The sequence below is a fragment of the Cyclopterus lumpus genome, chromosome 16 (assembly GCF_009769545.1).
Source record: "Cyclopterus lumpus isolate fCycLum1 chromosome 16, fCycLum1.pri, whole genome shotgun sequence".
Lineage (NCBI taxonomy): Eukaryota > Metazoa > Chordata > Actinopteri > Perciformes > Cyclopteridae > Cyclopterus > Cyclopterus lumpus.
The window spans coordinates 11,653,372-11,724,683 of record NC_046981.1 but is presented as its reverse complement, the minus strand read 5'-3'; the positions used below and the strand labels follow the sequence as shown (position 1 = coordinate 11,724,683).

The 71,312-nt window shown below is 43.5% G+C and overlaps 4 protein-coding genes across 8 annotated transcripts; all 4 read right to left on the bottom strand.

Annotated features, from left to right (window-relative positions):
* Positions 1-33,791: 33,791 nt before the first annotated feature.
* LOC117745662 (zinc finger protein 236) lies at positions 33,792-38,926 on the bottom strand. 3 transcript variants are annotated; one of them, XM_034554139.1, is made up of 3 exons: positions 38,596-38,888; positions 35,452-37,860; positions 33,792-34,848 (listed from the first exon to the last, which is right to left on the bottom strand). In XM_034554139.1, the coding sequence occupies exons 2-3, from the start codon at positions 37,834-37,836 to the stop codon at positions 34,492-34,494; spliced, it is 2,742 nt and encodes a 913-aa protein (XP_034410030.1). In that variant the 5' UTR covers positions 37,837-37,860; positions 38,596-38,888; the 3' UTR covers positions 33,792-34,491. The 3 variants fall into 3 exon arrangements, with proteins under 3 accessions (XP_034410030.1, XP_034410029.1, XP_034410028.1); XM_034554138.1 differs by having other exon boundaries at positions 33,861-34,848; positions 38,871-38,926; XM_034554137.1 differs by having other exon boundaries at positions 33,861-34,848; positions 38,475-38,887.
* A 198-nt stretch (positions 38,927-39,124) lies between these two features.
* Positions 39,125-48,215, bottom strand: ntd5 (ntl-dependent gene 5). Its single transcript, XM_034554453.1, has 8 exons — positions 48,100-48,215; positions 46,785-46,919; positions 46,298-46,489; positions 42,272-42,398; positions 41,160-41,236; positions 40,194-40,376; positions 39,788-39,985; positions 39,125-39,649 (listed from the first exon to the last, which is right to left on the bottom strand). The coding sequence occupies exons 1-8, from the start codon at positions 48,167-48,169 to the stop codon at positions 39,567-39,569; spliced, it is 1,065 nt and encodes a 354-aa protein (XP_034410344.1). The 5' UTR covers positions 48,170-48,215; the 3' UTR covers positions 39,125-39,566.
* A 1,697-nt stretch (positions 48,216-49,912) lies between these two features.
* On the bottom strand, positions 49,913-58,444 carry dbpb (D site albumin promoter binding protein b). Its single transcript, XM_034553678.1, has 5 exons — positions 57,801-58,444; positions 57,346-57,639; positions 56,161-56,640; positions 52,487-52,737; positions 49,913-51,490 (listed from the first exon to the last, which is right to left on the bottom strand). Exons 2-5 carry the CDS (start codon positions 57,533-57,535, stop codon positions 51,275-51,277), a joined length of 1,137 nt encoding a protein of 378 aa, XP_034409569.1. The 5' UTR covers positions 57,536-57,639; positions 57,801-58,444; the 3' UTR covers positions 49,913-51,274.
* Positions 58,445-61,056: 2,612 nt separating this feature from the next.
* Positions 61,057-70,336, bottom strand: si:dkeyp-69b9.6 (Krueppel homolog 1). 3 transcript variants are annotated; one of them, XM_034553388.1, is made up of 4 exons: positions 70,088-70,336; positions 69,369-69,497; positions 66,768-67,440; positions 61,057-64,685 (listed from the first exon to the last, which is right to left on the bottom strand). In XM_034553388.1, exons 3-4 carry the CDS (start codon positions 66,982-66,984, stop codon positions 62,311-62,313), a joined length of 2,592 nt encoding a protein of 863 aa, XP_034409279.1. In that variant the 5' UTR covers positions 66,985-67,440; positions 69,369-69,497; positions 70,088-70,336; the 3' UTR covers positions 61,057-62,310. The 3 variants fall into 3 exon arrangements, with proteins under 3 accessions (XP_034409279.1, XP_034409278.1, XP_034409280.1); XM_034553387.1 differs by having other exon boundaries at positions 69,384-69,497; XM_034553389.1 differs by lacking the exon at positions 70,088-70,336 and adding an exon at positions 69,927-70,071 and having other exon boundaries at positions 69,384-69,497.
* Positions 70,337-71,312: the final 976 nt, after the last annotated feature.

Below are 71,312 nucleotides of genomic sequence, written 5' to 3'. Positions count from 1 at the left end.
ACTCTTACACTGTTATAAGTCATCAATCTGTGGCGTTCAGCGAATTGCAGGAGTTCGTTTGTCATGAAAAGTTGACATTTGGTGCACAATTGTACATCTAGAAAGTACATCTTTTCAAAACTTAACACTGATGTTTCAGAAACAACGGTTTTGCTTTGCTGTTATCTGGCACTAGAAATAGTTAGACATGACGTAACGTCAACTGTGGTTGGTCCTTCATGAGCATGTGTACTTAAAGAGGTAAAGCACACTTAAATGTGTTTTTTGAGCCGCACATTAAATGCTATGACATATATATTAACATTTCTTACCAAATTTGCAGGTACTTGGCCATAAAAGTATGAGATAATGATTCAAATTTAGACCCGATGATGGCGCTATATGAAAGTCAGGATACCAAAGTTATTACAAGTCATTCAAGAGTTTGTTTTTTACAGCATTTGATTTTTTTCTTAAAGCCGCATTAGTTAAAGGTGTAAGATCCGAGACTTGTAGCATTTCAATTGTCTCTCAACATGTTGAACATGCATAGCTCGCTAATAGTGCAAACTACTGCGAAAGTGCTGACAGAGGTCACCTGACGTGCCTGACGTGGGAACCCAGACGGGGGGCACGACATATGGCCACGACTCTGTTGGGCCGGACGGCAGTACAGAGCGGAGTTCACGAGCTAACCAGCGGGGCGCGCTCACATGCACTAACATGCACTAAAAGCATGTTAACATAGCGAGGAGAAGCTTGGGTAACATCACACGCGCAGAGGAAGAGCGGCTTCATTCGCTGTTCAGGTACACTACTCCACTATAGCTTCAGATAGCAAACAGTTATTTGCTGCGATATTAATGTTCAGATAAATGCAGCTCATTTAAAAACAGTGGTTTTTAATTCATTAAATGGAATTTCTGTGAATTCCCCGAAGTTACTGGGGTGTAATGGAGCTCACGCGCCTGTGAGCCTCTGTTACTGTGGGCCGCTGCTTTGTGCTGCCGTGTCTACCTGCTTCACAGACCTATTATAGAGACATCAGGGGAGTAACAGAGGCCGACAAAGACAAACAGGTCACCCTTACCTGGGCTGCAGGATAAACGATTTCCCCTCCACCACTGCTCTACCCCCTCTTATGTTCTCTTTCTTTCTACCTTCATCCCTCCTCTCCTCTTTTCTACCCGTCTGTCATCTGACTACTTCTTTCCATCCTCTGCCCCCTTTACCGCCCTGCCCTCCACCACCCTTCTCCTCATCCCGACCCCAGCTCTGTCCCCCATCCTCACTTCCACCTCTCTATCCCTCTACAACAGAATTAATATTAAAAAGATGGATGCGTGTGTCTGTGTGGTTAGAGGGAGCGCCTGAAGAGCGGAGGACATCGTGTACAATGACCTTACTCACAAATCGTTGCCTCTTTGTACACCCAGCATGTCCTTGTTGCAACACCTTAACAGCGCCAGACCACAACGCGACATAAACAAACGCACAGCCTCGCACACACACAAACATGTCTACTGGCTACTCTCAGTCTCTCTCTCTGCAGCAGTGTTGTGTGCTCATTAGGTACCCTTAAACATTCACTCTGTTTGCTTGGTTGGCATTCATTAGAAAGCACAACCAATATTCCATTTTTGTAGCAAAGTGCAGCTGAGTACAACAGCTTTTTTAGGTCTGACACCTCAGTCAGGTGGAATAAGGAGGAAGAATGTGCCTGTCGTTCCTCTTTAACTGTCATAGAAGGGGACAAATGATGTCAGACTCTGTTGCCACTGCATCAAAGATGCACATGTCCTTTTAAAAAGCCCTGGAGCTCTGGCATTTAACATTAACACAAGACAGGTGGCGTCATGCATTCAGCTCTGTCTCACCAACCAGTCCTTGCATATTTATGCATGCAATCTCATCCTCTGATATATGATCGCATGCGCACTGCATGCATGAATGCATAGGTGTGTGTGTGTGAGTGTGTGTGTGTATGTGTGTGTGTGTGTGTGTGTGTGAGCATAAATTGCTGGAGCTGAGCAAGGGGCTGTTGCTGCTCTCTCCATCTGTCTCTGTCTGCAGGGGTGAGGTATTTCTCACTGATGATCGGGCAAACGGAGGGAGGCAATGAAAAGTGAGCCATGCTCGAGTCGTGTGGGATGGACACAAAAATGTATGCTGTGGTATCGAAGGGCAGCGTGTGCATCATGCAGAGAGACTTGGGGGATGGGATGCGTCAAAGCCTTCAGTTCACATATTCTGCATCTCTGCAGGTCCAGTTGCTCACGACCTAAGATCTGCTTCTTTGAAACACTCCAGTGTTTAATGTCTCTGCATGCCGTCTTCCCTCTCCTTCCACTCCTCACTGGATACATATGGAATACATTCAAATGCACCTGGAATCTAGAAACTCAATACATGTTTGATTATTTTGAGTCAACAACACAATTCTTCTTCCAACCACATGCAACATGTCTACAGCCTATAGGCTCCATCTTTGGGAGAGCAATTGGCTGTCCACTGGTTCCCTCCCTTTCATCAATCCTGCTCACCTCCTCTTAAGAGGATAAACCGAAGCAGAACAGCTCCTGAACAAATGTACTTCCTAACCAGGTTGTCACATTGACGAGGGAAAACACCCTTGAACGCCCAAACGTAGAGATTCTAGCTTCAACATATACAGCTTGTTCTGCTAAAGTGTCCTTGAGCAATGCAATGAATCCCTAAAACATCCAGAGATCGTTATGACAGAGAATGCACATGCAACAAGGTCTGCTCCAGCTATACCCACAAGCAACTAAGAGAGCTTAGTGGAAAAACAATTCAAAAGCTGGAATAGGTTTTGAGCCCCAATTTATGACTTGTGTTGCATCCCTCATATCAATTTGGATTACAGAGTCTTCGAAGAGACTGAATGACAGACACAAGCAGAGTGTTGGCATATGTGTCTCTTCCATTGAAGGAGAGGTGGTCATGCTCGGTTGGCTTCGTTGTTAAGGTAGAGGGAGCAGAATCTCTCCTGACGGACAACCAGTAGCTTGTCATAGAGCAAGATTTGGTTCTGGTTTCTGAGATTAGCTCATGCATGGCAATCTCTCCTTGGAAGCATTCTGGAGGGCTTAAAGAGGCAGCCGGAGAGCAGCAACACAACTGTTGAAAGGAAGGAGCCGTGCCAGGATTTTCTTTTTTGCTGCTTTTTGCACAAACAGAATTGGCAACTGAATGCGGCATAGTAACACTCTTGTATGATTGTTGCTTCATGGTCATATAATCTGTAGTCTTATTGTGCACCTATTAAACAAAATATGAAAACTATTGAATTGCTGCCTTATGTGTACGCGTCGTACGTCTCTGCCAACCAGTCATGTTGCGGCTTACATTCATGGCGGTCCAAAATGTCATCACTTGGTGATTTTATCCTATTATCTGTGTGGAATTGTCTCTCCTCGTGTCGGTGTTTCACAGAGACTCAGCTCCTCCAGACACATGTACAAACAGAAGAGGTCCTCGGAGACAGCAACCTGTGTTCTTACTAGACAACTTGAGCCTTGATTTTCCACTAGACAATTGTTTGTTTTTTTACTTCCCAACAAAAGCCCCCGATCAGTGGCGCTCATTGTTCAAAGACTATTATAATGTTTACATGAGGAATTCGACACTAACGGCTACATTTTATTTTACAAAAGGATGAAATGTTTTGTTTTATAACTGTTTAAGGGGCCCAGTCTGATACTTTGGTTTTCCCTCTGGATTGACCTGGTTGACGTGCTCTTGTTAAGCCTCAATTTCCTCAGGTTCACTTTGATCGGATACATGATCCACGGACACGTTGTGATGTATAAGATCCCTTTATTCTCTGTGGTATAACATAAACCCGGTTCCTTGATGCCGACAATAACACTCGGTTGTTAGAAGCATAACACTCGTAACTCAGGTCAGAACTAAGGACAGATCTAATTGGCCAAGCACAAGACCTCAGAACAGCGCCACCCAGTGCACATAGAGAGTAACATCTTTTCATTACCATAAATGGCTCTTACAATATCTATTGAATCACAATCTTTGATTCAAACATATAGTGCACTATTGTGTTCCATCAAATTCATTGATATTCCTCACATTTTAAGTATTTTCTTGTGAATTCTTGAATTGTATTCAACCACATGGTTAAAACACTTTAGAACTCTGAGAACAAAATGTGCTTAAATTGTAAAACACAGAAAAAGGAACAAAGGAAATGAAAATGAGTAATAAAAACATAAATAAAAACCCTCAAACACATCTGCTATTGACTGTGTGGAAGGGCATGCCGTTACCATACAGGACAGATATCTGAACTGTGTTTTTATTCCCCGTTATAGGATGTAATACTACTACTAATAATAATAATACATTTATTTATACAGCACCTTTAAAAACAGAGTTTACAAAGTGGTCTACATAGAAGCAAGGTAAAAACATAACATCAATACAAGTAAAAATTTCAGAAAATACATGAGGCAAAGGAGACAATGCTAAGCAATAGAAAATTACAAATACAAAATAAAGCAGAACAGACAAACTAAAATAGGGGAAACAGAACTGCATGTAATAACAGCACAATTGATGCGCTGGGTGAGAGGGATTGGCACACCTTGAGCACACACGTGGATTACGATAAATATGTATACATGTTTACACAGACAGAAACCCACACAAGTGACAAGGTCAGTCTAATCTGTATGTGCCCGTAGTCGTATTCTGAGCATATGGAAGAAGGATGCAGTGGGAAATTAACCCCTACAGTATGTATGACCTTGGAGGGATGGGAACTCTTCTATCCTCATTAACATGGATGAAACATGGCCACAGCTCACAAACTAATTGAGGAGATAACACTTGTACATGCCTACATGCACACATCTCAAGCAAGCAGCCAGGCATGCACAACCCCCAGCATCTATGTTTTCATTATTACAATGCTATCAGCTGGAGGCAAGGTTGGGCTGTGTTACTGCAGCTGCACAGGCGCTGAGTGTGGGAGGTGGGCTGTCATTGACACCCGGCATCAAACATGAGTCCTCGCTAAAGAGTACAGGAAAAACCCAGCGGGGAGCAGAATAGGGAGCAGTGAGCGGTGTCGTCTGGTACACAACCTGCGCTGGAACTCAGCTGTGTCCTCTGCACGAATACACGCACACAAGATGCAAGCTTGTGGTGCAGGCTGCTTTGTTCTAAATCTAATCTTGCTTCTACAAGACAATGATTCTCAAGAGGATGAATGGACAGTTTAGGTGCAGGCAGTTAAGTGCACAGCTGGGGTCAGACCAGTTTGTGTCATGTCCTGTACATTGTCCTGTCAAGCCTTGTCCTCTATGAAGAGCTCCATGTTTTATTAGTTGACTGTTCGACATGAGGGCTAACATGTCCTTGATGTTCGGCCATGCACACAAACCTAAAAGAAAGAAAAACGTGTCAAAACGTGGCAAATATTTGATGCCCTGAAAGTTTAAGATATGATAAACAGACAGATTTGCTTGTGCTACACTTCAGTCACCTAATAGTGTTAGACATTCATTAACAGACAGACAATTAGAGAGACAGGACACCAAATGATCTAATCCTCTGTTAAATTCAGTAATAATATCATCGTGTACCATTTGTCACTAACGTTTCTTGCAGAAGTTGAGCAAGTACAGAGGATTTACAAGGATTCACATTTCTTTAGACTTCCTGCGGGTCACTAACATTCAGATCCTCACAGGCGAGCTGGCTCTGAACGCTCCTTTGTGATTTTTTATGTGATTTCTGATTATTTTTGTTGCATCTTTGACCTTATTTGAAAAAGAACTTTATTATTAAATTTGGACTTCAATTTGGACCAAATTGACACTTGCGGTCATATTTCTAAAATTAACATCATTGTTATGCAGAGTAACTTGATAAGAAGAACTTCAACACTGAAATGAAGATATAATCACCTTTGAGGATATACAGACAGTACTACAGTGTTCATTTGTGCTAGAAATAATCAAATTTCTGTCATATTTTTTCCTGTCTGCACTGCTAAAACAAAGTAAAAAACAAAATGTCCCAACCCGTTTGTTTGTTTGTTTTAGAAACGTGCTTTTTATCTGGCTGTTGAAGACAAAGGTCATTCAATTCAACACAGCTGGGCATTCATGAGCCTTTTTTTCTCAAGACATAAATGGCTCAATTCAAAAATCACATCATTCTGCTTGTTGACCTTCTTATTCACAGGATTAAAAGACATTTAAAAGAAATTACAAACAGTGGAGGTTGCTGCAAGATATGTACAGCATCCAATTGTGTCCAGTTGTAGCTTAGGTTTGTAGTAAAAGGAAAAAATATTGGCATCCAAATTCAAAATCCAACTCCATTACATTATTTGTTTGAATGCATTTAAGCATATGTTTAATTAAATGCTGCAAAAGACAACTTTACAAGTTTAAAACAAAAAACAGACATTGCTCCTACTACAATGTCACCATGTATTTCAGACGGCCTAATACATTGATTGTGAGAGAGACAGAGGGCGAGAGAGAGAGAGAGAGAGAGAGAGAGAGAGAGACAAAGGGCGAAAGAGAGAGGGAGACAGAGAGGGAGAGAGGGAGAGAGGGAGAGAGGTTGAGAGGTTGAGAGGTTGAGAGCGAGAGAGCCTTAGGTTGCTTTCATGCCTCACATGTTTGGATCGGTTAAAACAAGCTCAGGTCCGTTTACCCAATTAGTCAGGCTAATTAGGGCTGGTGTGAAAGCTGTCAATCGAACCGTGGAGCAGAACAAACAACAGAACCGAGAATGCTTGAAAAGCAAACCAACTTCAGGATTGTATGATAGTAGAGCTAAACAAAAAACTACTAATAAATCCTGAAATCTATGCAGGTCATGCACATCAACGCGTATGCTTTTCAGCACAGGGATTTTTCCCGAATGAATACGTCAAAAGCTGATAAAACTGGTGTGCTTGTATCCGAGTCCATGTACTCAATGCTCAGTTGACCTTTTACACCCCAACCAATGAGCGGAAGTTACCATGTTTGGAATGAGGAGGAGTGACGGTAGAGACCTGTCAATCACAGGCAGAACGTACCCTGCTTTATGGTCTCTTTGACTCTAAATGGGAGCATAATTTACCAAATGAACATTATGCAGTATGTTGCATATGCTGTAAGATTTGGAACTAGCGATTGACACCATAAACTCATGTTTACAATGTTTAATGAAGGAATAAATTGATTAGGGTCATTTTCTCATAGAGTATTCCATGCAAACTTCTTTTGCGTATTTATAATATAATATAATATAAGTATTTAGTAGAAAATGACCGAAAAGAGAAGAATCATAACGCCTTCCAGTATAAATCCAAACATAGATACGTTTATGAAATAAGCAGATAGCTTTGTGTGACATAACTGCATTGAGAATCTAATTAACATACTATGCTATAAGTTATCATTGGAGCTGAAGGTCCTTAAGAGACAAATTTGAGACTAAATTAAATTAAAAATATTCACATGATCCACGAAAGCTTCTCAGTCTTTTATATTATAATAAACCATTATAATGGAACATACTGTCTATATTTATCCCATACTAAAGCCTAAAGCATGCTAGTAAGATTTTCAGGATAGGGATACTTACCAAAAACCCTCTGGGTTACTTTATTTTTGGTTGTTGGTACAAGGCAATGTGTGCACTGAACAGTGGAGTCATTTTAGGCTGATAATATGAAGTACTGTGGCAATAAATGAGGAAAATGAGGCACAGAATCGAGTTGAGCAAAACACAGAGAGCAGAGTTTTTAAAAAAAAAACGCATTACCGGCTGTATTTGCTCAATCTTCACTTTGCTGTAGTCTTTATGAAGACTTTGTGAAGCCCGTATAACGTCTTTATGAAGGCTTCATGAAGACTTTGTGAAGATGTAATGGAAAAAATACTGCACTTATATTTGTTGCCGGTTTGAATATCATAATATCATATTCAATATAATCATGTTGTGCTTGGGCTGGCATGAACCTTTTGAGGCCCCTATTTTGTGAAACTCCTCAGCATACTCATTAAACTTCCCGAGAAATTGCAGGATTTATGGGTATCCCCCCCCCCCCCCCCCCCCCCCCCCCCCCACCCCCCTGATGAATAATACTCAGAAGCTTAAAGGTTGTTGGATCTCATTATTTTAAACATCTCATCCGAAGCTTGTAAATAGGAGTTAGAAATAATTCCACCACAAACTCTTCATCAAGACTACAGCAAAGTGAAGTTTTGACGATTATTAAAAGTGACAATGTGAAGCGCTAGACAAAGCACAAAACAAACACACTCACATACAACATGAAGGAATGGAAAATAAACAACCTAAGAGCCCAATATGATCAGATTCATTATACATGAATTCACAGCCCAACAAGGATGTTAACTGAGAAGAATAGAGCTGAAATAACCAGAAGAAAGTCCCTGCACACAAATGTCTCCTTTTATAAGACGAGTCAAATATATATCGTGGCTTTTTGTGTGACATCACTTCACACCTGAATGAACTGAATGTAAAGCTGCAGGCCAAAGACAATTCAGTTCAATTCATTTTTCAAAAGTTTTCTGTTGTGTATTTATTATTAGATTAGGTATTATTTATAATTCATCCAGTTCAATTTGAAAATTGTAGATATTGTTAAATTCATTTTTCTTTATTTGATTTGACTACATACAGACGTTGATAAGAATGGTAGGCTTCTTTAATATGGTACTAAATCATAACGGCAGTTAGACATTATTCTGATGTACCGGACCTTCTCTCTGGACCTCGTTGAATATTAATTGAATACCCCTGCTCTATGCGCTGTATTATTCTCTGAAACGACAAAGGGCGCACAAACAAAATTAACTACGAGGAATGCAAAAGATGTGTATGAGTGTAACCCATAGATATACACATATATGACCCATGGACTGTAGGTGTAACCGTCAAAAAGCCATAAACCAACCTCCACAATGAGGGATTACAATCTGTAGTCTCATATTCATGGGCTACTTCATTGCCTGTGTACCATACTTGTAAAGAAGTTAAGTATTACATGCATTATAAAGAAAAATTAATTGGCCTTCTTTATATTATCCCTAGACGTGTACATATTTTTATATATATTGTTTTATCAGTGAACTATCTGTGACAGTCACATTACAAAGACTCTGAGGTCCACAACACGAGCCGGCCATGATTACATCATTGTCTTCACTACGGCGAGAAGAAAGAAATAGAGTTGAGACCAGAACAGTGTGAAGTTGGTTAAGCTTTCATCCCACAGGGTAGTGCGCTTCAACTACGGACTGCCAAGAAGCTCGCTTGGAGTTGTGAGAGTCCCGCTAATAGGGCAAAGGTCAGTTAAAGCACCAGCACATCAGAAACATGTCTCCCCGCCTGTTTTGGGACTGCACAGAGCCTAATAATGCCACATTGGGTTAGCCTCGAAAATGAGTGTCTTTTCTCTCTGCATCCTTTTTCAACTAAAGAGGCGAAACATCTGGGGTAGAGAAAGACAGTTCAGTCAAGCCTTGTTTTGGAGCTAATTAGTCAAATTAGCCTTCCCCCGTCTCACACAGTTTTAAACAAAGATGAGCCGCAGCAATGCTCAGCTTAACCAGCTCTTCAGTTTAATGTGTCGCAGAGCTGGAAAGCTGCAGAAGCCTCTAGTTACAGACACAGACACAGGCTACTTTAAACAGTTGCAGGGCCTCCTTCCTTCACAGGATAAAACTGCACCCTGCCATGTCTTTTGAAATTGTCTGGATGTCCCTTTAGCAAGATTTTAGCACAGAAACATGGTGTGCAGAAGTCAGTCTGCAGTGAGGAGGTGAAATTCCCACAGACGTAATTTCCTGATTAGCAACGCTGAAGGGCATGTTCCATATTGGGCACGTGCACTGAGTGATAACAGATTTTACGAGGAGGTGTAAATGAACCAGTTAGACACAGTTGAATAGAGAACTACAAGGAAATGAGTTATGCTGAACATATGAAGAAGAATTCATCATTCCTCAACAACAGCCTCTTTACAGAAGTGGTGTATGATCATGGATCAACCCCCATCTTCTCTCAATTATTTCTCTTTTATAAACACAAATTATACAAACCACTTGAATTTTTCAAATATTTCCTCCTTGAGGCAGAGCAGCAGTAATAATTCACCAGTTTCTGCAGAAAGAAAACAAGATTTCTGTCGTGGTGTCTTTGAATCCCCATGTTGTCTGACCCAAAAGGAAATGATACATTCAGATGTTTTGACTTTCTTTTTACAGGATAGACTTGTAGAAGCAATCGGATATGTTTCTTTCACAGTTATGCGTTTCCTCACGTTTTCCTAAAGTTATTGTGTATGTTGTAACGTCACTGTGTGACACTCATTTGAAGTTGCAGGACTGTTTCACATTCGGCGAATGATAATCCTTCTGCTGTTTTAATCGTTATGCTGATCAGTTAAGTATCTTGTTTTCATGCTTTGTGTACTGACCTAGATATGAAGCGTCCAACATGGTGCAAAAGAATATAATGTTCGTTTCTATAGAGATAAGATGGAGCTCTCTCTTTCTTCTTCTCTCGTGTAAAAAAAAAAAATAATAATAATGATCAGCAGCAGTGGTCTTTTGCAGTGGCATGGCGCCGTAACTGCTGCTGGCATATAGAGGAACAAATTAATTATAGCACATAAAAGCAGAAACACAAAGCAAATGCTGATGTTGCTCCGTATCTGCTGGATGTCTAAATAGTTTCCTAAGACATTGGCCGTATCAGCGTAAAAGATGATCAAATGTAAATGTTGTGTTCACAGCTTGTTTCCTGCGCCTCCAAGTGGCCAAGAAATCCATTATAGCAAGTTGAAGTAAGTACTTTATGCTATCTACAGTATGTATGAGCCAGCAGAAGTTCAGGGCATCATGCTCTTGCAGTCCTTCATTCAATCTCTTATAACCACTCAGCTCACATAGTAAAGAGATTATTAAACAGATTTAACATCCCGTGTCCTGGTTGCTGTGGTACCAGATGCCTTTTTACTGCCTCATACTGTAAATGTAATTCATGTTCGCTGTTGGCTAACTGAGACACAGGCTACAGTAGCTGCTGAGAACATTACCATCCCTCTGCCTTCTCTCACATGGTTTATAACTGCAGAGCAAACGTCTCAGAAGAGCGCTACAGAAATCGAACCATAGCGACCTTCTGCCAGTGATCAAAGCCTACCTCAACCCCACCCCCACCCCCCAACACCCCACCACCGACCCAGAAGAGTGGGAGGAAGAGTGAGGGAGAGAATCCACACAAACCACCTCACGTCTCAGCAAAAGCTACCTGCTTTACATATGAAACACACCTTTCTTCCTTTAATTCCCATGAAATCGCGCAGGAAGGGGTTATTGCAAAGGGGGAAGTGATGTGGAACGGCTAGAGGGGCCATTACAGAGAATACCTCATTACACCCTGGTCACAGCTTTGGAGTATTACCCCTGTGAAAACACACTGTCACCCCTGGGTGGATAAGCCAAAGAGAGTAGATTGTCTCATCTTATTTCTTCTTTGGGCTGGTCTAGACGGGTATGGCAGGGTTAAACTTGTCAACATACGCAGCTGTAGCTCGCTGTACAGCCAACAGACTGGCTGGTTTTGATCTCTCTGAGCTGTACACGAGTCAAACGAATTGTCTGTTGCGTCTTTATATCCCTGTCTTTGATTGAAATGGAGACGGATCCACACACCACATCTTGGTCTGTGATCAATCTACCAATTAATCAACCCGCTTGCTTTTATAAGGGTAGACAATGTGCAGCAACCACTAAAGAAGACTATGAAGCTAGATGAGGAGAAGGAAAAGACACTTCCTTAAGGCATCTTATTGCATAGCAGAGTAACACGAGTTGTTTGGCAAGACATCAGAGGGGAAAAACATCCCGACTCATCCATCAGATACATTTGGACCCATTAAGTAGGAGATGCAGTTTACAGTTAAGCAGTTTGCAAGGAATATATAGAAGAAGAAAAAAAATGATCAAATAGACCAGCAACACAAGTAAGAAAAACAGCTAAAACATTTAATTAAGACATATTACAACTTTAGCCATAGCTCTATGGATGGCAACATAAGTCCACTTGTCGCTCCGTCACTTTAGTCAAGACCACCACATCTCAACAACTGTTGGATGGATTATCAAGACATGTTGTACAAAGGAGCAAGATGCCCAGATGGGTTAATCCATACTGACTTTAATAATCCCCTGACTTCTCCTTTCGCCCGACCAGGAGGTTGATTTGTATGTTTTGAGAAAAATGTCTCAACTACTCGATGTCATGATATCTGGTGGAGTTACCTATCAGCAGTTCAATCAGGAGAGACTGGTATTTAGAGTTTAACAATAATTTATTACAATTGCATGTTAAAATAGTGCAAAGTCGTTGGAGATTGGACTCCATCCTGAATTAGGATAAGCAAGGGGTAGAGATGCTGGTATCTGCGAAGGCCGAATCCCCCCACATATCGACCAGTCAGTGGCCTACTTGGAAAATTACCCATACACTTAACATTATTTTGGATGATTACAAAGAAATTACATCATATATGTTTTTTTTTATAACATTTGAAGCCTGGATGGACACATTGAATAAAATGATATAACTACAGAGCCTTTAGGAATGAATGTCAACAGAGACCACACAATAAAGAAACTGGAATCAGAGGGTAAAATTAGTATGAACTATATTGTAGAAATGAACAGAACAGAACATACGATGTGGTGTGAACATCAGTGGTATCAGTAGTGTTGCATGTGTGTGTGTGTGTGTGTGTGTGTGTGTGTGTGTGTGTGTGTGTTTGTGTGTAGGGGTGTTGAAGGTGCATAACAAAATAATAAGTTAAGTAACAGAACCTAAACTAACTCTGCTGGCCCAGGTGCATTATAGTCACATGGTAATAAAAAACAATATCAGTATACTCATGTGTTATTAACTACATGAGTAGTTTTTGCAGCAGCTCCATCTTTTCTGCAACACCGTCTATGATTTTCTCACCGTCCAGCATCTGCAAAACACCTGTCTGAGTATCCATCAACATAAAAGCCTCCAGGTGCTGTTGAGAGAGTGAGCTCCTGAGCCTGTTTGATATATTTCAGCATAGAAAAGCTTCGCTCGCATAGTACCTGTATGACAGAGAGGGTGAGCAGGAACCTATATGCAAGGCCTATGATGTGGTGTGCTGTCAGGAGTTTGTACTGCTTCAGAACTCGGTAGCAACAGATTGGACAGTCCTAGCAAGATGAACACCTTTTGTAAACCATCTCTGCCTCATCTTCAGCATCCTCCGGCTCGGGTTCTGTTGTCTTGGCAGCCTTAAAAACTGCTGTCATTAAACCTCTTCTAAAGAAGAGCAGTCTTGATGCCACAGTACTGAACAACTACCGGCCCATATCAAACCTGCCATTCTTAGGCAAAGTCCTAGAGAAGGTTGTGTACCAACAGCTTACTGACTTTCTCCTGTCTAACAATGCATTTGATACTTTCCAATCAGGTTTTCTCCTGCTGGTCCAGAGTCAGGACTAAACACGGTGAGGCTGCGTTTCAGTTTTATACTAAAATCTGGAACAGTCTTCCAGAATATGTGAGACAGGCCTCAACTCTGACAATGTTTAAATCCAGGCTGAAAACGGTTCTATTTGACAACTGAAAGTATTTTATATGCACTCTTCGCTTTTAATATAATTAATATATTATTATTTTTATGTTTTTATGGAATGATTTTATTTGCCTGTTTGTAATTGTATGTAGCTGTAAAGCTCTTTGAATTCCATTGTGTATGAATTGTGCTCTATAAATAAACTTGCCTTGCCTTGCCTTACTCAAATACTGCCTTCAGCCTATCCCACTGTCGTGACAGACTTTTGAGCTCGCTTTGTAACTCGGCCGTTGTTGCTCTGTCATCAAATGGCAGCAAACACTTGCTCAACTTTTGGAGTGCTGTCTCTGGGAAACTATCGCCATGAGATGTCACCTGGCTGAAGGTTTTCGGGTCCAGAAGTGCCAGATCAGCATACAAAGTGCCATTCTTTAGGAAACGCTGGTGCATGCTTCCTGCGACTGTGTCCATGATTCGATTGTTGATCTCAATCTTATCATGTTTCGGGCATCAGTCACAGCCTCATCTCGGGACCTCTCTCCAGCATTGATTTCTTCCTTCTTCCCTGTTTCAGTGGCAGAGTGTTCTCCACTTACAGCTCAGTCTCCTCACTCAGTAGTTGATTGTTGGCCCACTGGACGAATTTGTCGGCCACTGTCTTGACACTCTGAAAATCTCTGGTCTTATCCTTCAGCTCTGCTTCTTCAGCCGCAACCATCTGTTGAGCTGTCAGGTTGTCCATTCCACTAGTCTGAAGTTATTTAGAGACTTGTGACGTGACCTGGAAAATTCGGAGGAAGATCTGAGCTTTAAGTATAGTTTCATACTTCCACACAATGTATCCCTGTGCATTGACTCGTGCCATGGCATTGATGGTCTCTCCATCTTGAATGGCTGAGAGGGTGTGGAGAACATCAACATACAGGGCCACATCTGGCTTTCCAAAAGATCCAAACACCTTTGTCACAGCTGCATCTTTGGACCATGCAGAGAGTGAGGTGTTCCTTGAGACAGACATCATCATTTCCCAGTAAAACTATCATTACCAAAAGGTTACCATGGTCAATGGTGTCATCATCAAGTGTGTATGCTGCCTCTCCCTGCTTGCCACTGTAGCTCAAACCTTTTTTGCAGATGAGCTTCATCACATCTATAATGCGCTCCAACACTCCCATGAGAAGGTCCTGGATTGTGCTTCTTGAGGATCTGAGGAAATATGCCTCAGCGCAACCTCTAGGTGGCTCTTCTCATGCTCTTCAACTCTGGTGTACATGTGTGAGGTTGGACATGCCAGTGATGAAAGAGCTGCTTTCTTTGGGATTAGCAAAAGCCAGACAAAGGGAACAGAAGAGGGCTTCTTTGTCTTGACTGTATGATAGCCATTTATTGTTTGTGCCATCTTTGCAAAAAAAAGCTCTCTGCACTACAGCCTTGTCTGCCTTCTGCTGTGGATGAAAACGGAATAAGAGGTCTAATGTGTCTGACGTCGTCCTGGTGAAATAATCAGAATCTTGGCCTTCACTTTCTGTGTCATCATGCCCTTAACTAGCCCTGTCATCTTGGCCTTGACTATCCCTGTCACTGTCATCTTCAGCCTACATGAGTGGTAAGTAGGGATTATTATATTAGTATGTTAAACCATTCACTCAACAATATTAACAAACTATGGTAGTATTTAGTAAAAAAAAGTACACTTAAGTACATTAAATGTAAGTGTACTAAGTATACTTTTTGTACTTAACTTTCCACTATTGGTTAGTACACTCAAAGTGTATTTGATAAGTATACTTTAAATGCATGTACATGTATACATGTAAACACAGATTGAAATACACTATTTTTGTACTTAGTATATTAAAGTGTAACTACCATAAGTTGTACTTTAATATACTAAGAGTACTTTTTTATACGAAAATGGCACACACTGAAGTTGTACTTACTGTATGGCCCTAGGTCTTACCTTGGCTCTGGGGCCCCTTGCTTCAGAATCATCAATATAACATATTAACATTGTTTATAATGTTAGTGTTGTGTGTAACACAGGGAATTTAGCATAACAAGCTAGCTGGTTAACTTAAGCGTTATTTGACATAAATTATTAGAAATTATAAGATTGCCGTCTTTACAACTACCACCATGGATAGCTTGCTCATAAATTGTAAGCAGGAGACTACGGCTAACATGTTAAATTAGATAATCTTGATGATGACAACAGCGCCAGCTTGCTTATTTGTCCAGATCATAACGGTCTCAATGTTGGACATTTACCTAGCTAACGTTAGTTAGGCTAGCTTGTAAGGAACTTTACCTCATCTGTGCAAAGCAAGCACACATTGGCCAAGTCAACGCCACAACTTATCATCATATCACTGTCACCAGTTGGTGTTTTCCCAAATAATTAATAAATAATTGTAAATATTTTGATGCACCTTCCTCCAGACATCTCTTCTTTTTCTCCCTGAGCTTTTCAGCTCCACCTTTAAAGGATTTACGTTTTGGTGCCGGTGCCATGCTGCCCGCTCGCACTCAAAAACGGCTTTGTCTGCGAGCGAGTGAAACGAGTGTTGAATAGGCTAGAGTGATTGACATTTAATAACACCTAAAACAAAGTTAGACTGACGGAAGAGATTACCGGTAGATGGGTAAAGAAGATGGAAACCATGAGTGTGAATACAGATCGCGAGGAGAAGTATAAATGTCAGTCCGTGGTTATTGACTTTAGGTGTTAGAGTAAATTTAATGTGTTCTGTGAAGCATAGAATATAGTCGGGGCCGGCAATATCAGAGGGAGGGACGGTTATTGATGGAGGTGGGCCGGTATTGGACCAGCCCAACCCCGTTGGCCTACCGGGCCGTATCCCCTATGGCCAGCCCACCCCTGCCTGTCACAGAAGAACCTTAACGTCCGTCTTCATGGAGCTGGTCGACAGCAGAACTCCGGGAGATGGTTCTCGGTTCTCTTCCGCCGATGAAAGCCACTGGGAACTTCCACGAGGAACTTCGGCAAGTCGAAGAGACAACAGGTAATAGGGTCAGAATTACCACATAGTTTTTATTTGATTACGCATAAATCTCATAAGATTCACTTTTGTTGTAAAAGTTCTAACAATAGTTTAACCAAGTTTTAACTGAATTTTTAAAAAAAACATTTAATTACATTAACTTTTTTAGAGGGCGCTTCCTTTTTTGGAGGAGCGGCCCCCCCAAAAACATCTAAGATAATTTGACAATTTTGTGACGCTTGCAATTGGCTGGTTTAGTCAACATAATTTTAATTCAATTCAGGATGATTTGTAAAGGATTTTGGTCAAAAAAGGATACCTGCAAAATGAATTATATTAAATATTAGTCCAGGAGGTCAGCTGAATCTGAGATACTGTATGGCCAGGTCTGGCATCTAAAATTATGCTGACTTTAAAGCCATTGTTTTGATCATTAAAATGTTCAAACTGACCCACACTAAATACACCTATACTTGTGAACCTGTTTACATAGCAAACTATGGTCCCCTGACTCACTGTTTGTTGCAACAAACATTTTCTGATTAGGAAGCTGTGTGCTACCTAATACACTGTCTTCGAGTATAGAATAGTAACACTATATTAATGTATTTTTTGTTTAATTTGGTGGTCCTTGCCGTATGATGATCACTGACTGGAGTTCAGAGATTATCCATCTTTTTATTTACAGCTACACCACTGCTCTCTCCACATTACAATTGTGTCATGAAAATGAACAATGCAGCCATGTGGATGTTAGTGCTGCTTCATGGGTATATCGGTGCTAATTAATATTTAATTTTTACGATATGATCATCAACATTTAATGAGACATCATTTGGGACAGTTTTGTCTGAAAAATATCAGCTATCAATAATTATTTCGTTATGAAGCAATCCAAAAAAAACAAAGAGGAACCAAATAGAAAATCTATTAAGACTTTAATTTTCTTAATGCTTTTAAATACACTTTTGGACAGTGATTAATATCTTTTGCATTAATAAGTTACATAATAAATAAAAGCAAAAACATTTTATTTTCTCTTACATTTTTACAATAAGGCATTTATAGCAGCAGAAGTGACCAACAGAGACTCAGTGACCTGAAACAACTGTTTCCGTAATATTTGTTTCCAGGACAGCTTCAAACAGTTTAAAACAGAAGTATCAAACCTGTGAAACTGCCTCAGGGTTGTTCCAGGAACCTCTGCACCAGTGTTGGGACATTAAATAAGTAACAAGGAAAACACTTGGGTTGGCCCTAAAGCATTGTAAGTCACAGGAGGTAGCATCTTACTCTCCTGCCAATCAATTTTCTTTTTTTTATTCATGCAGCATGCAATGTTTATTGATCGCTATGATTATCATAGCCATCCTTCCACATTCAACTGCATTTTTCATAGTCTCTGTAGTGAAAGCTGTACAAGAATTGCTTCAACATAAAGCTGTGTGTCGAAGGTTTGCCTCTGCACAGATATCTTCTTCCAATAATTTCCCACGGCTGTCTTGCGTAGTAAGACAGACATTTTATCATCAGAACATGGAACTTGCCGGCAGCAACACTGAAATAATTGCGTACAAAAAACATGACATGATGACCTCAGATCTGCCACTTTATGTGCCCTTTAAACAAATTATATTGCACTCTGCACTTAACTTGTATTTTAACACAATACTTTGGAGAATAAGGAGGGGACAAAAACTGTTTTCTTTATCAAAATAAAGTGTTTTTACAGAAGGACATCCAGTTAGTTGTCAAATTATTGAAATGTTTCAGATATGAATGACCCAATCAGAGCTCTGATGAATGATTGATGGGACATGCAGCCAATTAAGGGCAGGATATAACTTAATGTAGATGAGATCTTCTAACTAAATTACATGTATGTGGTACAGCAGAGGTTAATGGCAGCTAACCTCTGTCAGATTTTTTTTTTCTTCATTAATGTCATTATGTTAAGTGGAGTTGAAAATGGCCAGCACATTTGCATGGCCAGTAAATTATGTAGAATATAAAAAAGCAAGATCTCTGTCAGCTTCAACAGACGAGCTCTGGTCATCCTACCCTTTCTCCAGACATCTTATTTCGTGCTAATTCTACAGTGCATTTTCTCTTAATATAAATGGACGTTTTGTATATTGAAATATACAGCAAAGATTTAACAATGTCAAATGATACATGTGTGGAATTAATTTACACTAAGTGAACAGGTGTGGCCTTGGGGGTTGGGTTATAAATTGTGCTAAATCTGGCTTTGCTAACGGGGTCAGCTCCGTGCAGCGGGCCAGACACGGTCGGGGGTTAATCAGGGAACAAAATGACCACCTGTTTTTGCAAAACGATGAGGAAACTCTAACTTGTCTGATTGGAGCATTTATATGGGGACTATTTTTGGGGTGGTTGTCTGATTGCTCTCCCGGAGAACGGTGACTTGAACAAGGTGCTGTGGCTGTACTGGTGATTACACTGGATAACTACACCGGAGTTACTGCCCGATGGCAATGAGCCTACAATGAAATGTCTGGTCTGAAATGTGGACACAGAGATCCACAGCTTTTTTTCTGTGTCTTTCACATGCATCCTCTCAATCATACTACACGCACAAACATGCACACTTAATTGCAAGCAAACAAATAACGACGAGTGCATTTGGCATTAATGCTAATAATTGTACATGGAAGCATTTGGGTGTTGACACGTACAAAACAGAAGCCTCCTTGTGTGCTCAGTCACACACATATTGAACACACACATACTTCACACAACACACAAGCTTTCACACACACACACGCACGTGCACACACTGCTTGTTTGCAACTTTCTGCCAGCTTTCTCCCTCTGCATGTCGACTGTGCGTCTGGCACCAGGGTTAATGTCTGGAGCCACACACAGGCCGTGTGCTCTGTCTGGCTTTTACACACTTCAAATGGGCTTTATGAATGGCTAGGACTCAATGACTGAGTCAACACTAGGGGCCACACTCAACCCAATCCGACAACGGGTCTTGGAGATAAGTCAGAAACAACATTCTCCCAGCGCAACCAGGAAGCATGTTTAAATTAATATGCCACCAGGTTTTCTTTTGTTTTGCACTGCAAACATTGTGCTGTGGCATGAGCCCAAGAGCCTTTAAACAGCGTTCTGCAGCGGCGTGTGTGTGTGTGTGTGTGTGTGTGTGTGTGTGTGTGTGTGTGTGTGTGTGCTCTCGTTGCCCCATCAAAGCCATGTTTAATCTGTTCGCTGCAATGAATCCAGCTCTCGACATTGCGTGGAGCCAGTGACTCTGACAGCTTTTTCAATGATGGTTAGACGGATGGAGGCTGCTATTCACAATCTTTTTCCCTCAGTGGGAATGTTTGCCCCATTCGTGACCATCAAGAAACACTCACCTGCTGTGCATACAAACAAATACACGCATACAGATCCTCACCACTTCTCTATCATTAGATCCAACACTCGACTGACATTCAGATCTGAATCCAGACTGAAGTCTGACTCAACAAACGGAGCTGCCGGCGGAGTAAGAGGGCGGAGGCCTGACGTCAGAGTTTCAAGCCAGTCGGCAGCATCAAACGATGTCGGCGCCCGTCGTTTACGTGACTTCCCAGTGGACGGCAGAGGGGAAGTGCAGATGGATGGTGGTGGAGGAGCTGGGATCACCTGGCCGGGGTTTATAACAGCAGGAGATGGAGGGAGCTCCAGCAAGAGAGATGAGCAGAGAGGTGAGGGCAGGAAGCTGTCATCCTTGTGTAGCTGGGATGCCTGGGACTGATCGGCTTGAGAAGGAGGAGGAGGCGAAGGGCCGGGGACCGAGTGGGCAGGGGATTTATGATCACAGACGTTGACAGAGCCTGGAAGAGAGGTAGTTAAAAAGATTAGACACTGAAAGAAATTGCGAGTGCCATTTAAATTGTGCTCTTCATTAGTTATGGGATACTTACCAACACAATTCATGGGCTCATCCAGAATGTCATCGATGGATTGCCGAGGGTCCATCTGTGGCCAAAAGAAATATGTAAATCCCACGTGTAAATGGAACTCTCAGTGATCTCTTCCTGTCCATCTACAGACTCTAACCTGAGCTTTCTGAATAGCCTCCTGTAGTTCTTCCTCCAAGCTGCGAACACAGGACAGCGTCTGAACTGGACTTGCTGTAATCTGCACTGGCAGCTCAAAATCCTGGCCAATCATGTCACACGGTTGGCAGCAGAACACCTGATTAGAAAGCCGGGGTAAATCAGTTGATAGGTGGGTGATGAGAGTCTGCTCATATGTTTGACCAGTTTTCTAGATTGAAGACTATGTAGCATGCTCTCCAAGATATGTGTGTATTGATTTGTGTTGTTTACCTGTGTAAACAACACCTCTGTCTGTGTGTCCGTTTCTGGTTTCCGTCTGGAGCATCCAGGATCCTGTTGCAGGAACGGATGAAGGGATACTCCACAAGACTGGAGCAATAATACAAAAATAATGATTTTCAGTTCTGGAAAGCATTCATCCTGTTATTCTCCAACTCGTCATAGACCAGAGAATCAAGCCGGTCTTTGCTCACCTCGTTGCCGGCGTTAGCAGAGTGTTCCCTGGGCCTGCTCCGTAACCTCTCCCTCATCTCCAACTCCACACTTAGCTCCTGCTGCTGTTGCTGCTGCTGCTCGTTCTCAGTTCTCCAAGGAGTCCCACACTGCAGGGGCGAGGACGACGACATGGGGAGACTGGGACTTGGAGTTCCTGAGGCGGTGCTGGCCGGAGCCAGGAAGACAGCGTTGGAAAGACAATGTTCACCAGCCAAACTGACTGGCGCAGCATTCGAGAAACCGTTAGTCACGCTGTTCAGAATTTCATTTTGAGCGTCACTGAGAATCCCATTAGGAACTCCCCTGTCCGGGATGTACATCTGTTGGTTTGGGCTGCTGCTGGGGGAGTCTCGTCCAGAGCTGGAGCTTGAGCAGGGGCTCTGGCTGGGTGGCAGCGGGGGGCAGGGGGTGAGCGGCTCCAGGCTGGTACCGAGCTGGCACAGCGGAGCAGGGGTGAGGCAGGAGTGGGGAAGCTGGAACGGCCGGAGACGCTGCAACAGAGCAGGCTTGGTGCCGGAGACGGGGAGGCCACGCTTACGTAGCTGCTGCCGTAACTCTGACACCTGAAGAAAAGGAGGAGGGGCATGGTGAAGGTTCACCATTCATTTGTAAATAATAGTTATCGTTCTTTCGGTGCTTTCATGCTTTTCTTACTGTTAGATCAACCAGATTTGCAGGGAGAAGCTCAGGCTTGGACGCAGGGTTTGTGTCTGTCGGATTGTGGTTTGTTGTGGCAGGAACAGGTTGGGGATTTAGGGGCGTGGCTCCAGAGGACTTCACAAGATCATTGTGCTCTCTGCTGAAGGAACGACAGCAGCATTAATGCAAACAACCAATCAGAGGACTAATGTCTATGGGTAAAGCAGAGATCTGCCGAGTTGGCTCAATTTGAGTTCCCTGACACTGTATTACACTCATCTGTGTGCATACCTGGGAACAACAGTAAGCTGTTGTGGTTGTAGTTGTTGCTGTTGTAATTGTTGCTGTTGTAGTTGTTGTTGCTGGTTCTGGTGGATTTGCAGCTGGAGGAAGACCTGCTGCTGCTTCAGGAGATGGGAGTAGGCCGGGTCTAAAGACTGGGTAGGGCTCTTCTGTTTGGCTCCTTGAAAAAAAACAATTGTTGAGGATAAATTCCAATAAGAGCAAGGCTTTATTTGACAAATGAAAATATTTGTTTAAATACATGTAGGAAAGTAACGCGTTATCGTGGTACCTCCAGTCCCAGACCCCCCTCTCTGATCTGGAGGAATGTACTGGTGATATTTGAGTTTCCTCATTTTGGGTTTGGTGTCCCGTGGTTTCCGTGGCCGGGGGAGGTGGTTGAAGTTGAGGGAGGAGGGTAATGAGGAGGAGCAGGTTGGGCTGTGAGGCTGTGCTGTCTGAAAAGACACACATTTCAACTGTAACCATACTGTGATGCTGGTGAGTCATTTCAAGAGTAGCGTGTCGAAAATATTGCAGAGAAAATGTAAAATCGTTTGACATTGTTTCACAGTATTTGCCCCATGTCAAGGTTAAACTCTTACATGAAATGTACAAATGCCTCACAAATCTCCAGATGACAGCATGTTCTGGTTCTGACATACAGCCGTGCCGCCTGTGTGTGAATGTGTTAACCTATGGGCCAAATACTGAGCTCCCCCAGAAGTGCAAATTGACAGTAATGAATGCAGAGCAGCTCACTGCAGAGCATTGTGTTTAACAAAACAGACGAGTGACCATCTTATATTATCGCATTCTTGACATTATAATGTTACTTTGAGGAGTCGTCAAAATATTACAATTACATGAGCCACAAAATGAAAGGCAAAGCATTATTTATGGTTTTCATGTGACAGCCTTAACATGCACTATCCCCACATTACCTTTGGCAGCAGGGGTGTGGTCTGAGAGGTCAGATACATCCCATTTGGTCTCCCAGTTGTTGCCATGGAGTTTGATTCACTCAGTGTTACACTCATAGGTTGTCTGATGCCCTCGGTTGCCGGGAGCAACGCCAAACCAGACTAAAGGCAGAATATCAGATTATCAGAGTTAACATATGAGGCTTTTTAAAAACTCACAAATGTGTTAATGTGAGGATATTGGTGGGAATTACTTCCTTGTTACTGCCAACATACATGGGTCTTATTTAAAACTAGATCTCAGTGTCTTCTCCTCACCTGAGCATGACCCGGGCTGTGGTTAAGGGATGGGCCCACAGCTGAGAAGTCACTCAGTAATTGGTCACCTGAGAGCCCCGTCAATGGCGTAAAGGCTGGTGATTGGTGAACGCCATGTTGCTCTGTGGGCGAGGGGGAGGGGCAGGAGGAAATGTCATCTTCGAAGACATCAGCGGGCAGAGGGAAAGAGGCAGAGCCTGAGGAAATGACAAGTGAAAGGAGGTAAGGTCAAAGGAGGAGGAGATGAGATTGGAATAAAAAATTGAAGAAGAAGAAAAAAGTGTGTGTGACTATGTCGGTGTGTGCCGGTGCATGCATATGTGTGTTGACTCACGGTTCTCCAGGGGCAGCGTGTGTTTGGGCTGTTGCTTCACAGGCCCAGGTGGATGTGGGATCCTCTCAGTGAGGTCCTGCGTCTGGCGAGCCTTCTTGTGCCTCTGGGCCCCACACGCATTCCTCTCTGCAGGGGCCACAAGGATAGACGAATGGTGGCGATAAGTGGAAAGATGATGGGACAGATGGGAGATCAGCGGAGAGAGAGAGAGAGAAGCAAAATAATTTCAGAACATATGTGATGTGGGCATGCACAGCAGTGTTGCCGCAGGCATTCAGTCCCAATTCAAACCAACAGAGGCATCAAAAAATAGTAAACACTCCTGTCCACAGGGAGATTTATTCCCATGGATATGAACACACGTACAAACACATGCACACAACATTTTTAAAAGGGCAGAAAGGGAAATCAGATAGTTCGTGAAGCCTGATATTTAAAAAAATAAATACTCTTTTCAAATTAAAAGGAAGGTTAGAGGGTGTGTAAAAGATAAAGAGAGAAAGATGTCAGTCGGCTAAACGACGACTCTAATCTCTGGATGGGCGGGTGTATCACGCGCTGTCAATCACTGATATGTTTGCAGGCTGCTTAAAATGCGGAGTAACAGTGTGCAACAAGGTCACATATATTTTTGAACTGACAGCTGATGAACCATCAATCCCATTGGCAGATACGCACACTTCATGTCCTCACGCTGCACAACATATACAATAAAATGCCGACAGAAAGAAAGCGAGAGGAAATATGCCACTATGCTTTTTGCTTGGAGGGTAAACAGGAAGGAGACATCAACGTTATAATAGGCAGGGCATCACCTTGTGCAGTTTCAGTGTTCAGACCACAAGGGGGCAACTTCTGAGCGGCTCCACCGTCACTGAGACGCTGCATCAGGAAACAGCAGGTCAAACCAACAGCCAGGGCCCACAGAGTACAATGCAGTTCATTCAAGGGACATTTGACTAACACTTCAATGCCAGTGTAGCCTAATGAAATACTCATTTACACCAGTGTTTCCACCCAGAACATTTGCAAAGTCTGCGGGTGAGATGACTCCACAAAGAACACCATTTAACCCATTTAACAGCGGGGGAAACACTCACCTATACCTAATAAGTTCTCACAATTCATGTTAATTCATTCATTATGAACACACAGCTATAGGGAAGACACACTGAGAGACAGGTAAATATAATATAATATAATCAACTCTACAATCTAATATCAATGAGAAACATTTCTTTACATGGGAACTTGGCTGCTACTGCATCAAAATCCATATCTGATCTATAGCGTGGAACTGTTGAATATCATTGAGAAACTGGATGCTACTTACCAGAGCTTCACTCTGGTCTTTCTCGGCTTTTTTAGGGCAGCACGCAGATTTCAACCCTGTGGAGACAGACACGGAGTGTGGTTGTGTGATGAAACTACAATGCAGAGCAGAGGGTGCTAGCATGATAGAGGAGCATCTCAGGTGAACCAGGGCATCAACAAAGCACTCAGCTTTCAACTCATCCCTCAAAGTTACAGCATGGTGCATCTGAGGCGCTCTTTTTTCTTGGCAGGCATCAGAATGTGCAACCTGCTTCAGCCTCAGACACCAAGGAGAGAACTGAAGCGAGGCAAGACAAAACCTGTCTGAGATTGTTGTTTTTCTTCTATGTCTCTCGATTAGTTTTTAATCATTTGCCGCACAACTTATTTGCTGCTTTATCCTAAAATAATGCCTGATATTTAATGTATATTGTTACTTTTTGACATGTTATCTTGGCAAAGTCATTGCATGTCATCTGCATTTCATTACTCTCGAATATAAGAAGATGCTAGGTTTCTATTATACCTGCTGTCTGTGGGATTTTGTAAATACTTATTATTGTGAATACAATGACACTTTTGCATCTTGCTCAAGGTATAAATGTAGACTCCAAAAGTGAAATCAAAGGAAGGAAAAAGCTGGTCAATATAGTAAAACCAACAAAGATATTAACAAATGATGTGTCTGTAAAAAGAGGTGACCTGAAGATCATTGATATGAAATCCTCCATGCAATCATGGTGCTCGGGGATCAATAAGAATGTAACTGATGAACTAACCAGAGTCTGCATTGATTTCACTCTGCCTTCGGTTCTGAATCCTCAGCTGCAGGACTGAAAGACAAAATCAGAGATTGAGCTGGCTGCGTAAAAAAAAAAGAAAGAAAAAGTATTGCAAGTTACATTGATGTAAGTTAGTAAGTTTGATTCGAAGGACACGTGATCTGGGGAAAAGAAATGACACACGCAGAAAGGTAAGAGTTGAGCAATGCAGGACAAGCATGATCACTGTTAAATGATATGGCCTTGTAATGTATATTACCCCATGACTTTGCAATGCTTATAGATTATATATCTCCTCGCATGCCTGCAGACATCTACACACCACACATTAGCATTCAGTACACACACAAACAGGTGAAGCAGGGTAGGGCACGGTATGATTTCGGTGAGTTTTGAGACCTGAGAGACCTGACGAGAGGAGGGGGGTGGGGGGGGTGGGGGGGGGGGGGAGGGGGGGAGCTACTATTTATCTCTCAGTATGTCTATTTCTGTTGATCCCATCCCCCCTTCAGCTGTCCCGTTCTCTCCACCAGCCTCTCTTACATCCCCTCTTCCTCACGTCATCCTCATTTGTGCTGCTACCTACACTACTCTCTGACGCCTCAAAATAAAAGTTTAACGTTGTGATAATGGTGATTTAGAGCAGATTAGCACGCTGTTCTCTGTTGTTTTAACAAGTTAATGAAGCTGTGCTTTTTCACACTAGAGTTTCTGTTTGGTGTGTGTGTGTGTGTGTGTGTGTGTGTGTGTGTGTGTGTTTCTACCGTAAGATTGTTTAATATTTTCACTCAAGGCCCAATTATCTTACACTGTACATTTTATTCTATGTCTCGTCTGCACTTTGTTGATTGTTAATTTGTTGTCTACTGTTGTTGCTTGTTGTTGTTTGTTATGTTTAACGTCCTATGTTGCACCACCCACCACTACAGTTCCTTGTAGGTGTAAAGCTACTTGGCTAATTCTGATTCTGATTCTGATACAAGTGTGACATTTTTCATGTATTTTTACCTCTTCAAGCTTCTTAAGATCTTTCGAAATAAACAATCTTGTGAAGTTCTCACAACTCATCGATGTGACGAGGAGCTGCGAGTAGATTTAGTTGTCAGGGTCAGGAGCTATTGTTTTAGCACACGGTTTACCACATTTTCTTAACGTTGACCCTTAACATCTAGCATGTGCCTACTTTGGAACGTGCATTTTAAGTAAATCATGTGAATGGTCAACAAAAGCAGATACAATTGTTACAACAATGAAGAGGAACTCAAACCAACTGTATCATATTAAACTGACATTAGACAATGTTTTTCCACAAAGGATCGACATCACTTTGATGTACCAGCAGACTTTATAGCCTAGCATAGACTCTATGTACATACATGATGTCAGACAGAGCAGCTGCCTTAAGGAATTATGTTTTCCAGCAGGTGTTTGTACACCTAGGGGACGGCGTCTATGCCATTTCCTCGCCTTTCTATTTTACCAGCCGTTAACGACAGCTGCCTGAGAACACAGCAGCAGCCGCTACAACTTGTCGGGGAACTTGAATTATTCAGTTAGGGAAGGTTGTTCAATGCTGTTTGTCACAGAATGCTGGTTGTCATCAGTCGAGTAATACATCAGATAAATAATACTCAGTAATATCGTTTTTAATTAATTGAGGTTATTCTTTGATTATTTTTACCCTCAACATCTTAAGAATCTTTACATTACATTATTACATTACATGTCATTTAGCTGACGCTTTTATCCAAAGCGACTTACAATAAGTGCATTAAACCATGAGTCCAAACTCAGAACAACTTTACAGACTGTGATAGGATATCATCATCAATAACTCAGGGTTTAACGTTGGGTTATTGAGACGTTCATATTTAATGTTCTAGACGGTTTACAAGGGAATTTAAATAAAGGGATTTTCCTGCTTATCAACAAAGATACCACACTCAAGTTGTGGTTAAAGTGTCACGCAGTAACATGCCGAGACCTTTAGCCCCAGGCTCAGTTGTCTTTGCATCAATTCAAAACATATCTGTGTATCAATCACTGAATCCATTCACCATGATCAATAACTTCACTCTATTGATCATATGTTAGTCAACGTGAACGGCCAGCCAATAACCCTCAGAAACACTCCACATATTGTTGCCCGAGATGTAAAGTGGCCGTTGTTGTGGGGAAAATACATCTTTCTCTCCTATATTTGATGTGAATTGGATTCCTCACCTGACCGGAACTTGTTCCGGATGAAAAGAGACCTCTCGGAGGCCAGTAGTGTCATGGTGGAGGGGGGGGTGGGGAGTAGAGGGAGAGAGAGGAAATTCCTGGTGTCACTCTACCAGGAGGAATGGACCCCTCTCCGTCTGTCTCTCACTGTTGCAGGGGAGCAGAGGAAGCAGGGGAGTGAGAGAGACAGATGCTGGTTAATCCACTGATAGACACAAACCGATATTGATAGAGGCACACAAAGCACAGCGGAGGTAGATGGAGGAGGAAATAGAGACGCAAAGCCTCTCAGACCTACAGGCGGACTGAACACTGCAGTGAGCTGCTCTGGCAACAGCAGGCCTCCCTGCAGACAGCCTGTCATAATCACACAGAGAGTCACAGAGGCCCACCCACAGAGACAGAACTAACGATACAGAGAATTAAACAGACAAGTAGGCTTTTAGAGAGACCGAGCAAGGAGCCAGAGGAGGAGAGTGACGGAGACAGAAGCCCCAGCAGCAGCTGAGACGTCGGGGCTGGAGGACGCTGATGGTGACGAACAAATTTGCGACACCTACAGCATGACACACAGACTTACACTGTGGCAGCAGGAACACAAATGTGTCATGCACTAAAAGAAGAAGGGCTGCCACTCAGAGAGGGAGAGCTAGGAATCTACATGAGATGCATTAAACACGCACGTACACACACACACACGCACACTCAACCTATTGACAATATTGACTTGAACTGGCCAGCCACACAACACCCAAAGCAAGCATGTTTGAAGGGAATTGAACACACACATACACACACACGCACACACATGCACACACGTGCTGTGGAATAGCTGAGATTATGCAAACTAACTCCCCACAGTGCTCTTCTTATTCCCAATCCCATTAATACACACACACCTCTTTTATTTACAATATGAGTCCAAAAAAAAGGCCACTCACTCATTAATGCAAGCAAATAACAAGCAATTGATTGATTGTCTGGCAGGTATTATTTCTCCATAGGGCACTGAGGCACAAGATGGCACTGAAAACACTGAGAGAATAAAAGCAGGAGAATGAAAGAGAATACTTACAGAAAAAGAGAGAATTGAGTCCCTCTGGGGAAATTGGAGTGGATTTAAGATTAAACTGAGAGAGGTGCGAGATGGAGGAAGAGAGGAAAAGAAAGAACTTCGTAGTGAGTTTAATGACGATTTCTTTCTTTCATGTTCTTTTCATGTTCTTTTTTTTTTTCTTTCGCCCCTTTTCTACACTTCTTTTTTCCCCTAAAGGTGAAATGCAAAAAGAAAAGGATCAGTGGTTCCTTCGTCCCCTTTCGATAGAAGCTCACCCTCTCTACCTCTGTCTCGCTCTCTCTGCCCCCTCTCCCCATCCGCCACAAAGCATCCTGGATCCTTGGTGCCAACTGTGAGCGACTGTCAAACGTTGCCCCTCCCCCTGCATGGCCTCGTCCCCCCTCCCCTCCCTTCCCCTCCCTGTTAACAGCCATTGACTCCCCCTCTGACGTCTGCTGACTGATTGATTAAGGTGCAGATTTAAAGACAATAAACACTTTAGTGTTTGATTGCACGTGACTTTGACAAAAAGTAGACAGACCGATGAAGTAAGGCCAGCGCCTTAGTGTTAGGAGCAGAGCTGTCACATAATGTGATAGGAGAGTAAAGCAGGATAAAGAGACGGTTTAGTACCAGACAGCACGAAAAGCCCGCGAGTATTTTGGACTCGCATCAAATCATGTACTGCAGCAAGACTGCAGGCTCATATGCTCCTCTCAAGACACCTTTGGGTCACACTCTTCAAGTGATTTAGTACTGTTTGCGTGCAAGTGTACGTGTGTGTGTATTGCGTGTGTGAGTGTGTGACACCACTGAGAGTCACAGGTCAGTAAGTCAGTGTCCGTCAGCATAATACTTTACAGTATGTATGAGCCTTGGTGCCCAGGAAAATCACCCGAGTTTCCCCTCAACCTTCCAAAGCAACTTGAAAACATGTAGGAGAGTGTTTGCCTGTGTGTGCATGCTCTCTAGGCATGTGTGTGTGCGTGTGTGCGTGTGTGCGTGTGCGCGTGTGTGCGTGTGCGTGTGTGCGTGTGCGTGTGTGCGTGTCTGTGTGTGTGCGTGTGTGCGTGTCTGTGTGTGTGTGTGTGTGTGTGTGTGTGTGTGTGTGTGTGTGTGTGTGTGTGTGTGTGTGTGTGTGTGCCTTAGGGCTGCAGAGGGAGAAAAGTGGGGGAAGTGAGGTCGTTGCTGGAGCACCTGTTCTGTCGATTTGACAGACAAGCCGGCGTGTGCTGGTTCAGCAGGTCGTAGCGAGGGGGAGACAGAGAGGGGAGGTAGAGATGGGTGAGGCAGAGGGGACAGCAAAAGTTGGAGAGGAAGTGTACCCGCAACACTTGGGGAAGTCTTTTGCACCGGGGACGGGAGGCGACCTGGAGCCGACACGGGGGAAACGGAGGGGGAGCAAGGAGGTTGCTGCCATTTTATCTGATGTGGAAAGAAAGATTGACAAGGAGAGCCACTCAATCACACTCAACACAGAGCAGAGATAGCGTCGCATAGGCCAACTACGGTTGCCATGGAACAAAATGGAACAACTAATGGAACACAAAATGAATGGAAACCTAAATTGAATACATCGTTATAGACGGGCGGCTCTTTTGTGCCATTTGCACAGTATGTCGTTATTATAGAATCTCACCTTTGACAGCTTTTTCTCTAATGCCCTGTAAATGCATTTCACACACACACACACACACACACACACACACACACACACACACGCACACACACGCACACACGGATACGTACAAACACACATAACTCACATAACTCACATATAAACACTGACTGCACTGACAGCATGGCATATTATTGTGGGAAAGGTGATGTAATTGCTTATTCCTCTGGTTCCCCTCCATAGACACACCCTCTCTTCCACAGCCTGGATTCCCTGTCTGAATAACACCTGTTACTCTTCTGTCCCTCCCTCCCTCCCACACTCTCTCCCTCACACACACATACAGACTCCATAGTGATAATCCTGCACTGTGTCTGGTGAGCGAGGAGGCTTGCACGCTGTTAACCTTTCCCTTGTGAAATATCATATTTCTCTGTGTAATTATTGACTCATCTTTATGTACAGGACCCAGCAACCCAGAGGCTAGGAAGCATTATACTAGCTTGGAATAAAAGCATATTCATGGGCGATTTCATATGTATGCCAAACCTGCCTCCTTCGCTGCTGAAACTGCAGAGTTTGAATGTAGATCCAGCTCTCCCCGTGCTCGCTGTCTTCTTTCACCCTGGTACAAGTATCCCTCCACCATTTGAGAGAGCTGAGAGGCAGCATAGGGAATGAGCCAGTCCATGCAACACATCATAAGTGTGAGTGTGCCCTCACATGGCTGAACTGTGCAACGACAGAACCAAAAGAAATCCCTCCATGGTTAGTTTAGCTTTCCATCATGTTGGCTCTCAGTGGCATTAATGGGACGTGTGTGATGCAGCGGATATACAACAAACCTATCAAAGAGCCAAATGTATCAAAGAGAGTAAAAAGCTGAAACACGCCAGTCCAACACACTTCATTACATCTGCTGCCTCTCTCTGGTCGTTCATCACTGCGCCTATTCTCATCCCTCGCTCCTCTCCTCCTCTACCTTTATCACTTCAATCACTTGGCCATGTGCCTGGTGCCACTCAGAAGCCCTGCGGCCTGTTCCACTTCACGCAATACAAACACATCAGCCACACACACACACACACACACACAGACACACACAGACCACACAGATTGCTGTCTGCAGTCTGTCCATCATCAATCTGTCTGTCAGTCACTGCACTTTGAAGCTGTGTGTAATCTGGATAGCTACCAACCCTACACACACACACACACACACACACACACACACACACGCACACACACACACACACAACACCTATAATGTAGTGCACACAGATCTCCAGCTGGACTGCTGATCTCACACACTCGGCCGGTTGAATATGCATCATCATCATCATCATCATCATCATCATCATCATTATCATCATGCACTGAGGACCTTGAGTCCAGTGGTGTCAATCAGGGGACCAGAATGTGTTCTGTGTTGCTGACAGAACCGATTGATTTCATGGCCGAACCCTCAGAGTGACCCGAACAATATATACGCAGCACTTCAATGGCCGTGCGTCTACAACAAGAAGGAGCCATTTGTTAGTTAGAGCCACGTTTTTTATGGAGTAGATGAATACTGTTGAGTACTGTAATTAATTAATCAATCAGATGATGTTTGCATTACATTGCAGGGTAACCGCATGAGTTAAATGAATGGGACATTTGTTTAACACCTTGATTGAGGTAAATGTGATTTATTATGTATGTCATGGTAATATATATATATAATATGTTATGTCAAAATAACCATGGGAATGTTTTCATTATATTTAACTAAAACAATTGAAAGTGCTGATGTGAGTTGTTCACGCTCTCATTTATGTCTGTAGATCATACATGTTTTATTGAAAGAAAATCGAAAAGCTTTGAATTATTATATATTTTCAGTGATTTGCAACAGCATACAGTTATGAAAACTCTCGAGACTGTAATATAGTTTTACTTCTTGTATTTTCCAGTTGTATTTCTGTGAACTAGTGAAACTATATGTGGTGTAACCTTGAATTTATGTCATTATGACATTATGTTTATAGCCATTGGATGTTGGGCTCCTGGCAGCTTTATACTTTACTGACAGCTGAGTTGGTGCTGAAAAATGGATACCATGAATATAAGGTAAGGACAGTTTTAAATGTGTTAAACAAAGACAAAGATATATCCATTGAAAGTTGGCAAAAATGAACCAAAATGAACCTGAAATATGACTCACTCAATATACTTAATAGTAGGTGCGTCAGAGTATTGTTTTAAGACAGAACTGTAAAACATCCATCAAATGAGTAAATGACAATGACAGCTGAACATGTTCATAGTATAACATTGTCTTATTTATAATTTGTCTGCGACTCCTTTGTGGACCAGAAAATCTACAACTTGTAACGAACAAGAATCCGTCTCTGAGTTGCAGAGAGGTACAGTCAGTTAAAGGTAAAATAGTGAAAGGAAAATATGCATTAAACATCGACTCTTTCAGTGTTCCCACAGCAAATACTCTCCACTATCTCCAAGAACAGACGGTTAACCTTTGCTCTTAGCACCCTCCACACCTCTCTCCTTCCACGGACCATATACAAGTGACTTTGCAGAACTAAAGTACAATGAAGCTTAGCGCGGGGCCTTTCAGCATGCCGGCGCGTCTCTATTCGCACAATGAGCAAGCGTAGAAATAAGGAATGGGTCGGCCACGAGGAGCCGGTCAGGTCATTTGAGCGATACAGTATTGAATAACTTATCTTGAGCCGAGCTGTTCGGCTCGGTGGCTTAAATGGAGCAGAAAATTGAGTGTGTGCAAAAAAACAGAGGACTCTCCTACAAACTCAATTACTCTCTGGAGACAGTCCGGCAGATATATATCAGGTATCTTCTTCTTTCTTTTTTTTGCTTCACAAAGATCCATGTGAAGTCAGGTCTCATCTTTGGCAATTCATTTAAAGAAGGGTCATCTCTGAAGATCAGCTCAAATTAGAGGAAAGATAAGGCCCTCGTGTTCATGATCAAGGACAGCTATATGTAATTCATATGAAAAGCCACATCCAATATACTTCAATTCGTTAAACATCTGGAAAAGACACCAACCAACATGGAAGAAAGAAATGGTACAAAAGATTACAGTTGACAAAATTTAATTCAAATAAGTTAACATAATTCACATTAAACAACAACAAAAAACTATCTGAATAAAGTGTTTGTTAGAATAACTCAAAAAAACATTTGGTCAAACTCTCACATGATGAGTTACATATTTAAAATTCAACAGCTGCAGAAAAGTTAAAGTAAGCATTTTCCTGTAAAAAAAGTGAATATTGAAATAAAACAAGTGCAAATGACTCACAGTGTCTCTGACGGTAAGAAAGATAGATTACATCTTTCACATAACATAGTGCAGAAGTGCAGCTCTTACAAGTAGTACTCTTTATATACACAGCTAGAGCAGAGGAGTGTTTAGAGCAAATAAGTTATCCTTCTTTTCTGAGCACTTGAGGGTTTTATATTGGGAACGGGGCTTCATGGGTGCACGTTAGCAGTCTAATTAATATTATGAACTCACATAAAAACCATGATTTCAAGCATGAGCTTTCCCATTTCATATACAGTACATGTATGCAACTATTTCATACAGGAAGGCAAACGTCAAAATCAATTATGACTGGCTGAAGTTTTGACCTCGACATGGAATGGGAATAATATACATTCATATAAATAAATTAGCTCAGTGTAAATAAATGAGAACAGTTTAGTGTTAAACCAGAGTTACATATGATCACCCTCCTTCCCTTCACGTTGGGAGTCTATCTGCAGAAAACTCTTTTAAGTTTCCATCTCAGACTCAGAGTTTTCCAAATTGGACACCGTGGAGCTGTACCACTCGGCGCTCTCTTCTTCGTCCTGCACGGCGGATCCCACGCCGCCGCCTCCTCCTCCTCCTCCTCGGTCTCGCCTCTCGTTCAGCATTTCCATGGCTACTTGGTGGTACGGATGTTTGCGTTTGGTGTGTCGGCGTAGCGTGTTGCGCTCTGCGAATCGCGTGTGGCAAAGTTGGCACTGGTAGGGTTTCTCCCCGGTGTGGACCCGTTGGTGGCGCTGGAGCTCACCGGCCTCCCTGAAGCGTTTGGCGCAGATGGGGCACACAAAGTTCCTCTGTCCTGTGTGGATGTGCTTGTGTCTCTGTTGAGGAAAACAGGAAATGTATCAAAGGTCTGTGGAAATATCACTGGGCGCTTTCATCAATGTACCTAGAATCAATGTTTGTATATGAACAATGAATCACATAACCACTTGTACATGAGAGTAGTGATGAACCCATCCAGGCTCATCACCCCTGATTGTTGTGATTTACTGTTTTGGTTCACTCTCGCCGTGCTAATAGCAGCGCTAATAGCAGCGCTAATAGCAGCTGCTTTCAGCTAAATAGCTCTAAAAACCCACTGTGCGCTACCTGCTCGTCACCAAACAGCAGACAAAGTTAGAGACGAGCTCGGGAACATAGCGAAAGTATTTAGCAGCTAAAGCATATTTCCCCCCGGGAGTTGTTGAAAGAGTGAAATAAGAGTGAATATTGTACCTATTCATAAGACACGAACATCAAATTAAAGTTAACATAAGCATTGCACGTTGGCTGGATGTTTAAATAGGTAATTGTTTGCCGACATATTAACTTATTTCAGGTTTAAGTCATTGCACTAATAATTGGTGACATCTGTTCGAGTGACTGATGTTATTACTTGTACTGCTGATGACTTTATAGTTAGAATTATTTTTGCAACTGACCTGCAGATGGCTGGAGCGTTTGAAGGCTTTGCCGCACTGCTGGCAAACGTGAGGCTTCTTCTGCGAGTGCGTGATGGCGTGGCGCTCAAGGTCAGAGAGGTAAAAGAAGACCCGCGGGCACAGCTGGCAGTACATCACCCTGCGGGACGCCATGGCATTGGGTGACCCCTCTGGAGATAGAGGATCCAGCGGGTCAAGATTATCAGAGGGGAGAATGGGTCCGATGGGAGGGGAGGGAGGAGCAGCCGCGGAGAAGTAAAGATGGTCGTCCAGAGGTAAATGTTCTGAGTGGAGGTCAGACGGCTCAAATCGGGGCTCAGAGACTGGTGATTGGGCCTCCGCGCAGGGCTGAGCTAAGGGGTCAACGGTCAAACTAGCAGACTGTGAGTGTGGAGAGGATGTTGTAAAAGTTGATGGCTTGTTGTTTTCCCTTGAGACTTCTTCAGCAGCTATGGCTTCGCTTCCAGGTTTTGAATCAGAAGGGCTGACTTGAGAATGAAGGCGTGCGCTGCGGCGGTCGTTTTGGAGAGCGGGAGAGGACGAACAGCCGGTTAGAGAGGTGAGAACAGAGTTTATATTGGTCACTCCTGACAGGATGTCAGGGGCGTTGTTGGGGCTCAGTCTGATGACGGGGTGGGACAGCGTGGGCAATGGTGATCCCAGCGCGCCGGCCTGACTGGGGGGCAACGGGAGGGAGACGGGGGCCGAGGCTGCCGTGATCTGGGACAACTGACCGGTCGAAGGGTCAAGGACGGCGATAGGGGTGGAGGTAGAGGCAGAGTCACCGGAGAAAGAGGGTACAGGCGAAAGGAGGAGAAACATTGGGTTGGAAGCACCGGAGGAGGTCTGAGTAACTGAAAGGGGAAGTGAGAGACCCACCTGAGCCGAGGAGAGCTGAGGTGAGGAGGAGGAGGAGGAGGAGGAGGATGACAGCAGGAGAATAGGAGTGTTAGAAGAAGGGTTAGTGAGGATCTGAATGGGTTGGGTGGGGATTGATATCACAGCATTAGCCTCCAGAACAGTTTCTAGAGATGGCTCTGCGACATCAGGGGGTTCTGAGTTTGTAATCAAACTCGTGAAGACCTCTGGAGGTTTTGTTCGATCAGCACTTACTGATGGAGAATCCGCAGCAGGGGCTGGTGAGCTGTAGAGATGATCACAAGGTGCATTTAGTGCATTATCTAAACTTTGGCTGAGGCTAGGATCTGCCAACGTGGACAATTGTGGGGACCCCATTGCTTCTCCCTGATCCTCTGAGGTGGAAGCATCGACTTGCGGCACTTTGAGTCCGTCTGGATTGAGCGTGTACGGTATTCCTTCGTCGTCAATGAGAAGAAGGTTGCTCGTGTCACAGTCTATAGAGGAGAGGGAGGTAAAGACAGAGGTAGAGAAGAAGGCGGGGGACAGGAGGGAGTCTTCAAGGGTGTCTGTGGCGTCCATACGCAGCACAGAGACCTCTCCTTCAGTATCATTGTCCTCTTCAACTATATCTCTGTCTCCTTCTCCCTCGTATTCATCTACCTCCATAATAAGCGAGCTCTCGCAGCCAGAGTCCTCCAGGAGGCGTTCACACCTCCTCTCTCTTTTCTTGGGCAAACTCAGGTCCAGAGGTTCTGTCTGTTCCTCCATTCCCATTTCATCAAACGTCAAACAAGACTTAAAATCCATATCTTTCAAAATTAGAGGAATATTTTCCTCAATGTGTTTCTCTGTAGTTTCCTCTTTAACTCCTTTCAGGCTCAATATTTTAACAGTATTAGTGCTTGAAATTAAAGGTGTTTCTGACCCATCAGTGTGAATGATTTGAACACCTGAAACATGTTTCTCTTTGCACATCGTTTCCTCGTGGATTGATTCTGGCTTAGCTTCCTCAGTCGTATGATAAGTGACTTCTTCTTCATTCTTAACAGCAGATATTAGGATTTTACAGTTTGTTTCTGCTCCAGCTGGGACCAAAACAGGTCTTCTAAAATGTGAGTGAGCAAAGTCTTTGGTCGGGCTGATGGCAGAGTTTGTGATTGGCCTGTTGCACCGTGGGGGCACAACAATTTTGAGTCGGATAGGTTGGCTGCGTAACACAGGCACTCCAGTCTTTACTGTGATTGGCTGTCTGAACACACCAATCGTTCTTGTTTCCTGAGAGGCTGGCTTAGAAGTCCCGCCCACCTCTGGCTTATTCCCATTGATTGATGGAGCAGACTGCCTGATGGTTAGTGCTTCTTTATCAGGGCACGGCTCGGGGCTACCTGGTACAGTACAGCGTGAGGTTTCTTCCTTTGGGTCCAAAAAGCCCTCTGTCGCTGGCCCTGATCCCTCTGCACGGTGGCTGCCATTTTGGACATCCAGGCTGCCCCTGGTCAGGACTGAAGCCAACTGAGAATCCATTTTGGCGCATACCCATTTATATTTCTATAAAATTGGAATAAAACAATGAATTAGAAACTCCGAGTATCACCATTGGAATAGAAGTGAGCACATGCCGTGGTGTCAAAGTAAAGGAATTAAATAAATAACCCGGGATGGCTCAGAAACTCAAAGTCTCAGCGGTGATTATTGGGGTCAAGTTGAGTGCAAAAGCTAATAATCCTGATCGTCAGATGTGATATGACTAACAGCCTGTAGGCTACATGAGCCCCCCCCCCCCCCACACACACACACACACACACACTCCCCAGTCCGACATGGGGAGCGACCCCTTCACCCTGCTCGGCTTCACGCCGTCAGCTTTTTTGTTTGTGTTGGTTTCCTTTTATGATCAGAAATGATAGCTCAGCGAATTTCCTTCCCGAGGGGTCGAGCGGAGTATCCGATCATTCAAGTAAACGCACCGGAACACAGGAGGGTCCGACTGATGTCGGCGAAATAGCATTTCCTGTCTCACACACACCACTTGTATCGTGCACATGCAAATACTTGACGCCTTGAAAACAATATTCATATTGCAAACAGCAGCCCGTTGTCAAATGTGTCTGTGGGGGGGGGGGGTTAAAGGAGCGCTGTCTGTGGAGGACGCCATTACGCACAGTCCTAGGTCCGAAACGCCAATCTGAGTGTGGTGCGTGACGACATGCCGACTGCTCTCGGACCCGGGACGACGCCGTCGCTATAACGCGTCGGTCGGAGAAGAGAAACGTGTATATTTACAGCCAGTCGCGGTGAGGAACGGATCCTTCCCTTCGCCCCGGAGCTCCCTCGGACCCGCAGCCAGCCATTTTAGAGTCGAGGGTCCGAGACACCGAGAGCGCAACCCCAACGGCAGCCCGAGGATAAACTTTCACCGGCGCGCGCGCACGCGATCATTTACGGCAGCTCGGCCGTCAGAGCCGGCGGAGGACGCGCCGGACGCTCTCCCGATGCGTTAGAAACTGTCTCGTAAACTCTCCTCCACCCATACACTCGCTGCGTAGGGACTGGCTTACCCGTGCCGAGGATATTTCCGGAGCACCAAATATGACTGTGCAGTGTTAAAAAAAAAAAAAAAAAAAAAAAAGGGTGATGCTGCGAATGCCGAGGGAGGGAGGGGTCAAGGGGAGTTGCTATGGTGTCGCAGCCTACCGGGTCCGACCAGTAGCCATGTTCAGCCTATGAGTACGTTGAACCTGCAGCCCGAGGAGGCACGAGGAGGGAGGAAGGAGGACTTCGTGTGTCGCGTAAAGAAAGTCAGGGAGCGAGCCCGATTTGACATCACTTTATTTCACATCGATAAAAAAAAATTAAAAAAAACTTACAAGCCTCAAGACTTGATGCGTCAACAGAAGGAAAAGAAAGACCACACACAGTGAAATGTCACAGAGTCGAGCCGTTATGAGTTATTAAGCCACAGTGAGCAAGCATGTGATATAGGGTGTTTTCATGCTTTATATATGCATCCTCACATGGATGCATTGGCTCGAGCTGGACGAGGATCAAGGTAATACTTGAGGGGTCGGCAGATTATAATTAGTTTGAGAGGATGAGATGGGGACAAAGGCCACAGGCACTGTTCAACCACCGTGAAGCCACAAGCACAGGAGCCACGAATACGTCTTAACACCGATAGTTTAAGGGTGATGCTGAGTGTCAGAAGGTGTTCACGGTGCGACACAGTGTCATGAGTGTCGGACCGGTCAAGGTCTTCACTCCACGTCATTCGGCTCGCACACTTCAATCTCTGAGACCAGCCGGTGAGGGAAGAGTTTGAACTGCAACCACGTGGGCTCTGAAGAACAAAGACAAGGTGCAGGGAAATTGCAAAAAGGTAAATAATGTGAATCAACACCCCTCATATTATTCTGACTGACATGCTGAAACAGATCCAGACAGCAGAAGGCCTGTGTGGGAGGTCCAGGGTGTTTACCAAGGTAGCAGGCTGGCGGCTGCAGCTTTCCATCAAAGCAGGCCTGGGTTGCAATGAAGCTGCACTGCTTACTAGGGTGTCTGCAGTAGAACGTCACATGTTCCCCGTGAGGAACCACGGCATCTGTCACGTCAAAGGGCCAGCGCTTCACTCCGCCGACCACCACGCGGCTTCGCTCAGCAGGGATGAGACAGCGAGCTGTGAGAAAGATCAACGAGGTATGAAAGTGTGATACACATTCTGGCTTGTATGTGGACACTTGTTAGTATCAAGGACACTGGATGTGTGTACAATGCACATTTTATAGCATTGTTTTTGAAGGTGCAATGACATCTGCAAGAAAGTTTTGTAATGGCTTAAATACATCCTTATTTAAACGTGTCAAAATCATTAAAACATTCCTCACCTCTGCAGTGTGGCGGTGATGCACTCCAGCTCCCATTCGACAGGCAGGTGACCTTCTGGGGTCCATCCAGCAGGAAGTTCTTTTTACAGAGGTAGTGGATGTCAAAGCCAACTTCATATTCAGTCTTCTGGACAGCCACCACGTAGCCCTGCTCCACCTCTCGAGGAGGCTGGCAGTACACTTCTAAGAGAAGAGCACATTATCCGTCTGCTTATTCAGGGGATGCACTAACATTTATCAGAGAGCCCCTGATTTACTGGTCTCAAAGGTGGTCTTTGATACGAGATCGGGAGCTAACAGCGCTAACAGTGCTGCCGGAGGGGGAACCGCCACTTCTACGACGACAACGTCATTCAGGACGACGTTAACAGCTAAAAGCACACGCAACAAACCCGGCTTTGTCAACAAAGCAAGGAGCAGCTCGGACAACAACACACTCGGAGGGAAAGCAAGGTCCTTCTCTGCACAGGTCGAGATTACTCCACTATATCTTTACATAGTAAATAGTTGTTTGCAGCTATATTAATGGTCTGCATCCTGTTTATTGCACCTTTAACCCGGAATCTTGAAACTGCAACAATGTCCTTTTTCTCTGCTTCTTATCCTTACTTCCTTTCAACAGCAGCAGGCCATGCAATGCCAGGTCTGGCCACAAGATGGCAGAAAATAACTACGAAATAGAGCAGTAGGTGATGAAACGTGAACACTTGATGGGGTTCGTGTTTTTCTGTCTGTCTCCTTCTTTAATTCACTCTTCTTCTATTTCTTTTTTTTGGGTGCATATCTGCACCAACATGTGAACGTAATGCACACAACAAATACATGAACATCCATACAAGGTCAACAGTCCCTCAGTCCATTCACTCACACATCTCTCCTGCTAACCTTGAAAGATGCACACACATACCTGCTCACACACACACACACATACACACACACGGCTTGTGCAACATACAATGCTCTTACTTTTACAGATGGGGTGAGGATCCTGCCAGGTTTGATTATCCTGACAGAAGTTTTCACTGCTCCCCACTATATCGGCCCTGCAGGAGAGAAGCGAGAGCGTGATGGAGACAGATGGCAGATGGTTTCTCTTTTACACTCTGTCTATCTCTTTCCGAGTGTCTGAATTGTGTGCACAGTTCTGGCTGACATCCACTCTGGCTCGTCTTATCATGTGGATGAGTCAGTGTGTAAAGGGAAGTCAATACAAGATAGACTGTAATGACCTAGTTAGCTCAATGGAGAGATATTCAGCGAGGAGATCAAAATGAATTCCCTGCCATTCATCGCTAATCACTAAACATTCCCCAACACCTCTCCCACAGCTGTGGGAAGTAACTAAGTTCATTTACTCAGGTACTTTCTCACAATTTTGAAATGCTTTAGTTGAGTATTTCAGTCTTATGCTACTTCATACCTCTACTCCTTTACTTTTACTTCGCTACATTTATCTCACAGCTGTAGTTATTAGTTACTTTTCGGTTTAGGACTTTCCATAAAAATAAAAATAAAATGATACACTTATAACATTTTAAGATAAAAATTATCTTGTGAGCCTTTGAATGGGGCCAGACAACAGATCAGGATTCACTGGATTGAAGTGATAAACTGTGTGTATATATATATATATATATATATATATATATATATATATATATATATATATATATATATATATATATATACTGCTATTTTACTTATATTACTTATGTAGCCCCAACTGGCTACAGCAGTAAAATTCAGCATATGCATAAATACCTCAGTCTCTATGACTGTCAGATTTGATATATCTGTCATTTTTCTGCAGAATAAGTATTTATTTGTTAGTACTTTGTATTTAAGTAGGATTTCAAATTAAAGTCATGTTTAATGTTGTGTTGGTACTTTTACTTAAGAAAAGAGGACTTCTTCCATCACAGCTCTCCTGTAATCAAGCCATCCCTCCGCTTCATGCCTCATCTTCACACTCCATCCCCGTCTTCTCACTTCCTCCATTTGTACCTTCGAATCATTTTAGGTTTTCATAGCCTCTGCCCACGCACTCGCTTAACCTCCCACCATCCCCCATCTCTCACCCAGACCGGCAGGTGTAGCGGATAGAAGTTCCTGCTGTAGCGTCGCCCTGGATGCTGAAGGTGTTGATGATCTCCTCGGGCAGAGGGCAGGTTTGGGCAGCAGCAGGTTCTTCAGATGACAGAGTCTCTGTTGGTCAAAGAAGAACAAAAGGTTGAAGAATGTATTGGCAGGTCCTTTGCTTCAGTGAAAGTACTGTTAAAAATACTTCAGCACAAGTACTGGTCCTGCATTAAAGAAGAAATATACCCAAGCCAGCAGAAAAGCAGTCAGACCAGCCTTCAGTTACTTTTATGTAATATTTTTCATCAGTGAGGTTGCATCTCCCCATAGCAGTGAGGAATGTGCCTCGGTGGATTAGTTCTGTACGAAAGTACAATTTTAAGGTACTTTACTTCGCTTGAGTAAATCCAAATTAATCAAATCAAATTAATAGTTTTAATAATGTTCCTCACTTCTGCAGCAGTTCAGTTGCAAATATGGTACTTTTTTACTCCACATGATGACTAGTTACTTTGCAGATTAAAACTATAATCACAAAACCTATGAATCTTTTTTTAACATATTGTGCATTGTCACAGATTACTACCAAACGGTGTAAAATTATTAAAGCTCCTTCTCGACTACTGCACTTAAATGCTCATAATTATTTAAATATTAAATCACAGTAACACTTTACTTTAAATCCCTCTATTTAGCATCGGATGAGCCGATATAAGGACATTTTAAGTGTTTCATAAGGCTGCATTTTATATATCATTACAACTGTGTCTTATAATATGATCATTCATTATCTGTTTAACCTACCAGAGGAATAATAGCTGTTGACACGTATATATATCTTACTTGTAGGGGAGTACTTTCACATTGTCGTATTACTACTTTTACGAAGTAAAGGATCTGAATAATTCCTGCCACTGCCCTGAATCGACAATGACGTGTGTGAAGCTCCTCAGTGAAAACACTTAATGTGCATTTGTGTTTCAAAGACATAAACACGATCCAATACATGTCCACGATTACAAACACCAACACAGAAAACACAACGGAATCAGCATGCGGCTGAAAGGTGTGGATGTGATTCAGCAGGTGACAACCAGTAGCGAGGAGAGAAGGCCTCCTTTGAACCGTGTTAACCAGGGTTTCTATTTATTTTGTAAAACACAGAGGCATTACACTCCATGTCTTGTTCTATTTAAGTTGAAATAACCCTTCTTAGGTAATAAATCAAAGTGCGATCAGCAGGTGAAGCTCACAGCTATATATCCGTGATTGTATAACACCTGGCACTGCTCATTCCTGGAAGTTTTGAGTGCCTCACGCTTGTGGAAATATAAATATCAAGAGTGGTGCTTGGAGAGAAGCTGGAGCGACCCGAGCTCCATCAAGCGAGGGGTTTCGGAGCTGAATGCGGCTTTGAAAGGAAGAGGCAGCTCTTGCCTGAGGGCTGTCTTAGGTATCCGAAACCGAGAAACGTTAATATAAGAATGTAAAGGGACCTATGGGAGAGGGAGAGTTACGAGTCTTGTTTGGCTGCAGATGAGAGCCCGAAGCTCAGTTCTGTTTTCACATATCGCCCTTCTCCTGCCTCTTCTACCGCTGCCACCTACACACGCTGCTGCACCAAACTGCGATGAAGCAGGTATATCAAATTCATCTTTTTCAAAAAAAAATTACAAAACAGGGATTTTTGAAAGATCCACAATGTAGAAGATACACAACAATCTGATTGAGCCCAGAGATGTAAAAGGTTTGTGTTTTTACTTGTGTTTTTCTCCCCCACACACACACACACACACACACACACAGATGCAGCACGCATCACAAACCAAATAGCCTCGGGCTGCATGCTTGTCCTTGGCTCCCATTGTAGAGAGACCTTATCAGAGGCCTCATATGGAAGAGGATGAGAGGAGAAAGAAATGAGAGGAAAAGAGGACGAGAGAAGAGAGCAGAGGAGAGGAGAGCAGGGAACAGAAAGGCCTCGAGCAGCATGAGCAAGAGAGCTCTCTGACTCTCCTGACTGTGATCTGTCGCCCACACACACACACACACACACACACACTTACACATGTGCAATCCGCCCCCCCAAACACATACACATCTAATGTATACAGAAAAAATTCTACCTCTCTACCTCTCTCCCAAAAACACGCACACACACACACACACAAACACACACACACTCATGGCAGACGCACATTCACACCCGCTCTGTGCCACTTTGACAGTGATCGGCCGCCCACGGCCTCTCAACAGGCATGAAGGAGCTCGACTCACACTCTAACACACATGCAAAGGACACACACAATACAAGCGCTCACACACGTTCAAAACCCACCTACCTTCTGCCTGTCTCTCAGCAGGAGGATATACTCTACGAGAAAGAGACAACGCTGAGACTCGTATCCTTATTTAACATCTTTGAACAGATACAAAATCAGGAGCGTGAGACCCAGCAGGGTTGAGGATTCCTAAGAAAGCATATTTACTGTAGCTCCATGGCGTTTGATTAATGCAGGACTCAGACCCACGGAGTGTATTGTTCTTTTCAGAGATGTCAGGTTGACTGTGTGTTGATGAGATGAGTCGAGACACTCAGAAGTATTGATGGCTTTACTTCATGGCACAGCAGTCATAAGGCGGCTCAACACATTTTGCCTTTTGAGGGCCACTTATTCAGATGTATCTTTTTGTTGTTGTTCTATATTTAGACCAACGGGAAGTTGAAACAGACTGAACCGCATGTTAATCTCGGGGCTCAGAAGTACTTTGGTTGTAAATTAACTTTCAGACACTAGGTCCTTTGTGTCCTTTGTCAGCTATGCTTTTGTTTAAATGTGTTGACCTCTCTGTTCGGGCCCCTTTGGCCGAGATAAGTGCATCTTTAAATCAAAACTGGTCACATGTCAGTTTTAGGTTAATTAAAAGATTGCACAAGATCTCGGGCAAACACAAGAGTAACGCTTACGATTCATTTATAATCTTAGATTTGTATTGAAACTGTGTTCAAGAAGTTGTGATTCATCTTGATATAAATAATTTGGGTTTGTGTATTGTATTGCCATTTCACATAATCTACAACTGAATACACCTTACAGTCTAATTTGAAGTCTGATGATGTAACATGGTCCACAGAATGAACAAACAGAGTTAACTACACATGTATAGAAACATACAATATAAATGAATGGGCTGTGGTGTACTGCAAACACCACACACACGTCCATGTGCATCCATATGATCTTCATACACACACAGGTTTGTTCAGCTTTCCTCTCCTCTTTAAATTATCAACAGTTCATCTATAAAATCTTCCTACAGCCAATATGAACAACTAAAGCTCTGGTTGCTATGGTGATTAGGAGAATAGGTCCCAGTTGTGCAATGTCTCGGCCGACACAACCACAGACAGGTTTCATTCCTGAATCTCTCTCTCTCTCTCTCTCTCTCTCTCTCTCTCTCTCTCTCTCTCTCTCTCTCTCTCTCTCTCTCTTTCTGTCTGTCTCTCTCTCACTTTCTGTCTCTCTCGCTCTCTTTCTGTATGTCTGTCTCTCTCTCTTTCTGTCTGACTCTCTCTCTATCTCTGTCTGTCTGTCTCTCTCTTTCTCTCTCTTTCTGTCTGTCTGTCTGTCTGTCTCTCTCTCTCTCTCTCTCTTTCTGTCTGTCTGTCTGTCTCTCTCTCTCTCTCTTTCTGTCTGTCTGTCTGTCTGTCTCTCTATCTCTGTCTGTCTGTCTCTCTCTCTATTTCTGTCTGTCTGTCTGTCTGTCTCTCTCTCTCTTTCTGTCTGACTGCATTGCATAACCACTAATTCACAATAAAAGCTATAGGTGTAATCCTCGCCCCCATCATGGACCTAAACACATGAACTGTACACATGCCGTCAAACTGCTGCTTTGGTGAAAGAACAGAGACAATATTACATTTGAGAAAGTAACAAATACCACAGTAACATTGTTATGAATTCATTGTTAGAAAAGCTGACGTGAAGCGAGAAAGAACATTTTGCTGTCGAACTCAAACCCACCTGTGCAGATGGGCTCATCCCCACTCCATTGTCGGTCGCCTTGACAACGGCGAATACTGGCATCCAAGCCATTGGGCAACGCGAAGCCTGGCTTGCAGCGCACTTCAAGCAGGGCGGAAAAGGAGTGAGTGGGAGAGAGGAGGCGAGCCTCTGAGTTTTCACTGGGGGGCAGAGGCCAGGGACAAGTCCGACCTGAGGAGAAAAGAGACGATCTCAGAATGAGCTGCATTGTTCAAATGGCACTAATGAGGCCGTATAACTAGACGATGCATTCACCCACTTTTACAACGCACCACATAACACGAAGCTCAGGATCAGCACTGACACTTTGTGCACGACCAAGGCTTTTATTTTCCAGGAAAACACACACAGATGTATATTGGTACAGCTGCGTTTAGACACACACACACACACACACACACGCACACACAGCCCACAATAGTGTTCACAGTGACAACTGAAGACACACATGCATACACATCGTTACCTGGAGCCACACAGCTGAGACCACACTGGCCGTCACACAGGCACTGGCGCTTGTTGCCACAGTCCCGGTCAGCTTTGCAGGGCCGAGGACACGTCCTCCTGCTCTCCTCTCCCAGAAGTCTATCCGGACACAACCCTGTTGTGGTACCACACATAACATCACAGTAAATGTCCCTTTGTTAGCTTCTTCCCCTCGTAAAAAAATGCAAACGCTAAGGGCTCTAATGAGATTGTGTTTGCCAACTCTGCTTTGTTTTCTGTTTCAAGGAATGGGAATTCACTGTGGGTGGCCGGGCCAACAGTTGCCACCCAGGTTGCCAGATGAGTAAGTATTTAGGTGGAAGGCTTTATTGCACTTTGACATTCAGCTATCTTGTATTTTTACAGGAAAGTGAGTGTTGTCGTGCTTCTGCGAAAAGTGTTTTGTGTGTTTTATCAAGATGAGTAAGTTTGTCAAAAATGTAGAAAGTAATATTTAAACAGAATCAGTGTGTAGGAATATTCTGTAACCCCTCCTCATTTCCCTGCCTTCTCCATATGTATTCCATCATATACCATAAAAACTAATTCCCCACTTATGTTACTTTGCAACGTTGCCAACATCGACACACCCTCAATGTGCAGAACATTTGAGGGGGAGAGAAGGGGGAAAGGGGTGAGTCGGACAGGGTTCCCTATTATTCATTTTTGTGTTGCCACTGTATTGACTCTGCCCAAAGCCATGTGACCACAAACACACATTATCATCCCTGAATAGCATGGACATGGTGAACTGTGCATACATGTAGCAGCTATGATATTAGAACCATCCAAAGTTACTGCACATCATGAAACTGGAGTTATGGAGGTCCGAGACTCTCCTTTGAGGGTGTGTGAAAGGCCAATAATCAGATATGGGATCCCATAATTAAAAAACAACTCAAACAAAAACCACAGAAAACATACTTAATTAAAGGACTTACGGGACTTACCAATGTTTAGTGGGGTATTGGAAATCCCAACTATAACATTTGTCTAATTCATCATGAACATTATCAATTCAACTAACTTCTTTTCAGTCAGCACTATAATCATCAACCATCCAAACGGCCTTATTTATTAGTCCATTGCATTTTAAAGTGCAGCTGTTGAACTGATTATTGCCCCGTCCCAAGTCCTGATATGATCATCTTTACATTCAAATACAATCTGCAGAGCAACAAAGCAAAAAAGAGGAAAGTCCAGAGTATTTAGTGATAGTCCAGCTGCGTCCATCGTGTGTGCTCAGGCTCAGAGCCCTCCCAGGTGTGAGTGAGGGCTGGAGTCACAGGGCCTACCTGATTCCTGTGGGGACACCTCTCCAGTCAGAGCCCAGAGGGACAGCAGCAGCAGCAGGGCACAGTCCATCCTTGAAGCCAGACCTCAGACGATATGAGGGAGGGGTGTGCAGACACAGCATTTTAAGGAAGGGGAACAAAGGGTGGGTGGGTGGTTGGGTGGGGGGTACTACCAGGAACACACATCTGGTTTGCGTTGAGGAAGAGAACATTGGGGAAAATTCCAGGCTGAAGGACCTTTCACCCATTTCAGTTGAATTAGCAGATAAAGGGGCCGATATGTACACACACACACACACACACACACACCCACGCACACAATAAACAAGGAATTCTAACAACCGAGGAAGTTGATGAACTTCTTCTGATATCAGATGCTCTCCTACGCATCCAACATCGCAACCGGTTGAGACTTATAGATTCAATAATTCAGTACACACACTTATTTCGAATGAATTCCCTCTTCACAATTAAGTATTCTAACTGAGGATCCATCTGATTTGTGATAAACATTGAGTGCATTTACTTTAAGGGAAAGGGTATTTTAGTTTTATTTAATTAGTATTCTCCTTAATATCTTCCTCAGATCTCTGTCATTGACAGGTTTTTAGTTTGTTTTAGATTATTTTTACAGAAATCTTAAGTAAACAGGTAAAAATGAAACACCAAAGTATGGTTTTCATTTTGTACCACATTGTCATTTGCAAGGGAAGTAGCGTTGTTGGGCAAGAATGCACATTTGGACCGCTTCGTCTGTCAAAGGAATGCACCCAATGAGAACAAACAGGGAGGATATCAAAACAAGTCTGGGGACATTTCACCACATATTACAGTCGCCTTATCAAGCTTGATAAATTAAATGTGACCTCTGCTGCCTATTCTCTCGGTGGTAAACACTTGGATTTAGTTCAAAATGCAGGCACACAAGGCTAAAGAAAAGCTTTCACAACCACAACAACAACAACACAATTAAAATTGTGATGAAACAGCAGAGCCGAGCAAAGCAGTAGTGAATGAGAACAATCTTTTATTGGTGTTTTTGGAAAAATCTTGACTACATCCAAATAACCAGCATGGAGTGGGCTGGACACCACTGATGCAGCAGGGCAGTTGTAGTTCAATTAGAGTCACTAAAAGATTTACCAATCACATCTGTGAGGATATTAGAGACTAAATCCTGTTGGGAGAGCAAACAATCACTGATTGAGGTGATAAAGGCTGAAATAAACCAAGAGGGAGCGTATTGATAGTGTGCATAGTCCGTACACCGCTGGGGAACAGAAGAGGTCGTCACAAAAGGTAAAGTAAGCATGAATATCATGTTCAAGTTATTGAGCCACGCGTTTGGAAAACACGGTGGCAGTAGTGTCCGCAGTAGGAGTGAGTAATATCTGGAGGTCTGGGACAGGATGCAAATAACAGAGTGAGGGTTTAGTTTTTTTTCATTTGAATAGTCTTTCTGAGGAACATTGAAGATCAGAGTTGGTTCAAGGTGCAACGGATCACGTTCATCCAAAGAAAGAAAATCATTCAATAATATAGAACAGCAACAACAAGAGGGATAATCATCAGAATCATAACAATAATAAATACCAGAAATGGTAACTATTCATCATGGTCATTAAGGGATTTAAAATCACACTCTATCACTAGTCGTCCTTCCCCAGGAACATAACATAGTGTACCATGCTCCGTGTGTAGGTGGTGTGGATACACAGAGACATCTTTAGATACAGTAAAAAGTAAAGAGTAATAAAAGGAGTAAACAGTAAGGAAGGAGCAGTATTGAAAAAAGCACTAAATAGTAACAAGCTTTGTGGATCAATATAGGAAATTTTGGCTTTTATTTCTCCCAGAAATCTGAGAAATTAACACCATTCCACTCAATGGGGGTATTGAACCCATCTCCTGGAATACATCAAATACACAAAATAGTATAGGCCTATCCAATATACAACAACATGTCTCCCCCCCACCATAACAATGCTAATCAAAGTGTGTTCATAAAGTACAGTAAAGTAACGATGTGCGATGTTTTACTGGGAATTACTATTTTAGAACACAATACAACACTGAGATGTACCTAGTCTGTGTACCACGAGGTACAAGAGAGACATGGGGACAACATGTTATGGGAAGAGTTCGCACATAACTGTGAGGGGATTGGCTGTAAGTGAGAGTGGACCGAAATAGAGCAGTCGGATATAGAAACAGAGGAAGAGAAACGTCCCAACAATTCAAAAGAGAGGATCAAGAGGGAGCAGAGTTACCCGGGGCATCACAACAGGCTTTCACCAGCGTAGGTGAGATAGGACGAGACACCAGAGTAGATTTAAAGCACTCAGCCGGGATAGAGAGAAATAGATCGAGTCAAAGATAAGAGTACGGACTCGTGAAAGATGTACCAATCGCAGAAAGTTAAGCTCAAAGTACAAAGAAATAATATTGCTGAGTTTAAGTTAATTAACGAAAAGGAGGATGCTGTTCAATTAAAGCAGAACGCACGAGACTGTTGACACGGTGTCTCCTCTCTCCTTTCGTCTCTCTAGCATGCCCATTCCCAGTGACAGAAACATAACAGGAAGAAAAATTAAGTGCTTGAATAAAATCCACAAAAATGTTGAACTATACGATTATAGATAATTTTTGCTCTCTATATTACAATTGTTACATGCGTCCTCGCCCCTGCTGCTGCATCCTGACTATAATAATCAAGTCGAAAAATACCCATCGATGGCTGACCACCTGTTAAACATCTCCTGACTCCTCTATAATAAAAAGATATTTACCATAGCTTTCTCCCGTCTCTATGTAGAAAATATACAAAATTATTCTCCAAATTTGCTCTCCATCTAATTTTTCTTAAGTATTATAAAAATATACAATTCTCCAATAACAAAACTCTTAAAAGTCACGTCTTTTCATCTGTTAAATTATTCTCTCCGTCTTTCACTTTTAAGAGTTGACACCTCAACAAAACAAGACACCTGAGCTTCAATAGGCAAATCTTCCCCTTGTCTTTTACATTCATCATCATAATCATCATCATCATCATCATCAGCATCATCATCATCATCATTTTCCTGACCCCATTCTGTCCATCGTGCCACCCCAAGAGTCTTAAATTTAATCCAGCTTATATTCCTCCTCTTTCCGATTTTGCTCCACATCTTCATCACTGGTCAGCGAGACGGTTCTCGTATTTACTAAGGATGTTGCGACAGCGGCCCAGTTCCTTCCGGATCTCGGCCACTTCCTGTCGGAGGGCGGCGTTCTCTCTCTCCAGGTAGGCGGCACGCACAGATATTTGGTTCTCCTTGAGACGGCGAGCATCTCGGGAACGCTTTGCTGCTTCATTGTTTTTATACCTCCTGGTCCAGTACTTCTCATCCTAACAGAGGACACAAAGAATAGAGCACTTTGATTATTAATCTGCCAATTGGATCATTTAATGTAACTTGTTTGATCAGAATGAATGAACTACTCGGTAGTGGTACTTCAATAGAATAATCAATGAATGGTGAGACTTGCTTCTTAAGAAGCGTGTGGTATTCTTGCTCAGCCGAGCTCCTATCTTGTTGTTGGTAATGTGGGTGTTTGGCCATGAATGAGTGTGGGACATGTTCCTTTCACATGCTTCATCTTCAGAGGTTGCTCAGAACTGGGTTTTGGTGATGTTATTTAGATTTAGTCAATTCTATTTGGTTGCTCTTTTGTTACTAACCTGCTTCTTTGATGCTTTTATTTTTGTTTAAAGTGCTAAATATTAGCCACGTCCCCTGTATGGTCCTATTTTCTTATTAATTAATCAATTTTGAAAAGTATTCCCAAGTCATTTCTGCTCTTGAATGGATTCAATGATGTATACCTGAGAATTAGAACTATGACCATTAGCGGTTTTCAATCGAGGAAAAAAGATGGTTCTAGCTTCTCAAATGTTAGGATTTGCTGCATTGCTCTTTGATGTATCATTATAAGTTAATTATGTTTAGGTTTTGGGTTGTTGGTCGGACAAAATAAGCATTTCTTCAACACTGACATGGAAAAGAAAAGAACCAAGAAGAGACCTGTTGTATCTGTAGTATTTATTGATGTGTGAATCCTGAAAACATGGATACTGATTGTATTATTATTGTTCAGTGGGTTTTATTATCCATTTTATGTTATGTATGTATTCAATTTCTTATAATATTGTATCTTCTTTTTATTCTATTTATAAATGTGGTTTTATTTGTAATTCCTTTCCTTGTTTTTATGTGTAAGGCACTTTGGGCTGCGGTTCTTGTGAAGGGTACAATACAAATAAAAGTTCTTATTTCATTCAATTACTTTTCTCTTAAGGTGCAAACTGACGGACCTGAATGAGCAGCGACGTCTTCAGACTCACCTTCAAGCCCTCGGGCACCAGGATCTTGCGGGCCTTCTTGATCATCGGCTGTGGCTTGAGTTCCTCTTCACTGAAGGAGTGCCTCCTGGGGTCGTAGTTCGGCTGGTTAGACATATCCATGTCCGAAGAATCCATGTCGTACATGCCGTTCCCGTCTGGACCGCTGTCCGTGGGCGTCAGCAGAGGAGGACAGGAGGACGAGGAGGAAGAAGAGGGGGACTCACAGGAGTCGTTCATACTGGTCTGACTCCCTGCAATCAGAGAGAAGAACAACCTGGTTTTACTTGCTTTTCGCTGAAATACATCTCTCCTGAAATGAAATCAATGACATTGTCGAACTTCAACAGAGCAGCTGATGACAGCAGTAAAAACGCATGCAACAGTACATCATGCTGACCGCCAGGTGGAAGCAGAGAGCTACTTTCTCCCTGTTATAAACAACAAACAACATTCCTTCGCCCTTAACTTTTTCCAAAGAACTGAGGATGTTTTTCAAACAGCTTTCATGGACAGTTTGGTTTTCAGGGACACGGTTGTCTTTTCAGAATATTCTGGGGTTTTACTAGACCCAGTTATATAATATAATACATCTTATTTATAGCATACAGATAAACATATATCAAGAAGCTACAAGTTGTTGTAGTGAGAGATACTGTCAATGTAAAGCTCTGGCTGGTCCATTATATACTTTTGAATAATTGTATCTTTTGTCTTTTGTATAAAGTACTGCACCCTCGGTTAGATCAAAGAATCACTGATATGCATATGATTTATTACACACCATCAAACTGTCATAATATAATCAAACCATAAGAGTTAGTATGGTATTGATGTTCAGTGTACAGTGGAAACCAGTGTTTTGACAAACTGACACATAACCATAACCACAACCACGTGAATTATATTCCTTCAACTGGTGCATGATATTAGCTATTATTAATAAGCAATACTCCAAATAATAGCAAACTAAAGCCAACATCCAGAACTTAATAGCAAAAGAGAAATCTAAAAGCTGAAATGTTGTGTAACGCCCCCCCCCCCCAGTTTCTTTAAGTGGGGCCAGTATAGGGCTATACCTCAACCCACCCCCTTTAAGGCCCAATGCTCCTCATTCAAACTGACTTTGCTTCCCTATAAGAGCCTAAATCCTCCATTGACTGTTCTTATATCTCAAGATTGATCTGATAAGTTCAACTATTAACAAAGGCAACCTTTAAATAGTTACATTACTGTTACATTATATGACCAACACAGAGAACTTCAGTCAGCATTGTTATCTCACACTTACAAGTGACCACAGTCTTAACGAAAACCTGTGTGCCTTTAATTCCACCACGCTTATAGTTAATGTATTATTATGTGTAAACAAACAAAAAGTACACAATCTGGTTTTAAGGGCAAAAATAAACTACATTTACAGGCAGTTTGTATGCTGGGGAAAAATAAAACCATTGCCATGTGTTGCCACCTGTTAAACATGCTATCTGTAGATCTGTAATACATGAGCAACTATCACATGACGAATGGCTGTATAATGGCCAGGTATTGTGGGAAGCATGTTTTCACACCAGGTGTTCCCTTGTGATGTTCCTATGTTCCACAATGACAGCAAAACTAATTAAAGAGCGCTTTCACAGGCACCAAGAGGAAGTCAAGCATGTCCCAGAACACATAATCAGGAGGTCTAAACAGACGCTGCATCTTTAAGTGTGGATACTGTCCGCAACCAAGTGCCACAGAGGCCAGAAATGATGCACGTTTTCCTCTGTCTAAACCAGAAGACTGTAATGGTTCATGCTGCATAAACCCGACAGCAGGAACAAGTCAGAGCAACCGCCTGGTGTAGTGTTTGGTTGGAATGAAAACCCTCAGCCCTCCTGTGGTACATTGTTACCTCTCCCAGCTTTGTGAAAAGCTCTGAAAAGCAGCCTTTACAAAGTTGATTTGGCACATTCAACGTCCACGTGTTTCAACCTTGAGAGAACAGGAGACTTTTGCTTTTTAGGAATTGGCAAATATGTGACTGCACACAGTTCGGCACTTGTACAAATGCATTCCTGAGGCAGAAGGCCCGGGGGCTGTTGTGAAGGCCAACAGTAGCTCCACTGCTGCTTGGGTACCTTACATAGTCATAGGTTGTTAGGTGTTGCTCCGTTCAATATTTATGAAGCAACTGTTTATTGGGCACCTTTATGATGCTGCTGATTACAATACATCTTCTTAAGTTACAAGCTTCAGGAGAGCTGATGAGAATTATTCACTCAACTTTAATAAAGTCATCTCAGCCGCATAATAATATATGAACTTTTAGACCATAACTTCTCCACTTTCAATGAATTATGCTAATTTCCCATTCTGTTTTGTAGTTGGAATCTCAAACGGTTTCAAGATGTGAATATAAAGGGACTGTCGTATAAATGCACGGGACTTTATCATGCACTATAAATGCATTATCAGAGTCTATAAACATGTACTTTGTCACTTAAATGCCCTGCGTCAACATCCCATACAGCAGAACATTCTCCTCTGGATATCAGTACACCTAATGTCATTCATCTGTGATCAAATGTCCCCGTTTGAAGTCCAGCAGCAGAGGGGAAACTCTTCCTGTTGCTCTGCATGTCCCTCCTCCTGTGGGCTCCTCCCCCGTGTCTACTGGCCCCGCCTCTAGTTCTCTCACTCCAGTACTCACAGCCTCCGCACGTGTACCGACGCGCACACATGGCTGTGGCGTGTGAAGTGGGGAGAGATTTAAAGACACGCAACCGCAAAGACTCCCCTCTCTCTCTCTCTTTCTCTATCTCTCTATTTCTCTCCCTCCCTCCCTCCCTCCCTCTCTCTCTCTCTCTCTCTCTCTCCCTCCCTCCCTCTCTCTCGCTCTCTCTCTCTCTCTCCCTCCCTCCCTCCCTCCCTCTCTCTCTCTCTCTCTCTCTCTCTCTTTCTCTCTCTCCCTCCCTCCCTCGATCTCTCTCTCTCTCTCTCTCCCTCCCTCCCTCCCTCCCTCCCTCTCACTCTCTCTTAGTACTGTTGTGACCCTGCTGCACATTTGTAATGGGCTGGGACTGAATGCTGATTGTGTTGTACACTGCAGTACACAAATCACATGCCGATCTCCACCAAACCTCCTTGTGAGATTGACTCGTCAAATAGCTCAGGACTTTCTTTCTTTCAAATCTCCCACCTTTCTTTGTCTCTTTCCTCCACACCTAACTTGTAGCACTGCACTGTACTACAAACATATGTCCCACATTGCTAAGCAGCCATTATAGTCTGTGTTTTCTCTTTTCAAGTTGACTTTGCGTGTCGAGCCATGTGACCGTAACGCCTGCCTTCAGTTTGACCCCCGAGGTCAGGAAAGAAATGCTTGGTCACCAATGTGTTTGTCGTAAAACGCAGAGTTAAAGTGCTGAATCACAAGCCTGAGGGAACATTAAAAGCGCTCCATGTAACCTTCATCACATATAAAACATTATTAATTGTGGGGTGTACTAGTCTCATATCAGGGCACAATTTGTCTCTTTCAGCTTCTCAACTCTGCAACGTTTGCAGAACCCTCTTCCATGATATTGAGGTTTTGAGCTGATAAGGAGAAACCTTAAAAAACGAACTGTCCTCGGTCACTTTTTACTCTCTGGTTCAGTTAAGAACAAAAGGGTCCATGTAAGTGAACTCACCATGCAAACAGTCATTTCCACCTCCAAGGCTCTGCGGCTGAGCCACCTCCAAACCAATGAGCGATGGGGAAGAAGAGGGAGAAGGTGATGAAGATGAAGAGCCAGGTGGGGATGAGGGCGGTAGGCACTGGGAGCTCTGGTTGGGCACGGCTGACTGGGAGCTCTGTGAGGGGATCTGGGCTGAACTGGAGCTGTTGTTATTATGCATGCTGCCCATTCCATTTTCGGTCAGAAACTCCTCCAAGTCCATGTACTGAAGCTGAAAGAGGCCCCCATCCGCAGGCAGGGTGCGATCCCACAAAAGGGGCCCCAAGAACTGGTTAAAACTTCCTCCTCCATTTCCACCACTACCTGAAGGACCACCTCCTCCTCCACTTCCTCCTCCACCGCCATTACTGTTAGTACTGTTGCCTATTCCACTGCCATTCCTCACGGGGCACACTCCACTGGAGTCCTCATCAACGTCCAGCCTCTCTTTGTCTACCAGAGATAAGAGAGCAGAATCACAAGAACACATTGAAGATTATTAAGAACAACTTTCAGGACACAAGAGAGTTCGATCACAGAAAGGTTTTCTGGAGACATTTTAGTCAGTGGATGCTAACATCAACTCAACATACTCGGTTTCGGTTGGCAGGTGTATTCATGAGAGGCGCTTCTTCAAAATCTCCCTTTTATACGATGTCCCACACACAAGTACACACTCGCAGATGGACCAGATGGTCGCCGAATTGCAGCATTAAGCAAGAGCCAAAACCAATTTGTTGTCATAACACATGCATAAGCTCCTGAACAAATCTCACAATACTTGAAGGCACGTTTTGGAAACTGCACAGCATTACAGCTAAACCAAACCCTGTTAGCGAGCATTGTAATCTGGATCCTAATTTGAAGGCGCAGCGGGGATTACAATCCAGGTGAATACTCATCAGGGTCATGGAAGAGTCATCGTGAATGTCTGTGTGACGGTGCATCACACTTCTGTGCGATGAAATAAGACAAATGGAATGTTTGTTATATAATAATGTTGCAAATGTGTATTAATAACTGCATCAGTAGGTGGAAGGGATGGGTATGACTTATTCATGCTGTCATTGCACATATTGGACAGGTGCTTGTGCTGTCCATTCAACACAAACAGCAATGTCACATAGTATCAGTTCATCAAATGAGAGAGGGTCTCACCTTTTGCATCACATGGGGGTTTTAAACGTTGGTCTCCCTTCATGGGGTGCTGCAGGAGGGATTTAAGACCTGCCATAGAGTTGAGTTGCGTCCCTGTGAGGGAGCCTGCAGGCTGGGTACAACTTCCAAACTGTGGGCTTGTGCCAGCTGGGAGGTCGGGGTTCGGAAGCTGGGTGAGCTGCCTGGACATCCTGGGCCAGATGGGGTCGTAGAAAGATAGGCCTGCTGGGGGCACTTGAAGGGGCGTGGCTAACAGACCGGGGAGCCGACCAATAGGACGAGTATGCTGGATGACTGCGCGCGAGTGTGTTTGTGTGCAGGAGGGAGGTACGGGGGTGGAGAAAGAGAGAGAGATAGTTTTGAGAAGAGTCCATGCAGAATAAAGCAACCATTGTAACGTAATTACAAGTTAATGACGCAGATCAATCATACTTTGAAAACTTAAATTGAGTTACCTTTCACGTGAGGTTGTGCAGAGTTCCTTATTTCCTTGCAGAAATATTTTCATCGAAATATTCCATTGCAGTTGAATGTTGTTAAAACGCTTCAGTGGATCAAGCTGTTATTCTCAAGAGGGCCAGTGTGGGCGGGACACTCAGACTATCTGAGAAAGAATACTGTCCATAATCAATATACAAAAACGTCAAATGACAACGAAACCCGCGGACAGGAAAATTGTACAATTAAAACTTGTAGAATAATATCCCGAGTTAATCGTCCGGCAATCACAAATAAGGTCCCAAAATAGTTGCAAAGCAGACCTCCGTCAAAACAACAAAACGGTGTACAAAAACACACACACACACACACACACAGCGACGAGAGCAGTGACTGTATTGGTCAGATGACAAGTTGTATTGGTGTTTCTCTCCTCTGCTGTCGCGCTCTGCTGTCCGTCGGGGGGAGGAGGGGGTCGTTTCCTCTTTCTCTGTCTGTACTTTTTTTTTTGCATCCGGTGGATCCAGTCACGGGCGCACGGGCTTAGGTCTGTTTGGGCCGCGCGACTTCCACGTCCGATCGTCCTCTCTCTCTCTCTCTCTCTCTTTCTCTCTCTCTCTCTCTCTCTTTCTCTCTCTCTCTCTCTCTCTCAGCTGGAACTGACACGGGCAGTTCACGTGACGTCACACCTCACAGAACAAGCGAGTGAGGCGCGAGGAGGCGGGGCCCGGATTAAACAGATCTCTCAATTCTCTTTTAATTTATGAGACACACCTTCCCTCGTGCCACACCTCGAGCACAGCGAGCTGTTTGTTGAGCTGTCAGTGGGTTCCACCAGTTTGGCTTTGCTGCAGCAATCACGACATAAAGTAGTATTATATTTGGTATGACGACACGGTCTTTAAACTAGTAAACCTTGACATCACAGGCGTATTCATGCTCGGGATCACTGGCTCAAGCCTTTGCACATCTCTATTCAACCATAGTGGTGGGCATTCTGTAATAATCAGGTAGTGCAGCATGGCTTTTTCAGTTCCCTTGTAATCCACAGAAAACGTGACTGTGCCGTTTTTTCAGGCGAGAGGAACGTTTCGGCACGTTGCCTCCCGGCGTACAATAGCTGTTCCAGCTCACGTGTATGAGGCACGCGCAGCCGATGCCTGTGCGCTCGCGGCTCTGGCTCCGATTGGCTTTGGAGACTCGTCGCTCCGCCCACGACGAGCGCCTATTGGACAGAAATAGGTCGAATAAACCTGCCCGCTCGGATTCCCCTCAGTGCATGCCACTGCCGCGTGAGACCAGTTCGAAACACAAAAAGCGCGATGGCTGTCTGGTCTACTGTACAGTTGTGGAGCACATGCACAACATCGCACGCCACAGGAGCTCACCTTTGTGGGGGTTTCAGACGTGGATACGTAGAAGTTGACAAGTAAACAGCTGACGGACTCAAGTCCCCCTACAGCTCCATATCCACAGAATCCATGGATATTACATGTAACAGGACTGTACTGGGCTCGAGGGCCCCTTCACGGGCCTGCTTTTATTTTTAATAAAACTATCAAACTGTACGTTTTGTCGAGCTGTGGGCTCCTCGGATTGTAGACACCTGGAAACTTAAAACAACAGTGGGTCTAAATCATAATATCTTTGTTGTTTGAAAAAAAAAAAAGCCACATGGATCTTGTCATCAATCTGAATGCAAACAAAGTTGTGACTTTTCAGTCATTTTATAATATACTAATTACTATTTTTACTTCACGGTCTAACAGTACGTACATCCAAAACATTTTGGTTAGTGTTACTCATTAAAGTGTCTTACGGTTTCAGATTAATCTACCATTAACTGCATAAATGTGTCAATATCTATTCTTTCCCATATATTTTTACCATGAAATCATTGATGTGGAATTCAGTGAGACTACCGAATGGTACTCAAGCATTGTGTTTACTTTGTAGTTAATCTTGTAGTAAACAGATGAAAGGAGGCACATAATTCACACAGTCATACAACACTCAGCCTCTCCAGTCCACCCCCAATCAGTGCAACATCCATGTGACTGCCACACTTATCAACAGGCCATGTATACAGTATAAATGAGTTACCTACTGCCATCTTGTGGAGCTATGAGTGAGAAGTTTTACACAACCACGTTCAAGTATACTGATGATATACCATACATTTTAATTATTACAAACAATTCCTTACCCTGGAAAATTCTAGACAACCCCATGGAAAACCTAGGACCTTTAATGTAATGTATTGCTATATCACAATGAACAACAGTGTGTCTGTTGTGGAATCAGTCAGGTTTCTGGGATCCATTTTCTCACAGGACCTACAGAGAAAAAGACCCTGCAGAGGATGTACTTCCTTCAACCTGCCTCAGGAGCTGCTGATACAATCCTACACTGCAATAACGCGGCCAGTTCTCTGCATGTCCATCACAGTCTGGTTTGGATTAGCCACCGAACAGGACAGTTAGAACTGCAGAGAAGATCATTGGTGGCAGCCTGCCCTTCATCCAGGATTTAAACTCTCCCAGATACAGGAAAAGGGCAGGAAGCACTGCACACCCCTCACAACCTGTTAACCGCCTCCCTTCTGGCTGGCAGTGCACGACACCGAACCAACCAGACACAAGATCAATGTATTCCCACAGCTCGTCCCTCTGATGAAGTCAAATCAGTCGCAGTCAATAACCCTGTAACACCAAAACATTCACTGCTCCCATTGTAAATCCTATTTTTACAGTTTTTAATGCACCAAATATATACACAGATCCTACAAGCTGTATACAGTATATAAACATGTATCCATGCACATACTGTACATAACTGTTCAGACCATGTATACCAATCAATATTTATTTATATAGTTTACAACTTACCAAACACTTAACCTGCATAAATACTTTTGTATATGGTTTTTTATTATATTTAAATATACATCTGTACCTATTAGTACCGTCTACCTGTATTTGTAAGCTTGGTGGTCCTTGTTCCTCGCTGTTGTCTATTTTTGTGTACATTGAGAGCACAAAAACTGAGCCAATTTATTTTGTGTATACATACTTGACCAATGAAGGTGATTCTTATACATCCTGAAAACCATTTAATCCACAGTGATATGGAATTCACACAGGAATAAATGTAATCATAACACTTCTATACTAGCTTTGGTGAGTTACAACTTACTCATCACTTGCAGTTTGTACCATCTTCTGGATGTTGTAAAATGTAACTTTAAATGACAAATGAAAGGAAAACAAATGATTACACTTAAGGTTTATTCATTGCTGAAATATAATCAACTACTGACTTTTCAGTAAATAATGTGATAGAAATCTACTAAAACTATCGTTTTTCTTTAGAAGAAAAAAAGGGAAGGCTTGACAGGGGTATGAACATTTCATATGTGAATAAAGTGACAAGATGTACTTAAAACTTGCTTCAGAAGAAAAAAAAGGTTTAACAGTAGGAATATGATTGCAACTCAGCAAAAAGTAAAAAGGTAGAAGGGGTTAAGTATAAGATTGGCATGAAGACTGATTGGGTTACACACATAAATACATGGAATATTACATTGGTTTCTATCATGATATATAGGTCCTTGTCTTTAACACACCGTGAAGTACTGTAGAAATAATCACTGCTAAAAAGAGCATACAAATAACGTGAGATAAACATGTGTTACAGTCCACTTGTTTAACCTGGTTTTTAATCTCTTGGTATAAAAGCTAAGAATATCTCAAATAAATGAAGTAGAGTGAACAGGCTTTTTGTAAGTTTCTTCATTTTGGCGGGAGAGGGAACCTTGAAATGCTAAATACCAGCAACTTTGACATTTTATCTATACGTGATTCAATCACTAGGGAATATAGAGCAAGTTTTAAATCAAGTTTTAACACTACAAACTTCTGGGCATATACTGAATAAACCATCACATACTGTAGGAGTGATTCCACAACCTCAGCTAAAAACTTGACCAGAGAACAAACATGCACTGACAAACTATCAACAAAGGTCTTTGTCCTCATGTCCCTACTCCTAATAAATGCACTTTACATAAAAAAAAAAAAATCCTCAGAGCCTCTAAGTGAACAACAACAAGACAAAGTACACAGCAGAGACGTTTATCATACAGCAAGAGGTGTAGCAGGGAGTCTAGTTATGGGGAAGAGGTACATTAGCAGGTCATTTCACCTAAACTTGTCTAGTAACTGCACAGTGTCAGCCAAGCACAGTGTCAATGCACTTAAGGGGTTAATGAACCTATGGAAACAGTCACGTCTTTGAAAACACCTTCCAATATAATCTGGAAGAATTTCTGGTGAAATTTTATAGGATGCTCTACAGTAGTTGTTAACACACTCATTCTAATAGTCAGCAAAGTAGATGTCAACAGAGACATGAGGAAAACTATCCTAAAAGGCAGCATTTTTTAAGTCCCTTTTTTTCTCTCACCTTCCCACTTTAGAACTGAAATATCCAACTGGTATGCCACTCTCGTTTCAGGTACCGGGACGCTCAGTATCTATATGTTCCCTGTAGGTAGGACATCTCCTCCAGACCCTCTCGAGTCGTCTGCCTCTCTCCCGGTCTCTTTGAAAGCTTCAGCCTGTTAGCATCTCCTCGCTGCAGTCCTTTAGCCCTGCGGCGGCAGGACACCTTGTGCCTGTAGAGCAAAGTAGCATTCCAGAAGCGAGTGGAGCAGCGTCGGCAGGAGAAAGTCCCTCTGGCACGATGGGAGGCCCGATGGATGAAGGCCGACAAAGCCCTCTGAGACTGCTTCCCACATACACTGCACTTCAGTCGCTCCTGAGAGGTCGAGGCTTTCTGTGGGTGTTTAACTGCCATGTGGACGAGCAGTCCCGCTTTACGGGAAAACACAGAATTGGGGCACATAGGACAGCCAAAACTCTTCCCAGGGACTTTGAGAGACGAGAGGATCTGCACCTTCACTCCCCCTGTGTTGACAAGCTTATACCCAGCACTATCTGATCCTTCTCCCCGCCTAATTGTCAAACGAAGAGAGCCTTGTTTTTTATTCAATTGCCTTCTTATTGTACAACTTATCTTTCTCTTCTTTTTGCTTCCATCGAATCTGACTACATTTTGGGAATCCCATTTATTTTCCCTCCAATCTCTCCTGTCGGACTTTTTTTTTTTCTTCTTCTGTCGTCTCATGTCATCGTGAGATAACTGGATGCTGCAGTCAAGGTGTTGGTGGGACTGGGTACCAGACTGATGATGAAGATGATGGTGGGAGATATGATGATGATGATGCAGATGATGATGTTCAGTGGAGGGCAGTTCTGTGAGGGGCTGGAACGGGGCTGTGGTGTGGAGCGTACGGCTACGGGATCCAGCTGGATATATGTGCTCTCCTTTCACCCCGGCTGGGGAATGCGGGTGCTGGGGGGCCATGATTGTAGAGTTTGGAGGCAGAGGCTGCGAGTAAGATGGAGCATTAGAGGCTGAAGATTGGGCGGCAGCGTCATAAAAGAGAGGAGCGTAAACAGGTGGTGGATGTGGGGGTGGCTGTTGGTGGCTATGAGTGACGACACTAAGACTCGGCCCTCCATGGACTTCTGTGGAAGGAGCCATCTGCAGCAGGGCATTGGTGGCAGCCTCACTCTCTGATGTTGACTGATTAACATCACTCCCACCTCTGTTGTCTCCAGACCCACTACTGCCTTCTTGCGCATTAGGCGGATCCGTACGCGTCATACCATGCTGCGATTGCCTATGTCGAGTGAGGCTGTTGGAGTAAGCAAATGCTTTTCCACATACCTCACAGCAAAAGAGCTTTTCACCCCCACCTTCATGAACCGTCTGGTGATGGGCGGTCAGATGGAAATGGTGGCGGAAGGACTTCCAACATATAGCACAGGTGTAGAGTCGAGGCGGAGGTGGGGGCTGTGGATGGGGTGGGGGTGGAGGCTGTGACTGGGGGTTGGGGTCTTGAGGCTTGACGTCTTGAGGGTAGGAGTAATAGGAGGAGGTGCTTGGTGCTTGGTTTTGGCTCCTGTCTTGGGCCACGCTACATTGAGGGTTAGGGTTAAAGCTGTTAAGGTTATCTGCAGCTGGTGTTGTGGGCACCTCTTCCAGCTCCCCTTTCTGGTGGAGTTTACTGTGCCTCCTGAGGCTCTGGGAGTAACCAAACTCTTTCCCACAGATGCTGCATTTGTAATTCTTGGCCCCAGAGTGGACCGTTTGATGTTTGCTGAGGTGAAAAGCCTCTCTAAAATACTTTCCACAAACACTGCAGTGATGGGGCTTCTCTCCAGTATGGATGCGGTCGTGTCTGCGTAGGGTCTCACGACGTGCAAATCCCTTCCCACAGACACTGCAGAGGTGAGTGCGTGGCAGGCCACTGGGCCCCATTCTAGGGGTGTATTGCCTACGTTTGGGGGGCTGTCCACCAGTGGCAGGATCTTTCTTAGCTCTGGGTTTGCGGGGACGTTTTGGTTTGGCAGTAGGAATCTGTGGGTTGTTGCTCATAGCCTCCTGGCTCCCACCACCTCTGAAATTCTTATCTATACCAGATGTTGATGAAGGTGAGCCAAGAGGACCTAAACCAAGACCACCTAGTAGACCTCCTATGATGTCTCCCCTATCATCCCCTCTATTTCCACTGTTACTAGCTGCTGTTATAGCTGAGATTGCATTATTGACAGAGCTAGTGACATCATCCTCTGAGTCATCCAGTAGAGAAGAAAGGGGCAGGTGGGGCTGTTGCTGCGGATGGTGGTGCTGGTTGTGGTTCTGTGAGTGTGGATGCAGTGTTGGAGCCAAGGGTGCCTTTCTCAGAGCTGGGCCCGCCATCCCACTTCCACAGGGGGAGGCACCAGAGTAGCATGGAGATGGGTTACCTTGAGAACGATGGTCATCATGGTAGCCTGTGTAACGATTCCGAGAGTAGTCAGTGGGGTATTTAGCATCTGTTCTGTCCCTGTCATTTGAATTCCCTCCCCTTCCAGACTGAAACAGACCATCACAACCTAAACCCGACTTTGGTTCTCCTTCCCCCACAATGATTACACCATCTTCTTCCTCAGTTTTCCCATAAATAACCCCTCTATTGCTCTGATAAGTTCCCCCTCCTCCGTCCCCTCTGTCCTCACCATCAGGTCCTGTCTTGCCGCCCCTTTGCTTGGGTCCCCTACCTGGCTTGCCGCAGGTGCCTGAGGCAGCATGGTTGAGTAGAGAGGTGCTCTCACGGAAGGAACGACCACAAGCGGGACATCGGAAAGGCTTTTCCTCATGTATCTTCTCATGGCGTGTCAGTGACTCTCTACGATTAAAAGCCCGAGAGCAGGTGGAGCAGCCATATGGGCGGGCTGAAGAGTGTATAACAGCATGTTGTAGGAGGTGCCCTTTTTTCTTAAAGCTTTTGCCACAATCAGGGCAATTAAATATTTTGTCTGGGCTAGGACAAGGAATGGATGGGGGTTGGGGAGTTTCTTGGGTCGAATGAGGAAGGCTTGGGTCAGCCTGTGCTTTAATGTGAATGGGGTTTAGGCCAGTAGAGGAAGAATTGCTAGTACCTGCAGTGGTTGGCTCATGCATGCGTAAATGCCTGCGAAGGCTTGAAAGGTGAGGGAAGCTTTTGCCACACTCTCCACAGCTATAAAGGGGCTCTGAGTCAGACTCTGTGTTGTTGGGTTGCATTGAGCTCTGGTTATCAGATTTAGAAAGGTGAGAATCATTAGTAACCAGTACTGAGGCAGCAGTGGAAGAGGGAGCAGAGGAGGAGGAGGAAACTACTGATGAGGATGAAGATGATGACGCAAGCAGGGATGATGGGTCTCCACCCAAATGTGACATACCAACACCGCTCCCAATTAAAGCTGGGGGCTGACCATGACTATGCCCTCCACCATTACTACCAGTCGTGGGATTACCACTGTGGCTGCTGTGGCCATGGCCACTACTGCTATTACTACTGCTTTCAGATTTTCTCTGTGGCAAATAGCCAGCCATAGCTTTCTTCCTCCTACTGCCACTGCCGCCGCTACCATTACTTCCACCTCCACTACTTTCCCCTTTACCATCATCTTTAGATAAGGATAAATGGAGTGGCAAGGGGAGCGGCAAACCTGCCTCCTGCTGCATCAGAGATGCTAACTGATTTGACGAGAGTACAGGAATGCCCTGGAAGTCAAAGCCACCCAGTGATGAGGAATGGGAGCCTGGGTGGAGTGGGTGGTGAGGATGGGAATGAGAATGAGGATGAGAAAGGGTGTGAGGTGGAAGCTGTTGCTGGTGGGGCAGCTGCTGGGGACCCTGGTGTGGCTGGGAAGTGGAGTGGCCATGTGAGTGAGAAGAATGCAAAGCAGGAGGCGGCGCAAGACTAGAACTGGGCTCCCCACCTGTCTGACTTAAACCAAGCCCTAAGTGGTTATGGGTTCCCTGTTGAACAAGAAACTGCTCTAAACTAGCATTAGAAGGCACCCCAGAAAGGAAATACTGATTAGCAGCTAACATGCAACTAAATTGTTGGTGAAGGCTTCGTGCATCAGACTGGGCCCCAACCAACTGGTGTCCCAGTGAGCTGACTGCACTGCTGCTAGAAGGGTTGTTAGAGGTGGCCACAGATGTTGAAGTGGAAGGAGAGGAAGAGGAGGGACCAGATGATGCTTGGGGAACAGAGAGGCCGGGATGCAGAGGAGGAGGGGGTGGAGGTGCTGATGTTACTAATCCTCCTAATCCCCCAGCACTCACACTACTGCTACTTCCCCCAGCAAAGTGCTCAAAACGCCCTACACCTGGGTGTAACTGCTCCTGTGCTAGTGCTGCCTCAGACGGGTGGAAAGAGCGCAGGAACTGTGGGTAGCCTGATGAATGGCTTGAGCTGCTGCTGCTCATCTTGCTTGACTTTGAACGAGAGCTCTGAGATGAGGAAGGCTGTTGTTGTAAAGGTGGGGGAGGAGGGGCACTCATCTTGGCAAAAATGGAGGCAGAATCAGAAAAGGCGTTACCTCTTGACCCCTGCAGGGGGCCCAAGCCAAGTCCAGACAGAAGAGCTCCAGAAGACTCAGCCTGCTGCTGCTGCTGCTGCTGGAGTTGATGCTGGTGAAGTTGCACTTGCTGCTGATGCTGTAGTTGTCGATCTAAACCAAGGCCTTTAAATTGGTGGGCCTGATGCCCACTTAACATCTCTATAATGTCCAGATTGTACTTTCCAAATTGGAACATTTCCCACTCACTTGCACATGGGGGTGCACGGGCCAAACCTCCAGCACTAGGAGCGGCAACAATGATCCCACCACTGACTGGTGAAAGACACACTTTACCCTAAGAGTAAAGTTATGCTACTATATTTTCCAGAACTACTCGAATGTCTTAAATCTTAAGTTCTTCTCTCCAGATAGTTTACTTCTGGTGCTGCTACTCCCTGTTGATTATCCACTGCCCACACTCTACTTCCAAAATGAGTGGGGTGGCCCGGGAAGATGAGTTTATGATCAAAGGGTAAAAGTATCTTTAAGACAGGTAGATGACTTCCACCTAAGTTTAAAATAGCTTAGAATAGCTTTTATTGAGAAGCAGTTCAAATGACTTCTTCTTGTTTCCTTTGAGAGTTACTGCGTTGACATTATCCTTCATCTAAGCAAGATTCCTCATCCGTGTTCAGTCAAGACGATCCTACAGCTGAAAGAAACAAAATTCAAAAAAGGATGAAAGTCATCGAGGGGGAGAGACCTTTTGAATACAACTTTGCTAACTGTCTTTTGCTAATAGGCCTTCAACCTATAGAGAGGTGACCCCCAATCTATTAAGGTGAATCTATATAGACATTAACTTCAGTATGCACTGTAACATTACAAGAGTCTCCATGACTGACATTAGGTGAAAAGACAACATTTAAATGAATTCTGTATTGTAACTGCAGATCATAATACTTGACTGGAGAGAATGAGTTTGTTAAGTTTCCTAGAACACTTTGACATCAGGTTTAATGTGCCATTTTTCTTCTACACATACATCAGATTTGAGAACACAAATTAGTAATGTCGTTAATGTTCAGTTCTCCCTTGGGTCTTATTCATGCTGCAATTTACCTACAAAAAGTTTATTATTATTGTGAGGCAATCAGCCCATCAGTTTAAACGACTAACTTACAATCAATGGCCGGTTACATTATCTGTTCATGTGAGGTGGAGAAATACAATTTTCAACAATTCAAGTTCTCTCTCTCTCTCTCTCTCTAGATAGATCTACTTTGACAAGCACCTCTACATGCTAATAAACATATGCAATCTTTTACGTTTTGTAATAACTTACCATTATGTGGTTCTGCTGGATTGCAGCACAACCAGAATTGTTGCATGAATGCCAATTCTTTTTATCATAAGGTACATCTTTACTAAGGAGAAAAGGTTACTTTCATCATTCTTACTGTCTACACATGTAGCCGTTGATATTAGGCTTCTGCCATGGAGGCAGACATTGCTTATTTAGCAAAGCTACCTTGGAGATAGGGACCCAATTTATGACAATATTATACACTGACTTACCTACCACTTTAACCATTGTGTGCTGCAGCGGTTCAGTGATGTATCTCACACTTTATTTTGTACATTATATGTGGCTATCTCTGTAATTACCAAATGTTATTGAAGAGATACTGACAGAATATTGAGAGGTGTAGCCTTGTTGCAAGAAATGCCACATTAGACAGCCGATGCCTTGCATTTGGTTAAATGCATGTGTGTACATAACTGATTTGGATTTTACCCCCAATACTTACACTGATGCCCTCCCTGCTACATTGTGCCCTCTGTGCTGTCAAAACGATGCAAATCATGGTGTGTAATTATAACCACGAGAAAGTTGATAGTTTCTTGGGTCTACATTTTGTGCAAACAGAGAATCAAATTCTAGCATTATACTCACCTTTGTTTTGTTTTTTTTCATTTTCATTTCCATTTTAGTTTGTTTATTACAAAGGCATACAAGCATTCAGTACTTTAAGCAACTGTTAGTTTCAAACTTAGCCTAAAATCAGTCCACATAATGTCAAAATGCAGTCTACGTGAATGTCTTTGGTTTCAGAAATGTTCTGAAAAGTAATATTAGAAGTGGTCAATCACATGAGTCGAAATGATGGGGAGAAGGGGGGGTGGGGAATTACACAGTATTACTGCTGTGTAGTACCTTAAGGTGACTGGCCTGTAAATATCAAGTTACATCCATTCATATTGCACATATCCATATTATATATAATTCATCCTGTCTATTGATTCAATGTATATTTATATCTATGGCACTTAATTATACTAAACTGCATTTAGTTGGACCTGTACTTACTACGTGCAGTGCCATTAAAGTCGGATCAAATCTAACCACAACTACCAACAATGTGATACACCTGTTACGTAATTACATGAATACACCTGAATCTACTTTTTATAGCAAAAAAAAAAAAGGAGAATCGATAATTTAACTGTTGCGTTATAGATTAGAATTTACTAAACGTGAGATACAAACCAGATGTGCTGTTATTTTACTTGTGAAAGGCTGAGAGTAACGTTTTACGGGCTCCGGTGATCACTCAATGTGCATCTCGTTTTGCTCACCTCGGAATATCTTACCGTTGCCTCTAATCGATGTGATGAACCTAGTGGGGAGTGAGCTCCCCCTGGTAGATGAGGGTGATACTCTAGCGCATATTTGACTGCCTCTCATTTTAACGTAAATCACCGATCCTGTGGAGAAGCAGAAGAAGAAGAAGAAGGGCAGAAAATGCTCAAATTAACACCAGTATCACACCCGCTGCACAGTGTAAACATGAGCCGCATCTTGCAGGCGCAAGTAATAACGGACGCACTCGCGCAGGCATCCTGCATTAGTATTGGCTCACATTTGGAAAGAAAAAAGAAAAAAAACATTGGACGCGCATGCATGCGAAACTTGTCGGCTCCCCTTTAGCTTCATATGTTACACTGGCTCGCGGTGTTTATCCGTCCGGCGCCGCACGCAGCCCAGACCACCACCACCGCAGCAGCTAACGTTAGCCATCTTTTCGATCCACTTTATTAAAAGCACGCCGACTACCGTTAACATCACGAGGCGAGCGTTCGCGCACACACGCACGCACGCGCTCGCACGTTCCCTATATTCTGCTAAATGTTTACCTACGCATTCAGTCGCGGCGCCCAGTTGCAGATGGATGAGGCCTGTCACGCCTTCTTCTAACTGCCTAGCTAGCTATCGCCCGCTTCCATGTCTGCGTGCTGTTTTCCAGTCGTTAGCCGGAGCCCTTTTCACTGATGCTGCTGAGCGAGTGAACACTTACACGGTCCCCACAAGAAATCAACGCCGACCGCAGCCGTCTCCTCGCCGTCGGGTTGTGGTCGTTTGCGTCGACGGGGAGCTTTCGCTAAAGATTTCGACGGCCGAGAAAAATTTGGATGGTCGGTGATGATATTTTTGGGGCAAAAGTGAGTGACGTGTGCTCCCTTAACATCGGTCCTTTCCGGCCCTCGTAATATTTCCGGGTAGCACGAGCGGGGCTCACGGGCGGCTGCCTCGGGCTCGCAGCGGATTTACCATTTGGTAAAAAAGGGGAATAATCTTCCACAAACGTGACACATTCATATAATTAGTTTCAGTTCTCCTCCACAACCTTCTGCCCGGTTATATAAAAAGGTACCCAGTCTCAGTGGGAGGTGGAGGACTTTACCCCAGGTTGCATAATGGATGATGTCTTATAGGCCTATTATACTTGAGGATAATTATGTCTTTGGGCTACAACTAATAAATAAATAGCATTAGGTGAATAAAAGTAGCACATGTTGTGCTCTTTTTTTCTATCTTTTTGTATTAGCAATTCAATATCTTATCAGGTTCATGCACAGACCACAGCCATTTTGAATTATGCCATAAAAGTAACGTTTCACATCTAAATTAGTTTAATAAAGTTGACGTTAGTTATCCTATGTATAATCTCTAGAGAGGTCTAATCTGGTGATGTGATGGTATGTTTAGAAAACAGGTATTCAGGGCCATGAACCAATTGTTGATTTATTTTTCTATTTTTAAACAGACAATCAGAGCTTATACATATTAGATTGATATATGTGTAAAGAAAAAGTCCAATGTGTAGGTGTATGAATAAATAATATAGATTAATTGGGATAATTATTACTACCAAAGTACAACTTTTTCAGGGCATGTAATTATCTTTGTTCTCAGTCCCATTTGATTGTTTGTCTGTACAGTTTCTAACTAAATGAGGTATATAGCATAAGAAGTGCTTCATAAAACCAAGAGCTTGTAATTTAATTGCTCTTGAGCCTTTCAGTCACATGCACATCCATAATTCTGAATGTTAAGAATAATGTTATAACAACGAACAAAACAAGTCACATGAATTTCTCAAGGCACTCAAGATAAAAAAATAAGTTGTTTTAGACCTCTCCTCCTGGCCTCTCCTGTTCTTCAATCCCAAACAGATCTACACAATTGAGCCACTTTAAAAGTGATCAGCCTTAAATTAACAAACCCAGATCAATATGATA

What these genes read in the sequence shown, in the direction of transcription:
- si:dkeyp-69b9.6 (XM_034553388.1), bottom strand. Translation starts at nt 66,984, where the DNA reads ATGTTCCAATTTGGAAAGTACAATCTGGACATTATAGAGATGTTAAGT. An exon ending in CCCCCTGCAGGGGTCAAGAG is followed by an intron (nt 64,686 to 66,767) that starts GTAACGCCTTTT and finishes ATCGTTACACAG; the next exon opens with GCTACCATGATGACCATCGT.
- ntd5 (XM_034554453.1), bottom strand. Translation starts at nt 48,169, where the DNA reads ATGGACTGTGCCCTGCTGCTGCTGCTGTCCCTCTGGGCTCTGACTGGA. An exon ending in GGTGTCCCCACAGGAATCAG is followed by an intron (nt 46,920 to 48,099) that starts GTAGGCCCTGTG and finishes GTACCACAACAG; the next exon opens with GGTTGTGTCCGGATAGACTT. An exon ending in TCTCAGCTGTGTGGCTCCAG is followed by an intron (nt 46,490 to 46,784) that starts GTAACGATGTGT and finishes TTTTCTCCTCAG; the next exon opens with GTCGGACTTGTCCCTGGCCT.
- LOC117745662 (XM_034554138.1), bottom strand. Translation starts at nt 37,836, where the DNA reads ATGGATTCTCAGTTGGCTTCAGTCCTGACCAGGGGCAGCCTGGATGTC. An exon ending in AACGCTCCAGCCATCTGCAG is followed by an intron (nt 34,849 to 35,451) that starts GTCAGTTGCAAA and finishes TTTCCTCAACAG; the next exon opens with AGACACAAGCACATCCACAC.
- dbpb (XM_034553678.1), bottom strand. Translation starts at nt 57,535, where the DNA reads ATGTCCAGGCAGCTCACCCAGCTTCCGAACCCCGACCTCCCAGCTGGC. An exon ending in TGGAAATGACTGTTTGCATG is followed by an intron (nt 52,738 to 56,160) that starts GTGAGTTCACTT and finishes CTCTGATTGCAG; the next exon opens with GGAGTCAGACCAGTATGAAC. An exon ending in TGGTGCCCGAGGGCTTGAAG is followed by an intron (nt 51,491 to 52,486) that starts GTGAGTCTGAAG and finishes GTCCTCTGTTAG; the next exon opens with GATGAGAAGTACTGGACCAG.